At 50.1% G+C, this 70,618-nt stretch overlaps 1 protein-coding gene and 1 long non-coding RNA gene across 2 annotated transcripts; one reads left to right on the top strand and one right to left on the bottom strand.

Moving 5' to 3' along the window:
- Nucleotides 1-11,417: 11,417 nt before the first annotated feature.
- Nucleotides 11,418-19,205, bottom strand: LOC122241168. Its single transcript, XR_006221164.1, has 3 exons — nt 18,869-19,205; nt 18,414-18,509; nt 11,418-11,585 (listed from the first exon to the last, which is right to left on the bottom strand). It is a non-coding gene; the product is annotated as an uncharacterized LOC122241168 (long non-coding RNA).
- A 13,788-nt stretch (nt 19,206-32,993) lies between these two features.
- SLC2A1 (solute carrier family 2 member 1) lies at nt 32,994-61,434 on the top strand. The gene is made up of 10 exons (XM_042996839.1): nt 32,994-33,271; nt 45,311-45,406; nt 56,059-56,219; nt 56,368-56,608; nt 57,218-57,380; nt 57,475-57,662; nt 57,907-58,011; nt 58,469-58,570; nt 59,741-59,944; nt 60,338-61,434. The coding sequence occupies exons 1-10, from the start codon at nt 33,254-33,256 to the stop codon at nt 60,536-60,538; spliced, it is 1,479 nt and encodes a 492-aa protein (XP_042852773.1). The 5' UTR covers nt 32,994-33,253; the 3' UTR covers nt 60,539-61,434.
- Nucleotides 61,435-70,618: the final 9,184 nt, after the last annotated feature.

The raw sequence follows: 70,618 nt of genomic DNA, 5'->3' as shown, positions 1-70,618 counted from the left end.
TTCCTTGACCAAGTGGAGTCGACTGACAATCTCCCTGCCCACACCCCTCCTGTCCCCCCAGCCGCCCCACTGATGTTTGATCACTTACTCCCATGGCCACAACTAGACCTATCATGTCTCAGAACTGCGCCGGCTCAGGGATCTTAAAAGCCAGAGTCCCCAGGGGGGGCCACAGACAAGGCTCTTGCTCTGTTGCTCCAGGGGCTTATGCTGTCTGAGGTCACCAAGACCTCCCATCTCCTCCTCCTTCAGCCCGACTTACTCTCCTAGTCCCAGTCTTTCCCCCAAACTCACCGGCCGCTTGGCGACTTCCAGCCCTGCAATTGCAATACCCAGCCCTGGGCCACTCGGCCCATCGGCCTCCCTCGTGGGATCTCTCTCTACCAGCAGCCTGGGAAGTGCAAAGCAGTTAAAGGCACCCACAGGAGTTACCAGGGCTGGAATCCTGGCTCCACTACATACTCATTGTGTAACCTTGGGCAATTACCTAAGTTTTGGGTCTACAGGCTCCTCACGTATAAAAGAGAAAAATAATGAAACATGCCGCTCAGGTGGACGGTTCAATTTTCAAATGCCAAAGACATGAAAAACCCTCAATAAAAACAAAACAAAACAAAAAAAAAAAAACCCAAACCTGCTTTTGTTGACATTGCTTGTCTATGTCCACTTCATTGGGTTGCTGGTAGGAATTAAGTGAAACAATGCATGTAAACCGTGCATTACATGAAATAATGCATGTAAAACTTAGAACCGTGCCAGGCACAGGGTAGGCACTCCATAAATGTTGGCTGCTGGTATTATTACTGAACTAGTCTCTTGGACAGCAGTAATAAATCACAGCAAACTCGTGGCTTAAATTAATAGAAATGCATCATCTCACAGTTCTAGAGGCCCAGAAGTCTGAAATAAAAACATCAGTGGGTTGGATTCTTCTGGGCCTCTCTCCTTGCTTCAGGGGGATCCTGGAATCCTCAGTGTTTCTTGGCTGTGGCTGCATTACTATGGCCCCTGCCTCTGCATCTCAGAGCCACCATCCTCTCTTTGCGTCAGTCTCAGATCCTCCTGGCTTTCTCTTGTAAACACACCTGCCACCCTCCCTAAATCGAGGCTGATCTCATCTTGAGATTCTTAACTTAATTACATCTGCAAAGACCCTTTCTCCAAATATGTTCACCTTCAAAGGTTCCAGGGGTTAGGATTTGGACATATCCTGTGGGGGCTAGCACTTAACCCAAAAGCGATCATGACAAGAATTTCAGTGGATAGGCGGGAGCAGAGGCCTGACTGCAAAGAATGAAGAGACAAAGAGGGAAAACAAAGAGAGAGAGAGAAAGAAGATTTAAAAAAAAAAAAAAAAAAGGACAAAAGGGAGATGAAAAAAGGTAGATAATTACTGGAGAAGCTTGGTTAGGAAGGAATGCAAAAGGACAGGGAGCTGGAGAAGTAGTAGGTAGAAGAGGAATTTTTGTTCCCCTTTGAAATTATGGTAGAAACTTGGGTCTCTTGGGGGAAAATATGATAGAGAAGAAGACCTTCAAGACGCAGGAGAGTGAAGGGAGGAGCCGTAGGGCAAAGAGCAGGCCCCAGGGCAGAGTCACCCTCAATAAATCAGGGCCGAATGGCTGACAGCAACTCTTGGGATGGGCCAGCTGCCGACTCATGGCAGGCTATGAAGCAAGTCAGAACAGAGATATGGTCGGAGAAGAAAAGGGTGAGCCAAGCAGCCACCAAAGACAAGAGAAAACATTACCAACTAGCCTCGGAATAGCCTGAGACTTAAAAAGCCTGAGTCAGAGATTATACATTGGACAGTTTGTAAAGCACTGTCTCTGGTCTCTCATCTGAAGCTCCAAATACTGCTCGAGGGCAAGCAGAATGACGATGCCCCTCAGGTGGGGGAGGGGAGGCCTTGGGGTTACCAAAGAACACACGGAAGCCCCAGGCAAGGAGGCAGGGAGCCCAGGGAGGTTCTGGGGGATCCTCTACCTGGGTGCAGGCAGAGACACCACAAGGCCCCACGTAGAAGCGTGCACTCTTGTACTATTCCTCACATTCCCTTTTTCACTCTCCTCCCTGGACTTCTTTGAGATGGGTCATCCCGGGTTTCTGCCTCTTGGATCCTCTCCAGACCCTTTCCAGAGCACCTTTTCTTCCTCCGACCCTCACACGAGTCAAAACCAGATTTACCTTATTCTGCAACAGGCTCCGGCCAGGTCTCCCTACCTCTCGGCTTCTCCAGTCCCTCATCCAAACCGCTACACGATGATCTTCCTCAACCACCTAGATGATTTGCTTGTTCACCTGTTGCTCACCTGTTTAAAGTTCTCTGCTGACTTCCCACCTCTGTTGGGTAAAGCACAAACCAGCTTTCCGATCTGGGTTAATTTCCTCGCAGTTTTTTTCCCATGCAGTTAGTAGACTCTCCCTCTGCGAGGTTGCTGGGAAGGTTGAATGGAAGACTGAGTGAAGTCCTTAGCACACGGCAGAGCACCCAGCCCAGCACTACACGTGGCAGCTATTATGCATATTTATATACACATCGTATAAAATTGGAGTCATGCTGTTTTATAACTTCCCCTTTTCACTTACCAGCATATCTTGAGGTTTCCTCATCTCTTTAATATTCTTCAAGAGTGTGATATTTAATTTCCCCACAGCCTTCCTTCTACAAATGCTGCACAGTCTATCTACCCAGGTCCCTGTCATTGAAAATTTAGAAGACTTCCAATTTACCCCAATTACAAATAAGACTGGGATACATCAGCTTTGATTTTAGGGCACATCCTGGAAGCAGAATTGCTAACTCAAAGGATTACTCTTCTAAAAGTTTTCATACGTACTGTCAAATTATCCTGCAGAATACTACGATTTACCTCCTCGGCAGAAAAAAAGGCCCTGGCTTCCCCCACATCGTACCAGCATCTGGTGTTTTCATTATTTTTATCTTGACCAATTCTATAGATAAGAAAAGCCGGAATCTCCTTTTCATTTGTACTTTGGGATTTCTGACATTTTCATAAGGTTTTTGTATTTCCTCGGTGAATTACGTTAATCATCCTTTGCCCCTGGTGTCCACAGGTCAGTTCCTCTCATTGTTACGGGTTTAGCAGGACTTGAAAGGGCCGCTGCGGATGGAAGCCCTTGGGCAGCTTCCTCCCCGCCCTTCTGAGCCTCTTCCTCCCACATTCCCACCCTCCCGAGCCTTCCTCTGCTCCCCAGGGAACCTTTGTCATTCAAAGTAGCCCTTGCTTCCCAGGGCCTTTTCCCAGGAAAGCCCACTCGCACCGCCCTCTCCACCTTTTGCTGGCCTTCCCTCTGGGAGCCCCACATTCTTGCAGCTCCCACCTCACCCCTCTCCACACCCTGCACATTCACCCCTGAAATTCCTCAAGGAGGCCCAAAGCCACAGAGGACCCAGACTGACCTAGCCCTGGAGCAAGAATCCCAGCCCTGCCCTGTTCTGGCCTGAGAGGGGGGAGGATTGAGGGGAGGTGGGGAGCAGTTCAGAGGAACAGTTGTCCCCAGAGGACGGCCTGGGAGAGCAAGGCCACAGTGTGAGGTGGGAGAAAGAGCTTATTTTTGATGTCTTTTTGATGTTCGATGTCTTTCTAGCACAGAGCTCACACCCCAGGTCAGTCACTCCAAGGCTGTCACCTCACTATCTGGCAGGGTCATAAAAAGGGGGAAATGCAACATGATGCGTAAACAGCTGGCACGGAAGTCAGGTGCACAGATCACCACAAGGCCCCGAGGATCAGGCATGGCTTCCCCAGGAGCGATCCCCAGGACCCAGTGTGCACCTGTGGCTGAAGAGAGAGTGTATCAGGCAGAAGGAACAGCTTGAGCAAAGGCTAGGGGGTCCTGGCTGAGGAGTTCACGTAAATGAAGCACCCAAGGCGTCCCTAGGGTCGGTGGTGCCGGGACTGACAGGGAAGCTCCCACATCGGCTCGAGCTGTGGCCCCCGCCCGGCTTTCCTTCAGGCCCCTCTCTGCCTTCGCCCACTCACTCCCGCTCCGAGGACAGACGGCAGTGTGGCGGTGGGGCCGGTGCCGGGCAGTGCGGGCCCGCCCGGCATGTTGAGGGGAAGCAAGCCTCGACCCGAGTGATCAGAGCCGGAGGGCGCCCCGAGGACAGTGACTAAAACCGGGAGTCAGAGGCGGCTTCCCAGAAGCAGCCTTCGAACTGGGCCTTGGGGTGCAAGGTGGTCAGGTGGCGGGGGCGGGGATGGCGGGCCCTGCGCTTGGCGGGGGGAGGGGGGGGGGAGGGGTCGGGGGGAGGGGGAGAGGGGTCGCCCGAACCCCGACCGGGAAGCTCGGCGGCAGCCAGGAGCGGGGCGCGCTCGGCAAGGGGCAGGACTAAGGGGGCGAGGGCCGCCTCCGTCAGCCCCCGACCCGGCAGCTCCCGCGCCCCCCGCCCCCGCCCTGCCCGCGGCCAGTGCACGTAGCGCTCGTCCGCTGGCGCGCCCAGGCAGGTGACCCTGCGCCCTGTCGTCGGGCGGGGCGGCGCCTGCCCGCTACCTGCCCGGCCGCCCGCGCCTCCGGGGCCCCGCGGACCGAAAGGGGGCGGAGCAGTCTCTTGCACCCGAGGCAGGCGGCAGGGTCGGGGTGCTACGGGCCGCCTGTCTGGACCCAGACAAAGAGAGGGGCTGCCCCGGGGCCCGCAGGTACGAGGCCGGCGGCCGGGCGGGGTAGAGCAGGTGGTGAAATGTACAGTCCCGGGATTTGCAGGAGAGGCGCGGGCAGGGCTCCCCTGTACTCACGCATGCCCCGACCACACCCCCACCCCGCGTGTGAGGAAGAGGACTCCGCCTCGGGCCTCTAAGTGGAATTCGATGTACAAGGACATCCGGGTACACAAGTCTGCGCTCCGGAATGTCTTATCTAGGAGCCAACCTGGATGGACCGGTCTCCAAGGGGCCCTTTATGACAGATTGTCCAGTCCTGTCCGCATCAAAGGGAGGGGGAGAGGTGGCGCCGATGGAGGTCAGTGGGGAGACCAACGCCTTCTCAAACCAGCCGCAGCACCACCACTGCGGGCACTCGTGCCTACAGGCTACCCTCGTGCTTGCTCACAATCCCGCAAACACACGGGTACCCACGTATGCGCGTGCACGTGTGTGTAGTCCCACAGACCCTTGTCCACACCTGATCTCACACATGCACGCGTCGGTTCGTGCCCCTCACCAGCCACTCAAGAGATACCCGACTGTCGAGAAGGGTTAGAGAATGAACCCCAGAACGACCTTTGCATTATCTCTCCTTTTCACCCTCCCCGCACTCGCCTCCACTCCTCCACCACTTTGTCCTCGGCGCAGGGCAATCCAGGGACAGATAGGGAGAAAGAATGGGGCCTGGCTCACAGGAGATCAAAAGCACTGAGAGGGAATGTTTTCTGGACCGGGAGCGGCTGCCCTCCCCCACCACACCCACCGGCCAAGCCTTTGCGGAGGGACCTCCCATCCCCCATCTAAACAGCTAAATGCAAAGCCTGGGGACCACCCAGGATAGATTTGTAGGCAGCGGGAGAACTGGGAACTGAAAGGCTGGACCTCTACCGTTTGGGTGGTTGCATAAAGCAGTGGTTGCATAAAGCAGTGGGTGGTTGATAAAGCAGTGGTTGCCTCTGCTTTATCAGTACAGTGGCGAACAGGGCCAAGCTCTGTGATCTCCCCCTCCAGTTCTGCCCTTCTGCTTTGGACCTGATCTGCAGATTTAGGGAGTGGGGCCCTTGTGCTCACAAATACCTCCCCCTTGCAACCTGGCCTAGAGTCCCCATGCCTTGGAGAGGGAGCTCTGGGAGCAGCAGAGAGAAGCTTCAGAGAGGTCAACTGGCCTGGTTCAATCTCCCCTAGGTCAACCAGAGAGGCAGGAGACCAGGCCCGTGCCCTGCCCCCTCCAGGCACTGAGCAACAAGTTACACAAATGCAGACTTGAAACTGTAGCCCAGGGGCACAGGCCTGGGGATTGGTGTCCAAAGAGGGAGGACAGGCTCCCCAAACAGATATATAGGTGGCTCTCAGTACCATGCGGTGGCCAAATGAAAGGAATAATGAGTAGGTGAATAAGTGGATGAATAAATGAATGTCCGAGGCCATAAATTTCTTTGGGTTGAAAACCCTCAGCAGGCCTAGGCTGAGACTTTTTGTGGATTGTCACCGCTCTGACCCTGGAATGTGTCATCGCCCCAGCAGGCTACAGCTCCCCAAGGGCCTGGAAACACTTTGATTCAGTCCCTCTGCTCCTGGGTCCAAGGCCTGACATCCACAAGGTGGCCAAGCTGTGCTTTCTGAAAATCTAGAGCTGCGTGTTGATTGTTCATTTCCCCAGACTGAGAACTTTTCACATGCATCTTCAGTGTCTGGGTCAGATTCCTTTCTGTCCCCGTCCCAGGGTCACCTATAGTGTAGGGCAAACTGTGCCAAAAGACAAGGACCCGAAATGGAGGCAGGCCTGACCACTTTGCAGCTGTGTGGCTTAGCAGCCATTTCTCTCTCGGAGCTTTTAGTTTCCTTAACTGTAAAATGGAGACAACAATGCCTTCATTGCTTTACTGAATGTGGGGTCTCTCGCAGCTCTACTCTGCCCTCTGAGCCCCTCCCCCTCAGCAACCTCCTCAGCACCAGGGCCCTATGCACACTATATACCTTCTTACCCTCCCCTCCCTTTATATCTGCCTTTCTACCTGCACTAATATTCTCCAAGGCCAGGAATTGGGTCTCCCCTCCCTCTGCATGCCCTCTATTGTTCAGCATTGCCCAACACATGGGCAAGCACATGGCAATGAAGTAAATGTTCACTGAATGGTAGTGATGAGCGACAGCATTCTGTTCACCGGACGGCTTTGGTCCTGATGACAGTATTTTAAGTCACAGAGGTTCAGGACTTGAACATATCTTATAAATGAACTGAATCCCCCATTTGGAAGATGAAGAAATCGAGGTCCAGAATGTGAAAGAGACTGCCAGAGATCACCCATGGAGTGGGTGCTTTGTCATGCTTGGACCTCAACTAAAGTCTCTGCACTCCCAGGGGAGGAGGGCTTTCTCCCTGGCCCCTCCCCAGGTTGTTCTCATCTAGACCCCACCCCAACAGGGCTCAAGCAAGCCAAGACACAGGGAAGCCCAGCCCACGGACCCTTGTCTTCCTCCTTCAGTGATCACCTTCCTCAAGACACCTGAGAGCTATGAGCTTATTGGTTTCTTGAAGGCTGAAGATGCTACGCTAAGGAAGCTGTGAACTCTTGAGTTTGTACTTCAGGTAAAAGCAGAGTGTTAGAAATAAGTCGATCGACCCAATCAAAGGAGGGACCCCAATCAAAAGAGGGACGTGGAGACTCGGAGCACAGTAAAGCAAGGCCTTAATCAAACTTCTTGTAAGAGCAGATGTCTGACGAACAGGCACACTTGAGGCAGTTACAGCAGACGATTTATCTCCGAGTATGCAAGTCCCTCCCCTGGTTCCTCATTGGCTAAGTACTACAGAGGTTACAGCCTAGCGCCCCACCCCCAACATCGCCTATGCCCATATAAGGCAAAAAGTAGTCTGATTGGAAGAAATGTATATTCCCTGAGGTGATGCAGAGACTTTCAGTCCCTCCTCCCTTTGTTCTTTGGCACACATTCCTTACAAAGCCCTCGAAAATAAGCCCGGGAAATGGAGAGAGGAAGCAGAACCAGGAAGTGAAGTGTATAAGGGTTTGGGACTCCACTGTGGAGGGGCAGGGGGTGTTATACATATTTCCAGTAGGTTGTAAACCTAGTTTAACTAGACAGCACAGCTTTTATTTGGTGTTTCTGAAAATGAATCATCTCCCTTACTATTCACAAGAGGCAGTGATGCTGTGAGTGCAGGGCAGAGCTGAAGCCTTAACGGTGGAGTTCCAGCAGAGCCCAGGGCAATGGAATCAGCGTGGCTTGGCTTGGAATCTTGGCTCTGACACTCATTAGCTGGGTGAGTGACTCGGACAAGTTACTTCGTCTGTGAGCCTCAGTTTCCTCATCTGTCCAATAGAATACTAATTCCCGGTTAAGATGATTCAATAAAAACATAAACATAAGGGTCTATTCTTGTCTGACTGTTTGTATCCCTTCCTACAAATTCATACGTTGAAGCTTAACCCCCTGTATGGCTCTATTTCGGGATGGGGCCTTGAAGGAATTCATTAAGGTTGAATGAGGTCATGAGGGGTCTATCCTGATCGGACAGAATTAGTGTCCTTATAAGAAAAGACACCAGAGAGATTGAGCTCACTCTCTCTCTCTCCCTCTCCTTCCCTTCCCCCTATGTCCATGTGGAAGAAAGGCTTTGTGGGGACACAGCAAGAAGGCGGCTGTCTACAAGCCAAGAACAGGGCTCTCACCAGAGACCAACTACGCTGGCACCCTAATCTCAGACTCCCAGCCTCCAGGACTGTGAGAAAATAAATGTCTGTTGTTTAAGTTACCCGGTCTGTGGTATTGTATCATGGCAGCCCAAGCTAATGTAGTGTCTAATAAGTAGGAGGGACATAACTATTCTCTCTCTTGGCTACCTCCAGTTTCCCCTCGACTCCCAGGAGGAATAAGGAAGGCTGCCACTCCATCCCTCGGCTCAGAGGCCATTGGAAGGAGGATAATGAGGTCTGTGGTGAGCTGAAAAAGGTGCCCCAAATGATATCCACATCAAATCCTTGGAACTTATGAGTGTTACCTTATTTATATGGCAAAAGACATGATTAAGCTAAGGATTTTGAGAAGAAGAGCTTCTCCTGAATTATCCAGGGGGCCCTAAAAGTCATCACAAGTGTCCTTATAAGAAAGAGTCAGAGGGATACAGAGAGGTGAAGACCTGCATTCACGGAGAGGAGAAGGAGATGTGAAGATAGGGGCAGAGCCTGAAGTGATGTGGCCACAAGCCCAGGAACATCTGCAGCCACCAGAAGCTGGAAGAGGCAAGGAACAGAGTCTCCGGGGGCAGGGGAGCCCTGCTAATGACTTGCTTTCAGATTTCTGGCCTCCGGAGCCATGAACAAATGCGTTTCTACTGTTTCAAGCTCCCCAGTTTGTGGTAATTATAGGACCAGCAGGAAACCAACACAGGTCTATTGGTTCTAGCTCCAACTCAGCCAGCCCCCTGCCTCTGTACTTCTCATCTCCTAGCCAAACCTGGACCTAGACCCCCAGGCACTCACTCACTAAGATCTAGAGTCTGATCCTGGGTAGGGTGGGACACCTAATACCCACAACATAAGCTGAGTCCTAACTGCCACCTGCTCCTTGGCCCTGCCTGCCTCCATTAGACTGTAGTACCAGTTTCTTGCCCCATCAGACCCCAGAGGGAGTGGGAGGAGGTGGGCATGTCTGAAGGAGTCAAGTACTGGTTAGTGAGGGAGAGGGGATCTTGGGAAAATCAGGAGGCCTAGACTCCCATTTTGCCTCTATATAAATTTGGGCAAGTTCGCTTTAGCTCTCCGGGCCGCAGTTCTCTCACCTGTCAGATTCATGGATTGGAGTGCATGCTTTTTCTGGGCCTTTTTAGTTCCGATTGTGAATGAGCAAGGAAAAGGGTGGGAGGGTTTGGGAGAGAGGATGAAGATAATGCATGTTAAGCATAAGAATGTTCAGGGGTGCCTGGGTGGCTCAGTTAGTTGGGCATCTGACTTCAGCTCGGGTCATGACCTCCCGGTTTGTGAGTTCAAGCCCCGCATCAGGTGCTGTGCTGGCAGAGCACAGCCTGCTTCAGATCCTCTGTCCCCCTTTCTCTGCCCCTCCCCACCCCCACACACATACACACTCTTTCTCTCAAAAAGAAATAAACGTTTAAAAAAGCATTTAAAAAAAGAATGTTCAATCCTATAAATGGGATTTGCATTTCTTTCACGGATTGGGTGACAAGCAGTGTTAAGGTCACTCGAGGTTTAGGAGGAGGTAGGGCCTAGGGTTGGAGGTCTGTATGAGAGGTTCAATTGCATCACAGGACCCACCACGTCACACTCCTTTCAAGGGATCACTCTGTTCCCAGTCCTAACGCCCAAATGGATACACTTGCACCATGGAATTTTGACCCCGTGGACAGAAACAACTGGAAGGAAGAAGGGGGACCTGACTAGAGGGCTGCCAGGCAACCAATGACATGGAGGGAAAAGTTGAGACAGGCCAAACCAGATCGTCACACTTGGGAACTTGAAGTGAGGAACACTGGGAAACATGGTAGGAAAATGGAGGCAAAGGAATTATGGTAGGGAGAAGTCCAGAGATCTGAACCTGTTTAAGCCAGTGGCTAAAAAAGGGAAAGGAAAGGAAATGAGTTAATAGCAGGCAGAATGAAGTGAAGCAAAGTTGGATAGTAATTGAGTTGTGGAGTTAGTGTTGAGATGTGAATGTAAAAGTCCATTTCCTACTTTTGCTGCTGGTGGTCCTCAAGGTTCCCAGTGTCAGAGGGTGAGATCAGAGACTCGAAATTAGTAAGAACTTGGTTTATTAAAAGTGTACTGCTGGAAAGAGAGAGCAGCATGCTCACCAACTGGGAATTGAGGATTATCACATCAGTTTATGAACACATCAAAATTATAGACTTCTAAGCTACTAACACTGAGTTTAGCAAGGTCACAGGATATAAAGCCAATGTTCTCAATTCAATCTAATTTCGATATACTAGCAATAAGCCACTGGAAACAAAGTTTTAAAATGTCTTTTATGGGTGCCTGGGTGGCTCAGTCAGTTAAGTGCCCAACTCTTGGTTTCAGCTCAGGTTCTTGAGTTCGAGCCCTGCGTCAGGCACTGTGCTGACAGCATGGATCCTGCTTGGGATTCTCTCTCTCCCTCTCTCTGCTCCTCCCCAACTCACACTGTCTCTATCTCTCTCAAAATAAATAATTAAACTTAAAAAATTAAAATAAAACATCTTTTAAAATTGCATCAAGGGGTGCCTGGGTGGTTCAGTCGGTAGAGTGACTCTTGATCTCGAGGTTGTGAAATCAAGCCCCACACTGGGTATAGAGACACTTAAAAATAAAATCTTAGGGGCTCCTGGGCGGCTCAGTTGATTAAGCACCTAACTTTGGCTCAGGTCATGATCTCACAGTTTGTGAGTTTGAGCCCTGCTGTCAGTGCAGAGCCTGTTTTGTATCCTCTGTCTTTCTCTCTCTGCCCCTCCCCTGCTTGTGCTCTGTCTGTCTGTCTCTCTCTCTGTGTCTCTCAAAAATAAATAAATATTTAAAAAATTAAAATAAAGAAATAAACAAAATCTTAAAAATACATAAAACTAAAAAATAAAATTGCATCAAAAAATCAAATAGTGATACATTTAACAGAATAAATGCAAGATGTATGTATTAGTTATCTACTGCTGTGTAACAAATTATCCCAAACTTAGTAGCTTAAAACAGGAAACATTTGCAGTTTCCATGGATCAGGAATTCAAGAGCAGTTTACCTGCATGGCTCTGGTTCAGTGTCACTCATAGGTTGCAACCCAGATGTTGGCCAGAGCTGTGGTCATCTGAAGGCTTGATGTGGCTGTTAGCAGGAAACCTCTGTTGCTCATCACATGGAACTCTCCATAGGGCTGCTTACAACATACCAGCTGGCTTCTCCCAGTGTGAATGATCTAAGAGAGAAAGGGCAATCCAATTGGAACGCCACAGTGTTTTTTTATGACCTAGTCTCCAGAGCCCCACACTGTCACTTCTGCCTTATTGTATCATTTGAACAAGTCAAGCCATCACATCTAGCCCTTACTCAAGGGGAGAATTAGTCTCCAATTTTGAAACGGAGGTATATCAAATAATTTCTGAACATATTTTCAATTTTAATTTTTAATTTTTTTAAGTTTATTATTTATTTTGAAAGAGAGTGTGCAAGAGTACAGGAGAGGGTCAGAGAGGAAGAGAGAATCCCAAGTAGGCTTCGCACTGTCAATGCAGAGCCCAATGCAAGGCTCAAACCGATGAACCGTGAGATCATGACCTGAGCTGAAGTCAAGAGTCGGACACTTAACTGACTGAGCCCCCCGGGCGCCCCTGAGCCCCCCGGGCGCCCCTGAGGTTTATATTTTTAAAACCACTGCAACCAGTACATTGAAAACAACAAAACGCTGTGAATAAAACTTTGCAAAGATAAAGTATGTTTGTAGATGAGAATACCTGTATTGTATTGTATAGATCTTAGACTGATCTATAGATTCAATACAATCTCAATCAAAACACCAGCAAGATGTTTTTGTAGAAATTAACAAGTTGATTCCAAAGTTACACAAATGTGAAGGTCTTAAGACAACCAAAACAATTTTGTAAAGAACAAAGTTTCAGTATTATACTACCTGATTTCAAGACTTAATATAAAGCTACAGTAATCAAGACAGTGCAGTATTGATGTAAGGATAGACATAAAAATCAGTGGAATAAACAGAGAGTCCAGAAATAGACCTACAGTTAACGTAATCAATCAATTTTTTATAAAGGGGCCAAGATAATTCAATGGGGGAAGGATAGATGGCCTTTTCAACAAATGGGGCTAAAACAATTAAGTATCTGCATGCAACAAAATGAATCTCGACCATCACATCAAATGCAAGAATCAACTCAAAATATGTCATAGAAATTGTAAGAATTTATGCTATACAGCTTCTAGAAGAGAATGTAGAAGAAAATAATTTTTTTGTTGGTTTAGGTCAGTGTTTCTTAACCTGGGAAAGGCTCCCCTCCCCCCACCCCCGAAACATTTGGCAATGTCTGAAGACATTTTTGGTTGTCACAACTGGAGGGATGATGCTACTAAGTTAGTGGGTAAAGGGCAGGAAAGCTACTAAATATTCTGCAATACACAGACAGCCTCCCCCTACAAAGAATTATCTGACCCAGAATAACAATTGTACTGGAATTAAGAAACCCTGAGCTAAGCAAAAGTTTCTTAGATAGGACACAAAAGTCAGAAACCATAAAAGAAAATGAAAAACTTCTGCTCTTTAAAAGACATCATTAAAAAGGCAAAGGCGGGGCGCCTGGGTGGCGCAGTCGGTTGGGCGTCCGACTTCAGCCAGGTCACGATCTCGCACTCCGTGAGTTCGAGCCCCGCGTCAGGCTCTGGGCTGATGGCTCAGAGCCTGGAGCCTGTTTCGATTCTGTGTCTCCCTCTCTCTCTGCCCCTCCCCCGTTCATGCTCTGTCTCTCTCTGTCCCAAAAATAAATAAATGTTGAAAAAAAAAAATTTAAAAAAAAAAAAAAAAAGGCAAAGGCAAGGCACAAATGGGTGAAAGCATTTGCAAAACACGTATCGGATAAGGGACTTTTAGCCAGAATACATAAAGAGTTCTGACAACTCAAAGTAGGAAGGCAACCAACTATTTTAATGGAAAAAAGATTTGATTAGACACTTCACCAAAGAAGATACATAAACAGCCAAAGCACACACAACAAGATACTCGTATCTTAACATCATTAGTCATCAGAGAAACCCAAAGTTAAATCACAATGAAATGCCACTCCACATCCACTAGAATGACTAAAAATAAAAAAATAAAATAGAAAAATTGACCACGCCAATGGTAACGAGGATGTGGACAACTATAACTCCCCTATAATGCTGGTGGGAATGAAAAATGGTCCAACTTTGAAAAACAGTCTGGCAGTTCCTTGTAAAATAAATATGCACTTACATTACACCCATGCCATCCCATTCCTACATGTTTGCCCAAGAGATATTTACCGAGAGATATTTATCGAAGGACATATAAGTGAATGTCCATGGCAACTCTGTTCACCATAGCCAAAAGCTGAAGAGAACCCAAATGCCAATTAGCTGGTAAATGGGTTAACCGTCTGTCGTATATCCACAGAATGGAATTTACTCAGCATACTACTGCTATTGTGATATATACACAATAATATGGATGAATCTCAAAATCATTATGCTGGCTGACGGAAGCCAGACACAAGAGAATGCATATTAGATGATTCCGTTTATAAGAAATCCTGGAAATTCGCAATTATGATGACAGAAAGCAGATCAGTAGTTGCCAGAGGCTGAGAGGAGGGGGAAGGGATTGACTTCAAAGGGTACAGGGAACTTTTAGGGTGATAGAAATGCTTTCTATCTCAATACACATATCGAGGTATAGATACATGTATATCTATATGTATGGGGGCTATGCAACTATACATTTGTCAATCATATTTTACACTAGAAACTGGAGAATTTTATTGCGTGTAATTTGTGTCTAAATAAAACCTACTTTTTAAAAATACAGGCTTCTTTTTAGACACAAAGCCACCTCCAAGATTGGCCTTGTGGTCAGCAGTGTAGGAGGGGCCTCAGAGCACCAAGGTAGGAAAAATGAAATCTTAGGAAGTTTAGCCAAAGGGGAAAGGCACTGAGCACTTTCGTGAGCAAAATTTTTTAATTTGAAAGGAGTTCTAATATTATACATTTGAAAGGATTTACTATTTTTGTCCAGTATTATATATATGAGTTGCAGTATTTGTCCGGTGGAGATTGCTACTAAAGATCTATAAAGGGGGTGACTGGGTGGCTCAGTTGGCTAAGCATCTGACTTCGGCTCAGGTCATGATCTCATGGTTCATGAGTTTGAGTCCCGCTTTGGGTAAGCTTGAGCCCTAGGTGAGCCCCACTTCTCTCCCTCTCTTTCTTTCTGTCCCTTGCTCACTTGCGCCCTCTCTCTTTCAAAAAAAAAAAAATCTATAAAGGGATCACAGTTTGTCCAGAGAACAAATCATTTCAGGATCTCTGTTAGTGGAGATGATTGATATTTAGACCCTGACATGAAGTTCCGCTGATTAGACAGAGGCTGCATCCCTCATCTTTAGGGACCTACCTCCATCTGGACCTCCTGAGGCCCAGCACTGTAGGATCTTTGTAAGAATATTCGTGGGGGGCACCTGAGTGGTTCAGTCGGTTAAGCATCCGACTTCAGCTCAGGTCATGATCTTGCAGTTTGTGGGTCCGATCCCCACATCGGATTCTGCACTGCTGGTGTGGAGCCTGCTTGGGATTCTCTCTCTCTTTCTCCCTTTCTCTCTGCCCATTCCCCACTTGCACGCTCTCTCTCTCTCAAAATAAATAAATTAACTTAAAAAGTAAAAAGAATATTCCTGGGATTTCGCTTAGTGCACCATACATACTCTCATACTAATGCCCCTTCGTCCTTTGTTTCTTGCCATTAAAAGCTCTTCACTAGAAAAGGATCAGAGTTGTAGTTTATGACTAAGGATTGGGTTAAGATTATATTTAGGGTTCTGGTCATGGAAAACCTAACTCCTATTGCTCCTACAAGTGTATCTAACACATAGGGAGAGATTAGTATATGTTGTTCAAATAAATGGATGAATGAAAACTGGTTTAAACAGAAGGAATCTGTTAGTTGGCTTCCGGTGGCTCAAACATCAGCGAGAATGGGGAAGGGGGTGCTCTCTATCTCTCTGCCCTGACCTCTGTCTGCAGTGCCATTCGAAAACTTCCCACCACCCACCACCAGTCTGCCAAGAGCCTCCTTGTGCCTCCCTGCAGTGTTCCATAAAAGGGGGGGTCTCCTGGTAGCACCCATGGAGAAGAGAGGCCGCTTCTCCTTCTCAGGAGTAACAGAAGAAATCTTGCTTTTCACTGGCTCTGATGTGCTTTGGGGCCAACCTGGACAATGGCTGTGGATATATGGACTGGCTAAAACCAATCAGAACCTGTTGTTGGTGTGGGGAGTGAGCAACTTCCTGCAAAGAGGGAGAATGGGTGTTTGAACTGTCACAAGGATGTCTAGATTAGAGCTCCCAAAAGGCTCCAGCTTAGACTGAGCAGGAAAAAGGTTGAGTTGTGTTTTTTTAGACCCAGATAAGGAGGAAAAAGCATAACACTTTGTGTCTTGCATTCCACTTTTCAGGACTTTTCCCTGAGAACCCAAAATCACCTACCTAAAAACTGTTTTTCTTGGTGTTCTTTGCTCAGAGGAGTATAAGACCACATGTAAATATGCAGGGTTGGGGGAGGGGGAACAAATGTTTATGCACATATTGAATTACGGTAGTAAAAACACTGTCTTCATATGGATAAAAATATGGAAAAACTAAATATTATGAGATGTGCTAGGATACTTAATGATATACAAGGGACGGAAAACAATTTAAATGTTTCAACGCTGTTCTCCACAAATATCACAATGTTTGCATAATCATAAGAACAAATCAAACAGAGTTTGGATTAGGTTAGGAGCAAATGCTGGGGCTGGGATTCAGTGAGATGACATTTCCTTGCAGAAGTGATTTAACCTCTCTGAGCTTCAGTTTCCTCAGATGTAAAACAGAGATCATAGTAACAGCGCCACCTCACAAGGCTGTTGTGAGGCTTAACCGAAAACTCCATTCATACATTTTTTAAGTGTTTATTTATTTATTTTGAGAGAGATAGTGTGAGTGGGGGAGGGGTAAAAAGAGAGGGAGACAGAGAATCCCAAGAAGGCTCCGTACCGTTAGTGCAGAGCCTGACATGGGGTTCGATCCCACAAACCATGAAATCATGACCTGAGCTGAAATCAAGAGCCATACGCTTAAACGACTGAGCCACCCAGGCGCCCCAAACTGCATATATTTAGTGGAAGTATTTAGGACACGGAGTTTGGTGCACAGCAACCTTTTGCTGTGCCCTGGTGGTTGGGAGGAAGACACAGTGACGGATGCTGTGTAAGGACCAGCCTGGCTATGACCGTGCATAACTAGCATCAGAGTTTTCAGACAGCTTTATTGAGGTATAACTGACGTACAAGAAACAGCACATGTTTAAATGATACAATCTGACAAGTTTTGACACATGTATACGCACTTGAAACTCTGGCCACCACCAAGATAATGCACATTATCTATCACCTCCGAAAGGTCTTCATCCCCTTGGTCATCCTCCTTGTCATCCCTCCGCCACCCTCCATCCCAGATAACCATGGGTCTGCTTTCTGTCAACGCAGATTAGTTTGCATTTCCGAGAATTTCATAAAAATGGAATCACACGCATTATGTATGCTCTCTCTCTTTTCTGGCTTCTTTCATTCAACTGGCTTTGACATTTGTCCATGTTGCTGCATGCATTACTAGCTCATGCTTTTTCGTTGCTGAGTAGCGCCCCATTGTATGGCTATATCACAATTTGTTTCTTTAGTCACCTGTCAGCGAGCATGTAGATCGTTTCCAGTCTTCGGCTATTACAAATAGAGCTGTTATGGCCTTTTGCCTAGTCTTTGGGTGAACATACTCTGTCCTCCATGTTGGGTAAATACCTACCAGTGGGACTGCTGGATTGTAATGTAAGTGTATATATCTTTACAAGAAACTTCCTGGCGGTAAATGTGGCATTCCAACTGCACGCTTTGCGGGTGGAGCCATGCCCGAGTCCATCCTCACCAGAGCTTGGAGCCAGGGGCAGGTCAGACCCCATGCAGACTTCGGTTCCCCAGGATGGGGGCAGATGGTCATTGGACTCAAGATGAGTCTGAGGGGAGCCTCATCTGAAGACGGACGAAGCATGAGCAAGAAAGTAGCCCCAGGTGCCTCCGCAGCCCATCTTCACAGGTAGCCATAGAAGGGAAGTGGTTCATGACATAAAGGAACTGGAGGCAGGAGTCCTCTGCTCTTTGCCTCGTAGCCTCTTCCTTCAGGACCAGGGCTCTGACACCCTGCCTGGCTCCTGGGAACTCTTTTCCGGGGCTGGACTTTGCCCTGATTCCTGCATGCAGGTTGGAGTCCTGCTGTGGACCTCCCAAGTCTCTAGACCCAGACCCAGCTGCATCTGCTGACCTTGAGCCTACCCCAGCCCAAAGGCCAAGAGTTCCTAGAGCTCCTGCCTGCCTCAGCCTGTCTTTGACCTCAAGCCCTAAAAACGCCCAGTCGCCCTGATGGGGCCAGCTCTGCAGCCTGTCTGCCCCACGCTGACCTCGGTTCTTATGCCCAGAGGTGCTCACACCTGCTGAGCCACCCACCTGTCTTGCCCTAGTTAGGCCTTGGCTTCTCCCACCTGGACTATGTGTCGTCCTCTCCTGGCTGCTCAGCCTGGCCTTTCCTGCTCCAGCCCATTTCCCCAAACCAGCTGCCACACGTTGTCATTCGAAGACACAAATCTGACCGTGTCCCTCCCCAGCTCACAATCCTCCAATGGCTCCCCATTGCCTATGGTGGAAAGTTCTAGTTCCTTAGCCCAGCATTCAAGGCCCTCCATGGACCACCCCTCTGACCTCTCCAGGCTCCACTCCCTCTGTCCCTTGAGCCTTCCTTGTGCTCTAGCCATTGCAAACCATCTTTCACTGCCTTGATGCTTGCTGTTCCCACCGTATGCTACACTCTCTTTAAGTTCCTGTTCCTTCACCAAGAATCAGCCTTCCTTTGGTTCCTCCCTGGGTTTTTGGCACCCTGAGCAAAACTCCATGGTGGCAATAGTCACATTGTATTACCGTTGTCCCATTGTTGTTTGTTTATCCACTCAGCTGGCAATTCCACGAGAGGCTCTCATCTGCCTATGGCTTCATCCTGTGTCTGGCACGTGGCACCTATATGTTGAATGAACGAGGGAAGAAATGAATGAATGGCAGAGTGAGTGGGACAGTGACATCACAGCACCCACACTGGTGACAGCTTGGGTGGGGGTTGGAGCAGGGAAGGGATTGTGATGAACCAGAAGGACTGAATAAAGGCACTGAAGACGCAAGGAGATGGCTCTGGCGGGGGGCAAGGAAGTTGTTGCAACAAGGTTCTCCCCCCATCTCTCTGCGTGGGTCCATCCTGTACCCAGGCTGCGTGCTCTGAAATCCCCAGAATCCCTGTCATTTCCTCGTGTTTGTTATTTCTGCTACCCCTGTGAGGAAATGCTCCTTGACCCTGCCCTTGAGAAGAGTTGCTCAGGACTTACCGAAGGCTGTTGGCTTCTTTGTGGGCTGGGGGGTGAGGTGGAGGCTGCACAGCTCACCCCTCCCCTGGGCACCAGGACCTGCCTGGCAGAGGCACCATGGGGAGAGCCTGAGAGCTGGGCAGGCAAGGCCTGAGCCATCTGGGAGAGGAGGTGGGGCCTGTGGGAGAGAAGAATCAGGAAGCCACGGAGTCTGGAGGCTGGGCCACTGGGCGCTGCTGCTGTCTCTGTCTGAGCCCCCCGGGTGGGTTTCCTGTCCCAGTTCTCTTGTACTTAGCCACATTCCTGATGATGAAGCACACCATGCTCCGCCAGCTAAGGGAGCCAGGGCTGATGGAAAGTTCTGTAGGGGGAACGCAGAGTGTCTGCTTTATTCACCACTGTACCTCCAGGACCCAAAACCTCGCCTGGCACATGTGAGGGAGCTCAAGAACTGTGTCTGGTGATCGGACAGATGGATGGATGGACAGAGGGAAGGAAAGTTGTCCTGCTTGGGGCCAGGGGAGTAGCATCTCCGGGGTCTATCCCTGGTGGCAAATGTGGCCATCAGAATGTGGGACTCTCTTGGAGAGGGGGAGGGGGGTGAGGAGTCTAAGTCAGGGATTGCTTGTATTACCTCCCCACCTTCTCAAGATCTCTGCTCAGATCTTAGAGGTCTGGGATTGGTATTTCAGTGAGGCCTATCCCTGCTTAGAGATAGCCTCCTCCGCAGAGCAGGGGGTTCTCATACCTGGTTGGGCACCAGAATTTCCTAGGGAGCCTAGGTCCTACCTGACACCTACTACTCAGCATATTGCTGGGTGGAACCACAAAAATCTGTGTTTTTCTAAAGTATTCTGGGTGATTCTGCCACATGGACAACAGGCATAGGAACTAATGAAACGGCTCTGTGGTTCCCAGACACGCTCAGGCTCTCTCACCGCTGAGCCCCTCCTCAAATTCATCTCTCTACCTGCCCCCTCCTCTACCTGGGGAACTTCTGTACATCCTTTCACGCCCAGAAAACGCCACTTCCCCAGGAAGCCTTCCACACCCTTCTCCTACCCAGCCAGGCAGAACTTTTATCTCCTTCCTGTGAATTTCACAACACCTGTCACTCTGCTCGGTAATTATCTAATGATGGCTGCACCAGTTTGCACCAGCAGCCTTGGTAAATCCTTCCAAACATCCTTGGAGGTAAATGATGATCATGATGATGATGACAGTGGAAGCAAAGACTGATTAGGGGAAAAGCCTGCTTGAAGCCATTAAATCCTCATAACAGCCAGGTGAGGAGGTACTATTACTAGCAGGCCCATCATACAGATGAGGAAACTGAGACCCAGAGAGGCAAACGCTCTTGCCCTGGGTCACCCTGGAAGTGGCAGAGCCGAGATCTACTCCCGGCACTGCTCCAGATCGCGCCAGATTGCACAGTCTTACCCACCATACTTCAGCCCTCTTACAAATAAGGACTGAGGCTCAGGGAAATATTGCCCCCAAACTCACCACTTTTTTTTTTTATATATATATAATAATTTTTTTCCAAACTCCCCATTTCCATAAGTAGCACACACATTATTTACACCCAGGAGCCCTGATTCCCGAGCTCCACACTCCCACATGGCCCCTTTTTAAACATGTTGGTAAGGAATCCATAGGCCAAGCCCCATTCTAGGCTCCCTTTCTCATCCCATGATCCCCCCAGAGACCAGCCCTCTCCTCTTTCTGGCCTGGCCTGCCCTCTAAGCTCATTCCCATTCATCCTGCCCCACCTTGAGTTCCCTGGAAGGAACACCCAGCCCTGGCTGAGTCCACTTCAGCTGGCAGGCTGAAGTCCGTTCATTGCTGGCAAGTTTTTCTCCATTACTTCCCCATACAGCAATATGGACTGAGTAGGCTGAGTCTGTAGAGGAAACAAGCCTCCTCCTCTCCCTGGGCCTCAGTTTCTCCATCTGTAAGGCAAACAGTGGTTGCCTTCCAGGGCTGAGAAGAGGCTCTGGTGATCAGAAGACAAGATGCTTTGCAAATACTGGTGGTGGTCCAGCCCCGAGTACCTCACTCCAGTGAGCATGCAACTCAGCACTGTTGCCCTGGCAGGTCACCGACCTTCCCTGTGCCCCAGCACCCCATCCAATGAATGGGATCACAAGAAGACCTTTGCACAGAATCACCATGGGAATTGAACGCGGAAAGGCAGTAGGTACATATAAAGGGCGCCTAACACAGGCGTAATACCTCCCTAGGTAAATGGTAGCAGTTACTAAGTGAAGGGCCCTGCCTCCTTCTGAGGGAAGAGTGGAACAAAGTAGAATCATAGCTGTGAAGTCAAGCACCCTTTTGGAGAACTCCAGCAGTAAACTTGGCTCTCCGTGGTGGGTCCCCAGCCCAGTCATCCCACCCACTGAGAATGCTCTACTGGTCCAGCTGGGTGACAGCAGGGTTTTAAAATCACACTCATGTTTTCCAGTTCTGCTATTTATTAGCTGCACGATTGGGGGCAAGTTATTTCCCTTCTCTGGGCCTCATTTTGCCACATCTGTAAAGTGAGCAGGACACTCCCAACCTTTGAGGATCCCGTGAAAGTTACAGGTATCAGGCAAGAGAAAGAACATAATCCTTAAAGCTCTATTACCCCCACATTCTAGATGAAGATTCTAGATGAAGAAACTGAGGCTCAGAAAGGCTCCATTGCTTGCTGGCTCGAGTCCAGGACCCTTGCTACCACACAGGAAGGTGTCCCCCAGTTCATGAGTTTTTGAGGCCATGAGGAATGGCTCTGGCTGTTCAAGGCCAAGGACGCAGGGTCCCGCTTTATATGCCTCTCCTTACAACTCTCATTAGTCATAGCCAGCCAGGTCCAGACCTAACTATCAGGCCCTCCAGAGTGGGTCAGAGGGGAAAGAGCCAGACCCAAGATGGGTGTGGCAGCGTGGCAGGTGAGGCCATGTGCCCTGTGACTACCGGAAGACCCGCAGACACCAGACCGGAAAGCAGAGCACTTGTCCCTATCGACCGCACAGCGGGGACACAGTGACCTCATCTCCACTGTCAGGAGCTCAGCTGTCAGCACTGTGTTCCTTTTTACAGCCTGAGTCAGCGGACAGAAACACATTGCATCGCACTGGCTTTGTGTCCACTGATTTTAGACACAAAAGGGCCTAAAGGGCCACTTCTGAGTAAATGACAAGAACTCTCCTTAAGCCTCTGGGTGAGGCAACTTTTAATTTTCTCTCTTCTGAAGACGATGAGATACTATTTTTCACCGATCCAATGGACAAAGACAAAAAAGACAGACCACACCCAGTATTGGCAGAGGACTGTGAGAAGGGCAGGTCCCTTTACACTGGTAGAAGTGCAATGCATACCATGTTTTTGACGGGTGACTTGGCAACGCTTTAAAAATTCCTGTCCTTTGACCTCATAATCCCTCTCTTGAAAGGATTCATACCTAGTTCTTGGTACAAAGTTGATCTTCATAGAGTTGTTCACAACTGCCCTCAAATGAAAGCCACCTAAATATTTATCAATGGGAGATTGGTTAAACCAATGATAGTCTATCAGTCAACCATTAAAAGTCAAGCTGGGAAGAATATTCACTTACTGAGAAAGTGCTCCTTATAGATTAGACAACAAAGCAAATTATATTCAGAACAATTTGCATTGATACGAGCAGGCTTGATACGTTTCCCCACATTGGGGTTTGCCCACTTGGAATGCTCCCTGTTAGCCCCAGACACAAGGTTGTAAGGAAGCCCAGGCTACTGGAGACAGAGGAGAGTGTGACACCACGTGCAGAGACCGGCCCACACCAAGTATCCCGCTGAATGCACCTGCATGAGGAAATTCAGCTGCACCACAGGGAGCAGAATTGCTGAATCCACAAAATCAGGAGAAATCACATATCATTGCCGTTTAAAGCCACTCAGCTTGGAGTGGCTTAGATAGTGGAAACACCCCAGTGTTTTCATTTCCTAGATTTTTGAAATGTATGTAGACCCGTAGAACAGAGCACCTGTGACTGAACACCCAGCTCCCGTGTGTGCCACCTGACAGAAGAGCCTTGGCTGAGCCCAGTTATTGAGTATCTACCACTGGCCCATCACTGCGTGGCTTTCGCAAACACCATCATGCACGAGATGGTTAGTAAATATTTATGGAATAAGTGAATAAATGTCTTAGCACACACTGCAGCCCTGTGAAGTAAGAGCACCTTCATTATGACTCAACTGATATTCATTCTTTAGGGAAAAAAATCAGAAAAATGCAGATATTACAAAAGAAGAAAATAAAAATTACCCCTAAGTCTACTACTCGTCATTTCAATTAATATTTAGCCTACATTTGTGTATAGAGATTCATTTACATTACATATGATATTTACTTTTAAAAATGGCATAAACATGCTTGTTCTGTAACCTGTTTTGTTCATCCAAAAAAACCCTCTTGACTTTCTTTCCATGTCAATGACGGTATATGTCCATTAAACAACATTTTTTAAAAAATTTTTTTAACGTTTATTTATTTTTTTGAGACAGAGAGAGACAGAGCATGAACAGGGGAGGGGCAGAGAGAGAGGGAGACACAGAATCTGAAACGGGCTCCAGGCTCTGAGCTGTCAGCACAGCGCGGGGCTCGAACCCACGGACCGTGAGATCATGACCTGAGCCGAAGTCGGACGCTTAACCGACTGAGCCACCCAGGCGCCCCTAAACAACATTTTTAATGGGTGCACATATTTGCCTGTGTGCCTCCATCAGGAATCACACATCTTCCTCCGCCCCACCCCCACACAGAGGTGAGCCCTGCCAGCCTGGTATGTGCTCTATGACCCCATCACCTGACTATAGCCAATCGGACCCAAGATAAACATCTCACCCAAACTGGGCTGATATGCTTCTCTTGTCTACAAACTTAGAACCAGGACCAAGAGACAGGCAAATCAGCCTGAGGGTCGTTGAAATGGTCCCACGCATATTCTGGCATAATCTGCCTTGTGGAGACATGCCTGTCTGGGCAGAGAAAGAAGAATAAAGCAGGGATGAGCGACACAGACCATCCCTGTGGCAGCCTCCACGCTGATGGCACAGCTTTGTCAGCATCCAACTGCCTTTCTGCCCCTGGTTTGTGAGGCACCTCTGTATCCTTTAATAAATTCTCCTTTGTTGGCTGAAATTGGCTTAAATATATTGATACTTGCACCCAAAAAATCCTAACAATGATTACTCTAAGGGTATAAGAAAGATGGGACTCTCAGGCACAGAGAACCTCCCAGGCCTCTGGGAACCAGTGAAAAGAAGAACAAGCCAACATAGAAGAATATCGCCCCAGCACCTGCTATAAGCAAGGCTCTACCAGCCACCTTCCAATACCAGGTACACAGGATGGAATGCAAGAAGCTGCCTGAGGGCAGGGCTCCACAGCTGAGCAGTCAAGACCCTCTCTTTATGCCATGGCCTGCACCTTCCAGCCTCAGCAGCAAACATCTATTGGGCACCTGCCATCTGCAGGTCACAGTGTTCAAGGCATAGATGCCCACAGATGCGTGGAGTTCTGTGCACGACTCCGGACAAGTCATTTCTACCTCTCTGGGCCTCAGTCTTCTCATCTGTACATAGGTCGACATGTGCAACCTGAACATCTTTCCAGCTCTCATACCCCTAAATCTAAGCCAGGGTCCCGGTCCCAGTGCTCCAGGAAGAAGGTACATATAACAAGCCCTAGCAGTGGCATCGCACCCTCCGAACACCTTCACTCATGGTCTCCTGGAATCCTGCTAACGGCCCCACAAGTCAGGGCTCATTAGGCCAATTTTAGGGTTGTGGAAACGGGAGACTCAGAGAGAGAGAGATGAAGCAACCTGCCTGAGGGCACACAGCTGCTGAATGGAAGAACTGGAGCCAAGTACTCCCCTGGGAGAAGGAACAAATTACCCGAACTTTTATTATCATAATTTTAAAGATGAGAAAAATTTATATGAGGTACCCAGACCAGTCAGATTCATAGAGACCCAAAGTAATATGGTGGTTGCCAGGGGCTGGGGGTAAGGTGATGGGGGTGACTGTTCAATGGGTAAGGAGTTTCACTTCAGGAGGATGAAAAAGTTCTGGGGATGGATGGTGGTGATGGTTGCACAACAGTGTGAATGCACTTAATGCCACCGGACTGTACCCTTAAAAGCGGCTAAAATGGTAAATTTCATGTTGTGTATATTTTACCACGATTTTTTTTTTTTTTAATGAGAAAAGTGAGGTCTAGCAAAATCAACAGAATGGGTGTAGAGCAGCTTATGAGAGTTCTAGGAACAGACTGGGTTCAGTTCTCAGATCTGCCACTTGTTTACTTGCTTGACCTGGAGCACATTACTCGAGAAATGTGCCTTGGTTAACTTCTTTGTGAAATGGAGTGGGTCTGGGATTGGTTATAAGAACTAAAGAAGATAATTCCACGCTGAGCACTTAGCCATGCGCCTGGCACACAGCAAATTGTCCATACACATGACTTCTTTTTTTTTTAAGTTTATTTATTTTGAGAGAAAGATAGAAAGCAAGTGGGGGGAGGGTCAGAGAGAGAGAGAGAGAGAGAGAGAGAGAGAGAGAGAGAGAGAGAATCCCAAGCAGGCTCCACACTGTCAGCACAGAGCCGGATGCAGGGGTCGAATCCACAAACCGTGAGATCATGACCTGAGCCGAAATCAAGAGTTGGACCCTTAACCGACTGAGCCACCCAGGCGCCCCCCGCATGACTTTTTCTTATGACAAGGCCTCTCAACCCAGAGTCAGGAGGGCCTTGGAGGGTACCTGTTACAAGCTCCTCGTTACAAAATGGAAGAGACTGAGGCTTAGAAAGGGACAGTGACTGGCCTGAAGTCACCCAGCAGACCCGTAACACAGCCCAGCATGGCGGAACCACCAACCCTCTCTGAGTCCTCTGTCTCCAGCCAGCCCACGACACTTTTCCTTTTTTTAGAACTAAACTTCCATGGATTTGGGGCATTCATTTCAAGCCTCATGGAGGAAGGGAGGGTTTCTCTGGGGCGCCCAACTGGTTTTCACTCTCCCCCTTCTAAAGCATGAGTCAGCTCTGGTATAAACGGTGTGAGTCAGCCAGCAACTCCTGATGAATGTGCGTGTGACTGCCAGGTGGCATCCAGGTGGGGGCTGGGGGAGGGGGGTGAGCACAGCGTGACACCTGCTGGGTCGAGGCTGCTTGCTTGGGGAATGAGCTGTCTGGATCCCAATCGCCGCACGGTGGTATTCGGCCGTTAAGAAGCCCAGGTTTCATACCTTCGATTTGCTACCAGATCCCGCCTCTGGTGTGGCGTCTGACTCCTGCGCGTCTCGGTCTCCTCAACCGCACTGTGGAAATCTGAATAAATCTAGTCTTGCCCTCAGCACAAGGTGTGAGGAGGATGCAAGGAATGATGCGTGGGAAGGTATCTTACACACTTAAAAAAAGTTGCATCAGCATAAAGGGCAATGTCATTTTTCAGGAGAAACAAGTCTCTAAGAACAAAAGAGACCCCGGTCAGGCTGTTTGTTTTTCCCATCAGTCCTTGGGCTTCTCAGGGTCGCTGAGACGCTCCAGTCTTCTTGCTGGTCCTACCTTAGGGTGCCAGATTAATTCCTCAGACACAACCTTAACAGAGAGTCTACTGGGCACGAGGCCCAGGGACAAGCTGATGAACCCTCCTCAGTGGCCCCCATAGGGTCAAGACTGTTCTGAGCTCCATTTTACAGAGACAAAACTGAGGCTCACAGAGAGAACACAACGTGTCAAATATGGTACCACTGGCCGGATGGAGCTGAGCCATAAGGCCAACTTCAGGACTGTTCCAGTACTCTCCCTGTCTGTGGGCTTGAGGAGGAAAGCCCTCGTGGCTGCATCAGGTCCCCTCCTTCTAACTCCAGAGGCCCCCAGAAAACAATACGTGGAAATCCAAAGAGGTAGATGCCTGCCACCCTGACGTAAACCCAGCTTTGAGAACGTAAAACACAGTTATCATTTTTCAACTATTTATTATATGCCGGTCACCCGACAATCATTTTCTCACTTCCTATTCTCAATTGGTCTTTGAGGTACGTACTAATATTCCTCTCATTTTACAGTTGGGGAAATCGAGACTCAGAAAGCCTAAGTGATATGCCCAAAGACACACAGCTAGCAGATCTGTCTCCAATACCTGTGCTCTCCATACCACATATCACTGACAGACTCCTCACTCATTCATTCATTCTTTGCTTCATTTATTTATTAAACATTTACAGCCTCTTCCTTGTGCTCAGCAACTAGCTGGACAGAGAGAAGACAGAAGCCTGAGCCCCTGCCCCAAAGAGGTCGTTACCTGGGGAAAGATAAGGCTCAAATCATTGTAATCTAATTGATAAGAGCCAGACCCAGGCACATGCTTGTGCTGGTGTTGGGCCAAGTACCTGAACAAGTGCTGCTTGTCAGAGTTTTTATTTTTTTCATCAAGGTGCTAGAACTCACACTTACTACCTGATCTTGGTCAAATTACTTCACTTCCCTGAATCTCGGTTGTCTCTTTTACAAATGGGAGAGGGGCACCTGGGTGTCTCAGTCGGTTAAGCCTCTGACTTCGGCTCAGGTCATGATCTCCCGGTTCATGAGTTCGAGCCCTGTGTTGGGCTCTGTGCTGACAGCTCAGAGCCTGGAGCCTGCTTTCGATTCTGTGTCTCCCTCTCTCTCTGCCCCTCTCCTGCTCTCTGTCTCAAAAATGAACATGAAAAAAAATCTAAAAAAGAAAATGGGAGAGAAAAATATTTATCTCATCAAGTTCTTGTGGGAATTAAGTTAACTGGAATAATATTGTATTCATTCTTTCAACAACTATGTACTGAGTCCCAGCATGTGCCAGGTACTGTTCTTGGTGCTACAGATGCTAGGGCAAGTGGACTTACTTCGTTAAGTAAAAAAAGGAAAAAAATTAATCGAAGCATGATGTACATATAGAAAAGTGCAAAAATTGAAAGTGTATACAGCTGGGTGAATTTCTACAAACTGAACACACCCTGTAACTAACACCCTGATTACAAAACATTCCCTGCCGGGTCAGGGCTAGGATATAGCAAGTGAGGCTCTCACCTCCACAGTAAAATTTAAGGCGGGGTGGGGGGAGGGGTCAAAAAGTTCCGTCATCAAGATAAACAATGTTTCAATGTGGTATTTTTCAAAAACTCAAAGTTAATGCAAAAAAATCCATGATGACAAAATATCTAAATTTTATATGAAGATGGGATTAGTAATGGTACCGTGTTGAGTCATATGAAAGCTCAGGGTAAAAGGAAAATGTCAGTAATGTTGATCCTGCCTTATACCAGTCCCAGCGCTCATATCAGCTCCCCTGATAGTCACTGCCTTCCCTCCCAGGGTAACTATTATCCAGACTTCTAATCCCTCAGGTAAATTTTGCCTGTTTCTGAATTTTGTATACATGAAATCACACTCTTTTGCATATGGCTTCTTTCACTCCACATTATGTCTGCGAGATGTAGCCATGTGTGGCATGCCTGGGAAAAATGTTTAAACAAGGGAAGGATGCAGTGGCTGGGCGTTTTAGAGAGACCACTCTGGTGGCAAGTGGGAGCATGGATAACGGGGGTTCTAGACTGTGCTGGCTCAGGGCCAGCGGGGATGAAGAGGAGGGGGTGGAGTCCAGTGATATTTTGGAAGGACAGAGTTCTTAGGACAGGATATTAGGAATGAGAGAGAAAGAGGAGTCAAGGAAGATGCTAGGTCTCTGGCTTAGGCAATCTGGTGGATAGAGGAGCCATCTCTGAGGTGGGGACCGTGTGGGGGGGGCGGGGGAGGGGGAAGATGGATTTAGAGTTAAACAAAGTGAGTGCTAGGTAGGTACCTGTAGGACATTTAGAGGGCTCTCATGGAGGCAGCTGTACAGACAAGCCTGGCGCTCTGGAGAGAATGGAGAAGGAATGTATTCCCTCTTTGTCCTCCAGCATTAGCGAGCAGGTGGTTGCCCCGATGAGAACGCTTGCAGAGATCCGGGGAAGGGTGCACGAAAAGATAAAGAAGGCAAACTGAAAAGTTCTCGGAGAGCGGGTGGTTTGAACAGGTGTGCAAATTAGAATGAAAATATTAAACAGAAAACTGTCCTGCTTGGCCCATCAGGCCTTCCCGGAGTCCAACACCGTGTTTACCTGCAGCCTGGGAGGATTTGAGTTGCAAAACATACTAAGGATTAGGGGCGCCCCGGTCCCAGCCAGGGCCAGCCCCCCTTGCATCAGCGGAGGCTTACTCAGCAACGGTTTTTCGCCTTTTCTCCGGGCAGCTTGCCTTTAAAGGCAAAAGGAAAAAAAAAAAAAAGAAAAAAAAAAAAAAAAAGAAAGAAAAAAACCTCTTCCCGGGCCTCCTTACTCACTCGAGGGTAGGGAGCCGCTAGGACCGCCCTGCACAGCTCCGCCCGAGCCCACGTGCGTGCTCTCAGGCACGCACCCAGGCGCCAGCAGCCGCTGGGCCACCTGGCACCGCCCCTTCAGTCCCAGAGAGCCCTTCCTCCGACTGGCTAGGGCTGGAACTGCTTGGAATCAGACCCAGAAAAAGGCGAGTTCCTTCCAGAGCTAAAGGCAGCCTCCAGGGAACAAAGCTGCCAGTGTGAGCACAGCTTGGGGTTGAGGGGGAGTGGAGGGGGCCCTAAGTCCCTCCAAGCTGAGCACCAGGACTCCACAGCCTCCTTTGCAGCCTTCTTTAAAACCTTGGGGTAGGGGAGGCTTGAGGGGAAGCTGAGATTTCCTTCGGTCCTTCCCCTGCTCAAAAACCCTCCATGGCTCCCCAACGCTCACTGAATAAAGTCTTAACTCCTATACCCTGGCATTTGAGGGGCTTTATGACCCCAGCTCTTCCATAGCTCCAGTTCTCCCTAACTTGATCTCCTCTCTCTCCCAAGTCCCTACGTGGCAGCCACAGGGGCTGCCTAGGAGGGGTCTGTGGTTTAGGCTGCACCTTCATGACCCCTTCCGGGCATTTGCTCATGCTCTCTCTTCCCTCACATCCCAAACTTCCAGGCTCAGATGCCATTTAGGCTTTTTCTCTGGTGTTACCTCTCTGGCTGGAGTTAAATCCTGTTTTCCAGGACTCAGCCACCCCCCAAAATAAACTAGCCCACCTGAGAATCGAACCTCTGATCCAGTTAATAGCTTCTCATGAATTTACCTCTAAAAGGCAGCCTCTAGGGGGGGGTCATAAAACTTTTACAGAGAGAGAACACCCAGAAATGGAATTTCAAGCAGATAACGGGGGTCTCTTTGGCCAGGTATGATGAAGTGGGATGAAGGTAAAGCTGTTTTTCTGGCCACTCTGCTTTGTCTTCTAATGCTACCCTGCACACAGGAAGGGGATTTGATTTGACATTATTAATTAGTACTGTTTATTTGGATAAACTTTTACACATATCCATTTTTCCTCAGGCCGATCCAGGAGGAAATTGTTATACCTATTTTACAGATATGAGTCTTGAGGCTCAGAGAGAAGGGATTTGCTCAGTGATGTTTGGCAAATAAATTGCAGAACTGGGACTCAGGAGTCTGAATCCAGGGGTCCACCATCAGTTTCTGAGTATGGTCTAGAGATTCTTTCTTCCTTTTAGCAATTACTCTCTCTCTACCTGCTGTCTTTGCACATGTTCTTCCCTCTTGCAAGAATGGCCTTCCCTATGATCCACCTGGTGAACTCATGTTCAGCCTTCTAAACCCTGCTCAGCATGCCCCCTCCCTTCCCTGAAGCTCTCTACTCCCTCTCCTTCTGGGGTACAAGTTCTGCTCCTATGCACATTCTTATCCCTGTACACTCAACTTGGTATTATTGCTCTCCATTTCTCCTCTTACATCCTTTCCAGTTTAGGGGCTCCATAAAGCTAGCAACAGACACGTATGCGTCTATCCCTGGGGAAGTGACCAACACAGGGCTGGTCTAGAGAAGGAAAGGAAGCCTGATGGTGAGTGTGGCCCATGGGCTGAGTGAGACATACTCACAGCTGGGAAGAGGCATGAACAATAGACTGAATGTGCTTGGAAACAAGGAGCTATGGAGAATTTGAGCAGGGAAGTGGCAAAACCAAAAAGGTACTTAAGGAAATACTGGAAGCGTTGGCAGGAAACAGGCAGACTAGCTACTCATCTGATCGTTCATTATCACCTGCCTTCACTCCTTCACCATGTGTCTCCACCACAGAAGCCGTCCTCAGGGTGCTCCGTCTAGGGGAGGATAGGAAGGACACTAAGAAACACCAAAGGTATGGGGTGCCTGGGTGGCTCAGTCAGTTGAGCGACCTACTCCTGATTTTGGCTCGGGTCATGGTCTCATGATTCATGAGTTTGAGCCCCATGAACTCTCTCCCTCTCTCTCAAAATAAATAAACCTAAAGAAAGAAAGAAGGAAAGAAGGAGGAAGAAAAAGAAAGAAAGAAAGAAAGAAAGAAAGAAAGAAAGAAAGAAAGGAAGAAAGAAAGAAAAAGAAAGACAGGCCCAAGGGTAAAGAAGATAAAGATTCTCTCTTGGGGGACTCTGGGACACTTTCCAGAAGCCCCATTCCAGAGGTACTTTGTGCAGTCTGAAGCATTCTGGCACACTGAGGGGGGAAGTGGAGGGAATTGGGCAGAGGGAAAACCCGAGCAAGAGTAGAGATGTAGAAAATGCCGGTGTGGAGGTGAGGCAGAGCTGGTAAACTAAGCAGGCTGGGCCTTGCTCCCTCTCTGGCAGCATCAGTCACACAGGGCATGACAGTGAAGGTCAGGAATGGAGGTGAGACCAGAGGAGCTGAGGCCCTGCAGACAGCAGGGAGGGAAGGAGGATGGGGTGGTACAGAAATTGAAATCAACAGGACTTGGTGGCCGCTGGTACCTGAAGAAGAGGTACCCCCAAGCTTTCCAGGCTGAGCAGCTGGTTGACCACAGAAATAGAAGCCGCCGGCAGGTGTGTGTCCGGAAGGGGCCTGCTCCCCCTTCCAGAGCTCCGGGCCCAGCCGGGGTGCCCCCTCTGCAGCAGTGGACACACAGCCCAGACAAACGAGTCCAGGAGTCATGTGGTCAGCTCAGCCTGCTCCTTTCCAGCTGAAAGTAACCTCTCTCTGTCCCTCTCCACAGGAAAAGGGACGCTCTGCCTAACCTCGGGACTTTGGACTGGGGGTCTTTGCCTTCACTGTGTCTCAAGTAAGACACAGTTTAGAAGAGGAAAGAAGGTGAAGTAATACCACTACCCCTAAGGAGGACTTGCTGTGTGTCAGCAAGCGCTGAGTACTTCATGGACTTATCTGGAAATTATAACTCTCACGACAGCACATGAGGTTGAAGGTGGTATTAATTCCGTTTTACCCGTAAGAAAACCGAGGCTCAAAGGCCAGCACGTTGCCTGGGATCATGCTAGGGCTGGTATACAATAGAGCTGGCTTAAACCCAAGGCCTCCTGTGCTCTTAGCGTTCGTATTTTTCACACTTACCTGTTGCCATAGACTCACATGTCCTGTCAGGAGTAGAGAAGACTTCGTAAAGGAATGATGCGAAAGCCCAGAGAAGAGGTGGGTATGGATTTTCAGGCAGAGGGCCCAGCCCGTGCTAAAGCAAGGCTTGGCTGGCAAACAGGAATGTTGGGGGTGGACGGGGGTTAGGAGAAAATCTCGGAGCGAGACCTCCTGTAGTTAATCTAACAAATACTTCAATAGCACTTAGCACGAAACAGACACTGTTCTAAACACTTTATAAATATTAACTCACTTAATCTTAACAAACCTATGAGGTGGCACTATTATTGTCCTTAGTTTACGGAAGTTATCTGGCGGCGGAGTAAGGACTCCACAGAGTCCTCGCTCTTAAGCGCTACCCTACGCCGCTCCCAATTTGCCGTACAGCCGGGTACCAGCTCCACCATTTTGCTAGAAGTCCCTGAGGCTCAGAGAGGTGTGCACACTTGTTTAGCGTCACACAGCGAGCGCGCTTCCTGGGACCCAAGGCACGGGCAGCGGGAGAGAACCGCCGCCAGAGCGAAGTGCGGACAGGGCGCCTTCCAGCCCTCATCCCCCGACCCCTCCCCCACCCTTGGCCCCCTCCCCGCGAGCCCCGCCCCGGACGTGCCCCAGGCCCCGCCCCCAGGCTCTGCCCACACACCCCACACACACCGGCAGCGCCAGCCAATGGCTGGGGTCCTATAAACTCTACCGTCCGCGCGCTCGAGGCAAGAAGCTAGAGGTAGCCCCGGCTAGCGCGGAGATCGTGGGCCGAGGGTCTTGGGAACGAGCTCGCCAAGGAGCAGGAGGCCAAACGACCGGAATCAGAGTCGGAGTCTCGGAACCGGAGCAGAAGCCTGAATCGGAGAGCGCCGCCCGTCCGCCCGTCACCGCCCGCGCACCCGGCGCTGCCAGAGCCTCCGGCGCAGCGCGGCCATGGAGCCTAGCAGCAAGGTGAGTCGCGCGCTCGCGGCGCGGGCCCTCCCCGCCCGGAACAAAGGCGCAGACCCCTCCGACCCTCCGCCTGCCCGAACCTCCCCCGCCGCCCCTCCGCGCTGTGCGCCCGAGGCGGGCGGCGCGCCTCTCCGAGCCCTCCTCGGCGCTGGCCTGCAGCGCCGCGCTCTGCCGGGGCAGGGGACGCGGGTGCGGATGGGTTCGGGATGTGGCGGGCGCGAGGGCGCCGCGTGCGTAGTTGGCGCCCGCATTGAGTATCTGGCTTCCTTCCGGGGGCGCCGCGCCGTCCACGCGGCCCGGCGGGGCCAAGGCACCCAGGGCCCTGGCGCGGCACGTCGCTCACGATCTCCCCGGCGGAGGCCCCGCGCCGACTCCTCCCGAGGCGGGGGAGGGGGCTCGAGCGCGGCGCCCATTGGCTGAGCGAGCCGAGCCCCCGGCCCGGCCCCGGCCCCGGCGCGCGGAGGCGGAGGGACCCGCCCCCACTCGGCAAGCTCGGAGCCGGTGCTCCCGTTTCCCGGGGGGCCGCACTCCGCGCGGCCTGCTGCTTGGCGCTAGACACGGCCTCGCGCGGTCCCGGAGCCAGTCCTCCGAGGTTCCGAGGCGGAGGGCACTTTTCTCAGGCCGGGGCTTCAACTCCAGGATGCCCGGCTCCAGGGCGGAGAAGGAAAGCCGGCCTCCGAGGCCCTTCTTTCCGCGTAGTGCAGGCCCCAAAGCTTTGCCAAGTAGCGGGGAAAGGAGCTCCAAGGTGGCACGTTTCCCTGCTCGGGCGGGGCTGGCGAGGGCCAGGTCGAGAGAGCACCCGAGAGAGTGCGAGCCCCTCGGGACCGGCCCGGGAAGGGGTCCCTAGCCGCCACGGAGAGAGGAGCGCACGCCAGGAGCCCGGGGTCCGGCGGGCACTCCGTACTCTGAAGAGATGTGGTCTCTTCCTCGGGGGGAGAACAACTGCCTAGATAAGATCTCTTTTTTCATCTGTAAAGAGGCTTGTCTTGCAGGGGATCTTTGTGACTTTCCCAGAACGGTTCCTTTTCAACAAATATTTGTTGATCTCCTCCTGTGTGCAGGGCATTGTTTCTTCCCTCCCTTCCCCCTTGTATAGAGTATTTTCGAGTGACTTTTTAATTTGAAAAGCTCCCTCTTGAATTTTCCCAGCTTCTTGGCAGGGGGAGGCACGAGGGTGTCTCCCCCCACCCCACACACACACACCCCTTTTTTAAAAAAGTCTGGAAGGCGGGGAGAGGACTGAACTCTACACTGCCCTTCCTATGGGCTGTGGAGGTGTGAGCGGGACCCAGCGGGTCTTGCCTGGGCAGAGTGGCGCCTGACTGACGCTGGGCTGTCCTCTCAAGGGGTACAGAAGATCTCCTTCATACCTGTTGAATCCAGACAGCTTGTTTCACCCCACCCTGGCCCTTGGGCTTGAGTTGAGACCCTGAGTCGGGAACCCCACATTCATGGGTGAGCCATTATGCTCGGATATGAATATAACAAAATAAAAATAAAACAAGAAGTGAGTTTTAGCTGGTGGTGAGGGCTTGAGACCTTCAAGTCCAGATACTTGCTGTTTTATCTCAGGGCCCTGATAGGCCACTTAACCCCTCTGGGCCTCAGTTTGTCTTCTGTAAAAGAGAATGGCTTTTTTTTTTTTTTTTTTTTTACTTCCTCAACAGTAAGAACTGTTCAGCAGGACCTGGGTGTTTATTTGTGGAGTGGATAAATGAACATTCTGAGCAGAAACAGAAAAGTGCAGGAGAAAATCAATAGCCACTTACAGTTTACTAGGCTCTTGGCTAAAATACCATGGTGTCACTGACCCTCCATATAGCCCTGCTGGTTCACAGGTCTGGAGCTCAGAGAAGGGAGGTAATTTTCCTGAAGTCACACAGTTAGTAAATGGCGGGGCTGGATCTAAACCCAGGCTAGTCAGAAAGGGCTTTCAGTCTCCACTGCTCCCTTTCACCACAGCCTTTCTTGAATTTTGGGCTCAAGGGAGTTTGCCTAAACTCTCAAAGGCTGCCTTGTATGAGCTGGTTCTCAATGCTGTAGCTGGTAGGTGTTTTTCATGCAATACGCTCCAAACTTGACTGTCTGCCCATCAGTAAATAATTTTGGAGCACCTCCTTCTCGGTGGTTTATTTAAAAATTCGTGTATATAGCCCTGTTACAATAGTAGACTATATGACTACATAAAATAGAAATTTAAAAAGACACAGGTAACAATTATGGTAAAAAACCACACTTTTTTTCCCCCTCCTAAACCCCGTGTAGGTCATTTGTATACATTCTGGAATAAAACTTTTTTTCTTTGGAGACTGCTGATTTGGTCAGCAAGCACAGCCCTTTTTTGTGCAGGATGTTAAGACTGAGGCCTAGAAGGGTTATGGCCCTTACCCAAGGTCTTTTAAACCAGGCGTGTCTGACTCTGAAGTTTTTAGTGTTTTTTTTGTTTTTTAATTTTTTAATTTTTTTAGATTTTTAAAGTAGCCTCTTCACCCACTGTGGGGCTCAGACTCACAACCCCAAGGTCAGGAGTTCAGGCTCCACCAACTGAGCCAGCCAGGCGCCCCTGAAGTTCTTTCTGCTGTGTTCCCCTTCATCTCCTATCACTGAGAATAGATTCAACTGACTTCCCTGTGTTCTACCGTGTCCTCTGCGCATGGGGCTGAATTTAACTGAATGGGGGGACAGGTTGAATGCCTCCCCTCCCAGCCAAGGGTTCACTCATGCCCCCTCTTGGGCAGCAGGTGAGCCCTCCCCTGGGACATCTCATGCAGCCCTTTGTGAAGAATTCCTGGCTAGTTCCCTGTGGTGCCCTGGGTCTCTGCGGGATCTCTGCTATCTTGCCTTCCAGATGAAGGAGAAATCAGACATCTGCAGGGCTCCTCAGCTCCTCAGTGGTATGAAGAGCTTAGACTTTAGAAGTCCCGTGGATGTGGTTTTGAATTCCAGTTTAGCTCAGTTCCCTCATCTGCAGAGTGATGTAATTTTTTATTAGAGTGTCTGTAAGAATTCAGAAAAAAATGTGTCTGTCCCCATAGATGCTCCATAAATGTTCCTTGCTTCTTTGGACTCCTATGATGCATTAGACTTACCTTGGTCCCAGGTGACCTGTACCTGGGTGGTGGCCTCTGTCTGTCCAGAAGCCTGGCGTTCTGACAATGTGAGCTTTTGGGGAGCCCCAGAATCCCCAGGCCACGAGTGTTGGTTGGTTGGGTAAATCATTAAAGATCCCACTGACCAATTCTTCTGCAGCAGGGTTTGTTGGGAAGCCAGGTTGCAGAGGTAGCACCTGGCTAGGAGTGCTGGGCCCAGAGATGGGTCAGCTAATGTGGCTGTGTTGTTTCGTCTGTCTCATCTGTGAGGGAGATACGAGCCACAATTGACATCACCGTCCAATGAAAAATGACTTTCCCAAGGTCACACACTGAGCCTTCTACTGCAAAACATGCTGCCAGCCTTTCTAGGAAGACATGAGAGGATAAAGGAAAGTTGGAGCAGGAAGGGACTTTCAGGTGCATGACCCAGCCCTCCGTTTGACAGATGGGGAAAATGAGGCCTGAGAAGGAAAGAAACTTGTCCAAGATAAGGGTGTCACAAAAAACTTGTGACGTTCTACAGTATTAAAAAAAAAAAAGGTGCTTTTTCCACACCCTTGTGTTCTGTGCCAACCCTCCATTCACCCCAGATGAACAAGAATTCCCACACTCCAGGACTTGCCAAGCTCCTTCTGGGTGCAGTAGGAGTTTCAAAGGTGGATTACATAGGGGCACCTGGGTGGCTCAGTCAGTTAAGCGTCTGACTCTTGATTTTGGCTCAGGTCATGATCTCATGGTTTGTGAGTTCAAGCCCCTCATCGGGTTCTGTGCTGACAGTGGGGAGCCTGCTTGGGATTCTCTGTCTCCCTCTCTCTGCTCCTCCCCCATGCTCATGCATGCTCTCGCTCTCAAAATAAATTTAGAAACATTAAAAAAAATTTTTTTAAGAACAGTTTTTTGGGTGCCTGGGTGGCTCAGTCATTTAATCATCCAACTTTGACTCAGGTAATGATCTCATGGTTTGCATCGAGCTCTCTGCTGTCAGCAGGGAACTTGCTCTGGATCCTCTGTCCCCTTCTCTCTCTACCCCTCCCCAGCTTGTTCTCTCTAACCATGCGCTAAGTAAATAAACTTAGAAAAAAAAAGTCTTTTTTTTTAATGCTTATTTTTTTACTTATGTAAAACCGACTGAGCCAGCAGGCACTCCCCCCCCCCCAATTTTTTTTAAACAAACAAATAAATAAATAAGAGTTGGATTAGACATAACTTGACAGCTGAAACCCTTCTGTGAATGGAAATAAAACATGTCTTCACAAAAACACGACCTTGGGGAAGTGACTTTCCTCAGAGCCTTGATTTCCTTCCCTGGAGTGGAGCCTGCTACCCCGTGGCAGGTATGGTGAAGCTGGCCAAGTGCCCCAACTCAAGGGGGAGGCTGTTAAGGTGGGAAGACCTTTTGTTGGGTCATTTTGGGTGCACGGACAGTATAAACATATCCACGATGATCCTTGTCCCATGCTGAGCCATTTGGGGACCCAACTCTACTTGCCCCAGAGCTGGGTCAGTCCCAAATCCTCCGTAATCAGCTTGTGACTTCTGGGAGCTCAGCTTTACCCAGTGCCTCCTGGTCACGAGGTATAGGGCCTAGAGCTCTTCTCTGGCTCCAAGGGTACAGGCATTCAGTTCCCCCTCCCCCAGGGCTGGCAGAGCTGGGGAGGCCTGGAACAAAGGGAGAAGTGTGCAGCATTGGCTTGGGATCTGCAGCCTCACCCTTCCCCCGCCTCACTCCTGGGCACGCAGGTGACAAAGCCACTCAGTTGGGTAACTGGCATCCCAGGGATGGTGGAGACTGAGAAGGCTCCTGGTTGGCCTCGTGGTCTCCCAGAGGCTGTGACCAGGCCGGCAGGCCCAAGCCTGGCCACCAAAACAAACCTCTGATTGTTACCTCCCTCCGTGGGAGGGGTGGAGTGGAGCCCAAGGCTCTGCCATCCGGCCACCAAGCCAGGGAGGCAGTAGCTAATGCATAAATGTTGGGGTTTTATAGTAACTGAGCAGGGCTCCCAGGCCTTGAACTCAGGGCAGAATGAGGGCAGAGTTCACCCTCTCTAAGACCTCAGCACCAATACCTTGCTGGTTTTCGCCTCCCTGGGGAGGGCTTCAGCATCCTGAAAGGGGAGAGACCTCTTGCCACACCCAGCTTATGGAACCTTTGCCTACTGAGGCCTCAGCTGGACAGGACATCTGCCCAAATTTCCTAGCCCACGGCTGGCCCACCACTGTCATTTGGGAGTCGGGCCGGGGGCAGAGGAAGGCATCCATCAGAAACAGCTCTACCACTTGACCTCAAGCAAGCTACACACCTCCTGTTGGAGCTTGTTTTCTCAAGTGCAGTGGGGGTCATATCCACCTCTCTGGGTCAGGTTGAGGATTTTAAAAAATTACAGAACTGGTGGAGTCAGTCATACAAAGCAAAAGAGTGAATGTTGTCTCCCAGTTGTAATGGTTTGGTGTCTACCCTCACAGACCTCTTTCTGGGCATGTGTATATATGTGCCTATAAATGTGACTTTTATGTGATTGAATCTCACTCTCTACATAGTTCTGAGCAGCCCATCCTGTTCACCCACCACCCCTCAGAGGTAAATATTTACAGGTGTATTTGCTCTGCCCCTACAAGCCAAGTGCCATTGTACAAGTTCATTTTCTTCTCCTTCCTTACACAAAATGTATATCCTACACATTATTTTTCACCTTGCTTTTTCCCTTAACAGTCTGCCCTGACACTCCCTTCATCAACAGCTGCATAATATTCCATTACAGGCATATCCCACTGTGATTAAGCCATAGCACTCCCATCACTTTCTTCATACCACTCACCGCCTGATGTATTTTAGGTATTTATTTTCTGCCCGCCCGCCCCCAACTAAAATACCAAGTTCCGTGCAGGCAGGGGTTTGCTGTAGTTTATTGCCGAATCCCCATCAACTAGAGTAGTGTTGGGAACGTGCATACAGGTATGATCTTCCCTTAGTAATGTGTTATTAGGAAACCTTTCTTGTGGAGAAAAAGAGGTCTGAAGGGAAGGGGCTTTTTCAAGGTCATGCGAGTGCGGGGGCGGGGGGGGGGGGGCTGGGACTTGAACTTGTCTGCTGCCAGGGACCTCTGCATATTCCCTTGGTTTTACCAAATTAATTTCATCAAGGTCGAATTGGTGCCCGTCTCACTACTGAATGGGTACCTGTCAGGGGTGTCGGTTTCTGCAGATGTCCAGGGCCTGACCAAGGCCCATGCATACAACCCTGCTTGTTTGCTTTTAACATCCCATTTTAGGACAAACACCTTTTTGGTTTTTTAGAGAGAATGATTCGGTTTTACGTGGAAGCCTTTGAAAATCCTGTGCAGTTCATGTGTTAGGTTTGCACATAGCCGTTCAGAGGACATAGGGCTTTAGGCAGAGATTGATGAACTTTTTCTGCTCTGTGGGCCATATGGTCCCTGTGTGCCATTGTAGTGCAAAAGCAGCTATAAACAACATATAAATCAATGAGTGTGACTGTGTTCCAATAATATGTTCTTAGTGGTCACTGAAATTTGAATTTGGTATCATTTTCATGTACCACAAAATATTAGTCTTTTTTTTCCCAGCCACTTAAAAATGTAAACTTCGTTCTTAGCTGGCAAGCTAGATTTAGCCAACAGACCATAGTTTGCCAACCTTGGCTTAGGGCAAAATCTACCCAAGTGGCCAAAGGTTTCTGAGCTCTGGCCTGGGCTGTCCTGGCTCAGACTGGCCAAGGCCCAAAAGTTTCTAGAATAGAATTTGACCTACATAGGAAGCACCAGGTAGAAACCTTGTTTCCTTCAGGGAGAGTACCCGGAAGCAAGGTGTGGGGGAGGACATGAGCAGGAAGGGCATAGGATTTGACATCAGAGACCTCCTGCTGGAAGCTTCACAGAAGCCGAGGACCTTCTGATTATCTACTTTTTCCTCTCAGAGCCTCCCGTTTTCTCATCTGTGAAGTCAGAGTAATCTCTCCCCCAGCGTGTGTTCACGGTGATTTAAATCAGTACCCGTGAGCCCCTGGCATGGCGCCTAGGGCCTCCCTCACTGGTGCTGCTGGTACTGATAAATGCAGCAGCTCCCTCCTTTCCCCTCTGCTTTAAAGATTGATGAGTACCTTCTGTCCCCAGGGCCACCGTGGGGTGCATTGAAGGAAACGGCAAGAGGAGTAAATGCCTGAGGTCACCTGAAGGTTAGGCTTTGGAGGGGGTAACCCATCACTCTTCTTTGTGAAAAGACTTGGCAGGATGGAAGAGGTCAGAGAGTAAACTGCCAGTCAAGGAATCCAAAGAACTCAAGTCCCAGCCCTGGCTTTTGTTTTCTGACTATCCTGGGCCTCTGCCCTCTGACCTTAGGCTCCCCATCTGTCGCATAAGAGTGCTACAGGAATTCTGCAATTTCTTGGGCTTCTTTTTTAATGCCCAGAATTAAAAACAAACAGAACCATACACAAAATAAATAAAAAAGGAGCTGTTACGGATTCCATAATCCCCTCCCTCACCAACCCCTCCCGCCCTCCTTAGAACTGGGGACCAAGCCATTAAAAGCTCCCCATGTCCTAGGCTTCAGTGCACCTCCCAAAACCATGGGGAAGCTGTGGGAGGAGGCCAGGATGAGAGCAACGTCTGGATCGTGCCAGCACCGTGACCCTCCTGCAGAGAAGGCCCTGCCTCTGAATGGCAGTAGCCATATGCCCTCCCTCTGCCAATATTGACCAAGGGCCAAACCCAAGGCTGGAGCACTGTGCTGAGGAAGGGCACACAGGCATGGGTCAAAAGGCCACAATGCTTAGCAAGTGATGCGACACGGCCGGTGCCATTTGGCATCCCGGCATGTAGGAGGAGAGGTCCTGAGGCTGACACCCTGGGAGGGGGAGAACCCTCAGTGGGCCCTGGGACCCTCACACTGGCATAAGGCTGGTCGGGGTGAGGGGGTGAGGACCTCCTCTGTGCTAGACTCTGAGCCTGGGCATTTGCTGAACTGAGAGGTCTATGGCGCTCCTAGGAGAGTCAGGGTTTGTACTCTGCCTAATTTCAGAGATCTTTTCTCTCTGGTCCCGGGAGTTGTGAGTTACTGTTAGCCTGTTTCTCTGCCTCTCAGAGCTGATGTTCCAGTACTCATCAGAGGTTAGATAATGGCCGGGTTAAAATCTGTTAGGATGAGTACTGTTCTGGCAAAGTGGATACACGTAGAGCCTGTTTTGCCTGAGAGCTAAATTCCAAAGTGGTCTGTTTTACAAATGTTCTGTGCCATGCCCGACCCTGGGCACTCTGGCTGCAGAGCTGGGTAAGACCCAGGTCCCATTTTTAGGGAGTTCCCAGACTGGTAGGTGAACAGCAAATGGGTATTCCCAACTGCTAGAAGCCACAGCTAGAGACTGCAGAGGACATAAGGGCAAAAACCCTGGAAGAGTGTGGGATGTTCTAGAAGGTAGCCTCAGCCCCAGGGCGGTGATGGGCTGCTGGGGGTCACAGATCCCAAATATGTTGCTCCTCCACTCCTAAAGAAGGCCTCACAAGAAAGCCACAGCTGTGGGCTTTGTTCCCCTTCTCTTAAGTTTTCACCAAGCAGTTCATCAGCTTGGTACATAAATAAATATCTGTGGAATCACATGGAATGAATGATTCCATCACGGCATTTCAGTTGCAGCCACAGAGCTGGTGGGGACAGATGGTGCCCTGGTGGCCCAATTGAGGGTGGCTTCCCATTCTTCCCTGATTCAGCAAGCAAATGCTTGTCAGGTGAACCCTGCCAGGCTCCATGATGGCCACTGATACAGAACTTGACAGCAACTCTTGAGGGAAAGAACTCCGATCCCCATTTCCTATGTGAGGAAACCGAGGCCCAGAGGCCTCCACATATCCCAACTCCCAAGTGAAGGGAAGCAGTTCTTGGCCTTTCAGCCCAGGTCTCCTGATTCTCAGTACAGCCATGATCAAGCTGGATGTGGTGGGGGCAGCCTACCCAGGAGCGGGTGATGCTCCTCCCCCTGTATCTCGCACCCAGCTGCACCCAGCTGCACGGAGCGCTCCCTGTTTAATCTGGTGGAATCAGGCCCCTCTTCTTTCCCCTGCACACACTGTTCTGTCTACCTGGAATGCAGTCTTGCCGCTGCTTCCCCACTTGGCAGACTGTCTGCATGTCCTTCACGGCCCAACTCCAATGTCACCTCCTGGGAACCTATCTTTCGATTGTCCCCAGGCGAAATTAGAAGTCTCTCCCTCCAGGGCTCCCACAATGCCTTCCCCCACCCCCCTGTTGAAACTCAGACCACTCTGGCCTCTGCACTTGCTGGGGTACCTCTTCCTTGATGTCAGGACAGGGGCCTCTTTCATCCAGGGCCTGGAGCATGGGCCACTGAGCATTAGTCCTAGTGCAGCAGCCTGCCTGGGTGGCTGTGGATATAACCCAGGGCGTGGGTAGGCAGGTTTTCTAAAGTAGAGTTTGACCTTGACCTGCCCATGCAATTCCAGCCCAGGGGTTTGTCTTTGGCTCCCAGTAGCCCCTACTGCCAGAGGCCACAGCTGCCCAACAGGGCCCTAAGAGCAACAACTTCAGAGGCCCAGACACCCCTGGAACATCAGAGCCAGACTGAAAACAGGGTCTGTAATACGAGGACTTAGCTCTCATGGAGCCCCTGCTGCAGCGTCATTCATTCCTGTGCTACCAGCATGGCTCTTACCAGATCCACGTTATCATCTATATTATTTTTCACTTATATTTTTATCTAAATGCTTTGTTCTAAGTAATATGAAACCACGGGGCTTATACAAAAAAATTCTTCTGAGTAGGTGACACATTCACATGGTTCAAAATTCAAAACCACACAAAAGGGGGTAAAATGAAAAGTCTCTCTTCCACCCAGCCTCTGCCATGAGGAAAGCTCCAGCATAGGAGGGATGTCCAGAGTTGGGCCAGAAAGGGGCCAGGTGGGCCAGTGGGAAGGTGGTCTCAGCACTCATCTGATGAAGAATGGACCAGCCTGTGCACTCGTACTAGCCAAAGCCTCTTTCTCTTTCTCCGCATCTGATGTGAGAACCTTGGCTTTTGCGATCGTTGGCCTGAAAGCTTCTAGGGAATGAAAAGACCATACTAGAAACCTGTCTGATTAACCATAAGCCCAGTGCTCTCTGTGAGGGTCTTGAAGTCAGGGCTGCTTCGGGATTCTGTGGGGAAACTGAGGCCGAAGGCCATGGCCAAGCAGCTCTCCCCTCCACATGTGTGGCTCAGTGCTTCCCAACCTTCCCCCCTAGCGCCCAGCCCCCAGCCCAGGGTGTGTGTGGTGCCCACAGTGAATGCCAATTGCTTTGGTGCCCCTCCCCCAGTTCCATTCTTTCACAACCAATTAAGGGCCTGCCTCACGTCACATTTTGGCTTTTTTATTTTATTATATTTTATTTATCTTATTTTATTTTATCTTATTTTATTTTTATTTTTTGATAGAGAGCACACATGTGCACAGGGAAGGGGCAGAGAGAGGGGGAGAGAATGAATCTCAGGCAGGCTCCGTGCTCAGCACGGAGCCTGACATGGGGCTCAATCCCACACGACCCTGAGATCGTGACCTAAGCCAAAGTCAACAGTCACATGCTCAACCAGCTGAGCCACCCAGGTGTGGCTCACCCCTTGGCTTTTTCATTTTATAAGCCAGAAAAGAAGAGTCCTCTCCCTTTCTCCAGCAAGGTCATCTTGCTCACCTAGGGCTGTCCTGCCTGCCAGCCTCTTCCCTGCCTGTGGCCTTCATGCCCCAGGCTGCCATGGGACAAAAACCCACCACCCTTTTTCTCTCCCAGACCTTTGCCCGTTGAAACACCTTGGCCACGGGCGCCTGGGTGGTTCAGTCAGTTAAATGTTTGACTCTTGATTTGGGCTCAGGTCATGACCTCAGGGTCATGGGATCAAGCCCAGTGTCTGGCTCCATCCACACTGAGTGTGAAGGCTGCTTGGGATTCTCTCTCTCTCTCTCTCTCTCTCTCTCTCTCTCTCTCTCCCTCCCTCCCTCCCTCCCTCCCTCCCCCCCCCCCCGCTCCTCTCTCACACACTGTCTCTGTCTCTAAATAAATAAATAAATATGAAAGAAAGAAAGAAAGAAAGAAAGAAAGAAAGAAAGAAAGAGGAAGAAAGACCTTGGTCCAATACTCTTACTTGCCTGGTGTCCTGTACTTTTCCAAAGCACATTCCTTGCTGTTGTCATCTATGTCCAAATAACCCTGGGAAGCTCATGGTCTGCAGATGGTTGCCATGAAAGGCACGAGATAGGGAGTCAGGAGCCCTGAGCTCCAGTCTGGCTCTTTGCAGTCTCCTGAGTAATTTGGGACTTACTCTGCCTCTCAGGATTCAGTTTCCTGCCCCGTCAATGGAGGGAGGAGAAGAGAGGAAAGGGCAAGACCCCACCTCCAATGCTGACTGGCATGACTGTTCCCGTCTTGCACAGAAACAAACGAGGGTCCAGGGAGGAGTGAGGATGGGCGACAGCCTGCTGGAATTCACAGAACAAGTAGCAGAGGGGCTAGAATCAGAAGGCAGCATTCTCTGGTCCAAATCTAGGGTGCTTCCCCCTACCTATGCAGCTCCTCCCACATAATTTGGCCCCCATTGTTTAGGAGAGTTGATTCTTGGGCTTCCCAAACAGTCTAGAGCCACCTGGACCCAGGGCATGGCTCCACCAGAGGAATGAGACTCCGGAGTGCCAAGACCTGGCTGCAAAGAAAGAAGACCCTAATTCCCCTCTCTCCCCAGGAACGAGTCTGGCCGGCCCAGTGTCTAGAAGTCCCCGGAGCTGGTTCAGGCATCTGAGATCAGGAAGTGGCCGAGTTTCCTGGGAGAAGGGCTGGTGTGGTGCCAGGAGTCAGGCCAGATATCTGAACGAGGGAACCAGCCCATGTCCTGCCCTGTTGTAACCTGGGCCCAGACATGCCTGTCACAGTATGGTTTTTTTTCTCTGCAGAAGCTGACCGGCCGCCTCATGCTGGCCGTGGGAGGGGCAGTGCTCGGCTCCCTGCAGTTCGGCTACAACACTGGAGTCATCAATGCCCCCCAGAAGGTGAGTGCCGTGCCTTCCTTGGATTATCAACACCAGCTTGCTGTGCTGCACACTGCACACCCCACATCCCACATGCTCACCCTGCCTGTTGGGTGTCAGTCGTTCACATCAATTCACCATCTGCTCCCACCGGCCAATTATTCTGGCCCCGAAAAGGTCAAAAACCCTTGGCTTTGGCCTTGGAATCTCAGGGCTGCAGAATCATGGGGTCTTTATAAGTCATTTTGACCAACCTCGCACCCACACGGACATTTCTAATAATCAGAACGATGCTTGGTGTGATGATGCTCCATTTACATAACACTCTGGGATTACATAGGGCTTTGTGGTGCTTACCTCACTTGCTGCTCACAGTGCTCTATAAGGCAGGCAGGCAACAATCAGCCAGCACTCCCCTCCTGCAGGTGGGAAGAGGGGCCAGAGAAAGGAAACCTGCCCAGTATCCCCCCAGCTAGGCAGGGATGGAGCTGGTATCCAACCCTAGTCTGCCATGGAGCCCTCCAGACCAGGTGCTCCTACCACCCTCCCTCGTAAAGCATCCTGTTCCACGTGGAAACAGCCTCCTTCCCCTGGAGGCCCAGCGCCAGTCACATCAAAAATGGTGTCTTATCCTAGGGAACCAGAGGGATTAGGGGTCTGCTGGAAGGAAGGCTTGCTTCCTTCTTCTCGCAGCACATCCCAGATCCGTCCTCACTTGTTCCTTGAATGTCAGGACTGCGAGGGTCCCCCGTGATCACCCCCAGCTCAGCCCACCTGCTTCAGGAAGGAGAGAAGATGAAAGGGGTCAAGGGGCAGGACAGGATACTGTAAGGAGTCCCTTCTCTATACCAGCCCTTTTGCATATGTTTATGAGGTTGGGTGGTGAGTCCCCATTTCATAGACCCAAAGACTGAGGCCCTGGACAGATGAAATGACCAACAGGCTCAAGGTCGCATAGCTAGTGAATGGTGGCTCCGGAAGCCAGACTCTGTTTCCACAACCACAGGCTATCTCCTTGATCAGTTGCCATGTCAGTTGGAAAATCTGTACCTTCCTGGGGAGGACGAAATGAGAGTGGACAGTCCTGTCGGGACCACATTCATTGTGCAGAAGGGGAGGCTAGAAAGTGAGTGTGGCTGGCTCCCGAGGCCCAGTGGCCTGTCTGGGGGAACTGGGAGTGTTGGGAGTCAGAGCTGTCCTCCTCCAAACAGGCAGAGGGTGGCTGTGAGGGGCCATGCCTGATGCCCGGGAGCAGGTCACCAGGAAGGCCCGGCCTGCTGAGTCATGCTCAGCTGCAGCGGAGGTGACGGGACTTTTCCAAACTCGTCTGAAATGGCTCCCATGCTTGGAACAGCACCAAGCCCTGCTTTAGCTAAGTGCTCTGAGCAACTCTTGCCAAGGTGCGTGCCTCGACACTGACTCCCTTTGGGAATCTACAGATGGAAATCCTGCAGTCTTAGAGGGAGGTTGAGTTCTGCACTTGTGGTGTCCTGGATGCTCCTGACACTCCCAATTCTGATGTAATTGATCTGGGATGCTGTTTGGGCATGGAATGTTTAATGCTCCCCTGCTGATCCTAATGTGTGTCCAAAGTCCAGAGCTCCTGGATTAAGTGATGTCTCGACCTATCACCTAGTGAATTAATGAGAGAACGGGGACTCTAAGATCAGGATAGAAGAAGTGTTTTCCAGAAACAGAACAGGGATTGGTACGCAGAGGAGAGAGGCTCGTGTGTCTGTAGGGTGAGTGGGAAGAGAAAAAAGGCTGGGGAGGCCAACAGGTAAGCCCAGGCCTGACTACAAAGGGCGTCGTGGGTAGATTTCATCTAGAAAATCTCAGCCGCTGGCATGGCAGGGCACCATCAGGACGGGCACGTAGGCACCGAAGAGTCGGCCAAGCTAGGAGTAGGGACTTCAGAGTGAGGACAATAGGGACTCATTGAAGAGGACAGATATGATCAGATTTGCATTTTAGGGAAAGGATTCGGGCATCTGGGCGGTGGGAGGGATCTAAGAATGGGAAATGAGAGACCAGGAAATAGCAAGAAAGCCGCTTTGGAATAGGGATAGGAAAAACAAACACCACGCAGGAAGAATGGGCAGGGTTTGGTCATCAGTTCAGTGTGAGGATAAGAGTGGGGTTTAAAAAGGGATTCTAGGGGCACCTGGGTGACTCTCAGTTAAGTATCTGACTCTTGATTGCAGCTCAGGTCATGATCTCACAGTTCGTGAGATCAAGCCCCGCATCAGGCTCCACACTGATGGTGCGAAGCCTGCTTGGGATTCTCTCCGTCTCTGCCCCTCTCCCACTTCCATGCTCTCTCAATAAAAAAACATTTAAAAAAAAATGGCTTCTAGGTTTCTGGCTTGGGCAATATGGGATCTGGAGGAGCAGGTATGGGAGGAATAATTGATAGGTGCCAGAACTGAGGTGACATATTTGGAGATGTACAGGAAGCACTTGGACATGGGGGTCTGTTTCTCGGGCGTGTGGTCAGCTGGAGAAAACCTGAGCGCTGGTCACTGGTATCCAAATAGCAGGAGATGTCCTGGAGAGACTGGAATGAAAAGAGAAGGAAGAGTCAAGTAGGAGGTGATGGATGAGGTGAAGAAGGAGTGCTATCAGGTGCCCCAGAGGTTAACCTGGACAAGTCAGCCCCATATTGCTGAATGCCAAAGACTGGATGGTGACCCTGTGGTGACCAAAGTTTGGGTGAAGCCATGTGGGTAGAAACCTCCCTCCAGCAGGTTGAGGAGGGCGGAGGGCATGGGAGAGATTAGAGATGGCTCTTCCAAGAGACTTAGTGGAGAAAGAAGAAAAGAGGGTGGTGGTTGCAGGGGTCATCTGGCTGGGATGCTTTTTCCCATGCGAAGACTTCATTTTTAAATGTGCTGTAAGGAATCACCAGAGAGGGTGAGGGTGAGGGTGAGCTGGGGAGAGGTCTCAGGACTCAGGGGCTGCTGGAGCAGAGGCATCAGGGTGGCACTGGGCGGGGAGGGCCCGAGATTCTTCTGAGGCTGTAGATGCGGACAAACCCACAGTGAAGTTCTCGGGTTCTCGGTGCCTCCCGCCTAATCAGAGACAGACGGAAGGGGAGAACAGCTGAGAAGGATGGGAGGGGCAACTGGCCGGGGCGTCTAGCAGGCCTGGTGGGCGGCACAGAGGGCATTTCTGGGAGCATTTGTGAACACCTGTCCAGAGATCACTTCAGGAGCCAGGCAGCGAGGCCCGGAGTGGCCACAGTTGATTGTGCACACACTGAAATGGAGTGGTGTTTCCAGGGTGTGCGCTCGGACTCCCCGTGTTGCAGACACTTCTCGAAAGCCTGGTCATAGTCCTTCCAGGCAGGGGCGGGTTCAATGTGATAAACTTAAGCTGCGAAGAGGGGATAGGATGACACAAGGGTAAGGGTGACGAGCACAGTGACTCAGCCCTGCCTCAGCCCTGCGGACACTTTCGCTCCACAAGGTCTACAGGCTCTATCCCAGACAGTGGGAGGTGGGGCAGGGGTGGAGCTGTGCCAAGGTCTGCGCACTCGGGGAGACCCCTGGGAAGATCCAGAACATAGCACTGGAGAAAGAGGAAGGCAGGCTTATGCAGAGGGGGAGGGGGCAGCCTTTCAAGGGGCAGGTGGCCCAGGCACTGGGGTCATGTGGTGGCAGAAGTGTTGCGCCCACACACCGACGTCCCCTGTCTGTTTAGGACTGTTAGGAAGCTGCCCTGGGCTGGCCGGGTCGGCCTGCTTTCCTGAGGAGCCTGCACCTCACTAATGGTGAGGATGCCAGAAGCTGGGGCTCCTCCATAAAAAAGGCCCCAAAGGGCTTCCTCCTGGAAGTGGTTAATTAATCATAACATTATCTTAAATGTTTACAGAGCACCTCCCCATAAATCATCTCCTCATGGCCACCCCACAAGGTGGGTGGGGCTGGGTTATCTTGCCTTCTTATAAAGGAGGAAACTAGGCTGATGAGGTCACCTGGAAAGTGAGAGGCTGAGCTACGGCTGGCCTCCAGGCTTCACCAGGGAGTGATGACCACATCCCTGTGACGCCCCTGCCAGGCCTCCTGCCTTCTGGGGAGGAAGGAGGAGGGAAGCCCAGCCACACAGAGAGCAAATAAATGAACAAGGCATCCTGACCACCATACTGGGTGGAGAGAACGGCCTCTCCCTTCCCCAAATGGCCGAGTTGCCAATAGAGATGACTAAAGGCCATTTAGAAACCATGCGTTCCTGGCCAAGGGACAGTGTCGGGCATGTCTCAGAATGAAGCATCCTCAGAAGCCAGAGTTAGGGCTGGAAGGGGCCTGATGGTCCACTGGTTTAGCATTCCTTATTTGACAAAGGAGGAACTTGGCCTGGAAAGCAGGCGAAGTCTGCCTGAGATGACCCGGCTTATGAGCGGAAGTACTAGAGGCCCACTTCTCAGCCCAGACTTCTGCCCACTGGGGCTGCACTGGGCTCCAGGCTCCAGGTAGCCTCCCCTTATCTCTGTCAAGATCCGGAGAGTTCTGTGTTCCCTCTGGCCTTCACCCATCTCCACTAATACAGACCCTTACAGCTTACTGTGTAAGTGCACAGAAATCAGAATTCGATTGTTTCTTATAATCACCTCGTTAGGTACGCACTATAATCCCTGTTTTATAAGAAACTGGGACACAAAGATGTTAAGTGACTAAACCAAGGACACACAGCCAGGACGTGGCAGAGCTGGGATTGGAATCCAGGGAGTCTGGCTCCAGTCTGCATCCTTGACCACCGTAGAAGGAATGGCAATTATACTACAGTCAGATGGGCACTGAAACACCCTTTCACACACCTATAACTGCTACCCAGCTGCCCCCTCTTACTCTGACTTCCAGGCCGAGTCAAGCTCAGTCACGTACAGACATCTCAACGGTTTCCCACACATGGTTGCATAATTTTCTTACACCATTATAGCCCTGTCATAGCTACATCATCGCTTAAGCCCCTCGAATTCATGGCGTGTTTATCAATTAATGACAACTCTTTCTACCCCTAGCCCTGTGCTGGGACCTAGTGACACAGATGAATCGGACGTCTCCCGTGTTGAAATGTAGTCTAGAGGGAGCACATGTTTCCTTGTAGTTAGCTCTTGGGGCAACAACGGACAGAAGCGTGGATGGAAGCGTGGGCAGGCTCTGTGGGAGTGGAGAAGGGAGAGGGAGAAGGTACCTGGCCCACAGAGCAGGGTTTTTCTCAACATTCACCTTTGGGGCCAGATAGTTCTTTGGTGCTGTGGGAGGCTGTCCCATGCATTGTAGGATGTTTAGCAGCATCCTTGCCAGCGCGACAACCAAAAATGTCCCGACGTAGCCAGATGTCCTCTGCAAAGCCACACCGCCCATGTTTGAGAGCCACTGCAGTGAGGAGGAGGGGTACTTTCAGGAAGGCTCTCCAGAGGAGTGTTTGTGTATTCTCTGAAACTCGCCAGGGAGAAGGCAGAGGAGCAGCACAAGCGAAATTGCAGCAATGTGGGGTGCCTGGGTGGTATGGGGGAGTCACTGTGTGGGGGTGGGAGGGGGCAATGGGGAGCCAAGAAGGGCTGGGAGCAGGGCTCCTGCAGGGACATGAAGATCTCTCTGCCGGCAGGGGAGACTCTGGAGATCAGGGACCAGTGAGGAGGCCAGGGTGAAGGCCTGGCCTGGGTTTAGAGAGAAACCATGCCAGGGCTGTTCTGGAGAAGCAGCATGGGTGATGGGAACCTCTCCTGTGGGCTTGGGGCCCAGCTTCCAGTTCCATCTGGCTGCCTGGGCCTCTTCCCCAGGCTCCAAGGAGGGGCCCCAGGGGACCCAGCAGGTGGGGCTATCTGTCCAACACCACCTGTGGCATCTGCTCTGAACTCTCAGCTGACCCTGGGGTGTGGCTGAAAGTTGCTATGGAGACATAAACTCTGGGCTGAGGGAGGGTAGCTGTGGGGGAAGGGATAGCAGGGAATAGGAAATCGTGGTCAAGGCCGGGCTGAGGGACTGAACTGGACAAGCTGGCCCTTTCCTCTTTCTAACTGGAGCTCAGAGCTTAGGTGGCTCTTTAACCCTTTCGCCCCCCAGTAACATCTGGGAGAGAGAAGAGAAGCTGAGGTGGGAGCTCTAACTCTCCCTCACAGGATGATCTAGAAGACCCTGGGTTGGAGGAGTCTACACGGAAGGATGTTGAGACCGGCCGGGGGTTCTGAAGCATACCCCTTCTCTTGGCAGTAATCTAGAACTCTAGATCAAGGGTTGGCAGGGAGGCCAGGTCCAGCTAGCAGCTGATTTTGTATGGCTCATGTGCTAAGAATGGTTTTTACATTTTTAAAGGGGGGAGAAAATTACGTTACATTGAGACGGGGGAAGAAAAATAAGCAACTGTGGCCATATGTGGTCAGCAGACCCTAATATTTTCTGTCAAGCCTTTTACATAAAATGTTTAGCAATCTTTGCCCTAAACTTTGACTTGTATGCTCCCTGCTGACAGGGAGCTCACTACCTGTAAGGTAGACAATCTCCTCCTCTGAAGCCTAGAAAGCTTTTCTTCCCCGAGGTGAAGCCTGTGCCCTGGGGCTCTGCAGACCTGCTGGGTTTCTCTATGAGTGGGGCAGCCAGGCAGGGTCTGAAGAAAGACTCCTTGAGGCAGGGCCCTAGTTCCTTCAGGTCTTTCTTGCACTATAAATTCCTTAGGATAATGCTATATCTTCAGGCACTTTAAAAATGGAAAACCCTGTCTGTCCTTAATGCTCCTCTGAAGATGGCAGCTTCTCTCCTTGAAAGAACAACAGTGACTTAAGTAACCGCTTATTCTGTATGCTGGGCAGCAGACTGTGCCTCATGCCCAGGCCCTCACTACAGACACTGCCCAGACACAGAGGAAGTCAGAACTTCCTCTGCAGACAGGCAGACGTGTGGTCCTTCTCCCACAGTTGCCCGGGTGGGGAGAGGGAGGAGGGGGGATTCCCAAGGAGTCAGATGTGATGCAAGCCTCCCACCACTGCCACCCTCTTGAGAACTGCTGGGATGAGGAATAGGTTTTACTGGGAACCATCCAGTCTAAGGGATCTCAGCAGCCCAGAGGAGGTCTGCTTCACCACGCTGGCTCCTACAGTGTCACTAAGCAGGCATCTGCCCTCTAGGGTCAATGTGGGGTGATTGGACAGAGATCCTTCATAGCCCTCAACTCCTGAGAGTCTGATGCCATGGCGGTCCCCCCTCAAGCTGACTAGGAGCACCCCCCACTTCTGCCCAGCATGCATGCATTCACACAGACCCTCGGTGGGTAGAGAGGTTGGGAATAGGTTGGGAAGGGAGCAGAGATACAGACAGATCTGGCTAAACCTGATGCATTTGATGCGCAGGGCTCCATGGAGAGTAATTAATCACGGGAGGCAGAATCAGTTGGGTGGATGGGAGGAGTCAGGAGGAGAATCCGGGTGAGACCTAGGGCAGGTGCTGTACAGGCAGAGAATAGGATAGATGAAGAGGGCGAACTGACCGGGACCTAGTGACTGATTGGATGTGGGCGGTGGCAGGATCAAGGGTCTTCCAGCCTCGTGAAAAGCATGTGAGGTGGGAGGGAGCACGGGAGTGGGAGCTTTCAGAAGCACCAGCCAGGCCTCAAACATGAGCCAGGGTTGCAGAGGCTGCCAGTGACTGTGTAGTGGAGACTGGGTCTGTGGGATCCTTCTGAGGAAGAAGGCCCTTCTTTGCTTAGGGGCACTCAGCCAGTGCTAGGGTGGATGCTGAGGGCAGGGACTGGGTGGATGGTGACCCCAGAACTTGTCCCCACGTAGGGTTCTTCCCATTCTCCAGGGACTCCCTGCCTTTCCTGGGCCAAGGGCCAGTTCAGCCCCACGTGGGGCATAGACCCCCAGATCAGAAGGCAGGAACTCACTGCGCAGCCTCAGCTTGGCCAGGAAGTGCTGCTGGGGGTGGAAAGGATGAGCCTGAGGCCAAGGTGAAGGTGAAGGGGGCTGGGTATTCCCCGTTATGCATGCCCATAAAGAGGTCTGATCTGAGTAGCAGGGGAGCTCATGAGCCATTGAGGAGCTACCTCTTGACAAGGTTTGGTCCCTCTCACTTGTTACCACAAGGAGCACACTTCACTGGGGGAAGGGAGCCTCTGGGATTGTGGTCCTCTTACTGGCTGCCTCAACATCTCCAGCCAGCCCCAAGAAGAGGGTTAAAGACCCGAGCAGCCAGAACAGAAACCTCAGCCTCACATCTTTAAGCTCCTTTAGGTAGAAAGCCCTTACTCAGCCCTTGTTGACTCTGCACACAATTCAGGCAATTCCATTAACTGACTTCTTGGCAAAATTTAAATTGGATGTGGAGAGTTCTCTTGAGACAGCATCTGAACCACGGGGGTGTGGAGGAACACCCTGAGAACTACAGAATGCATCAATTAAAGGCCATCTGGGGCAAACACCTCTTCCTGCCCCCGTGGAGAGCCCCAAGGGCAGCAGAGTGAGAGTGACAAAGGGAGAAAGATTTCCACCCTGATGATGGGTCCTTAGTGGGGCAAGCGTCATTTATCTGGACAGTCCCCTTATCCAGGACAGCTTGTTCTCTGCAGGGCCTGATAAATGGACCATTACTGCTCCCAACCAGTCCTCCTCTGGGGTTGGTTTTATCCCTTGAAGAACACAGCACTTTGTTTTGTTTTGTTAAAATCTGCCTTCTTTCTGCCCCCAGCAGAAGCAGGGGCTCCCAGGAGGAGAGCCTAAGGCCTTCTCTTCATTCACTCACCAGGCATCCCTGGCACCAGCTCTGGGACAGGTCCCAGTGTGAATCCACTAGGGTCCCTGCGCTCAGGGAGGACACACTCCTGGGAGCCTTTGAGCTGGATCTCAAAAGGTTTCAGCATGGTAAGGCAGGATGGGCCTTCAAGGCAGAGTAACCATGAAGAGCATGAAAATGAGGCCGAGAGCAAAGGTAGAGATGGTGTTAGGTGGGGAGGTCAGACTGATACCTGGCAGGAGCCTTGATTTTGAATGATGGGATGCAGGGTTGGTTGTACTTTGTCAGTGGTCTGACTGCCCTTGGGTCAGTACCAGAACATGGTGGGGTCCCTTGGCTCAGTGAACGTGCCAGGAACCATGTAAGCACTCTACGTTTCATTACTCCCCTGCAGCATGATGAAATAGATATTGCTGATGTCGCCATTTGAGATGAAATAATTTGCCCTCGGTCCCAGTTGAGATAAATGGTGGAGCTGGGATCTGAACTCAATTGTTGTCCAGGTTCCTAACCCCTACACTCTGTCTGGCTTCCTTGGGACATAAGATCTTTAGGTCTGCCTTCCTCCTCTCCCCATTCCTGTGTCAATCTGTCCTCACCCCCTAGAGCCCGGCCTCTGTCAGGTGTCTCCAGACTTGGGACAGATCATGGCAGCAGGACAGGAAGAAGGTAGAGGCCAAGGACCCGTTGCAACTGTGCAGCCAGGCCCAGCATACTCGATGAGCATTCCTGGGACCAAGAGCCTCGTTCTCCCCTTGGCAATTATGGCTTACCCACCTCATCCTTTCTGCTAGACCCCTGGGGCTTGGGGGAGGATTAGAGAGGTTCAAGGGCAGTGGCATGCAGGTTGTGTTAAGAGGCTGCATACTGCTGCGTGCACATGAACTTGCAGCATGCATGTGCAGAGGGGTGCCAGGATGGGCTAGCTACGCAAGTTTTAGCTGCAGGTGGTTGAAGGGAAAGAGGGACATCCAGGTTTGTGACTGGCTGAAGCCGGGAATATTCAGATCGTGTGAGCACTAGTATGTGTGTGTGATGGTGCATGTACACAGGAAGCTGTTTCTGGGTATGTTGGGCCTGTGCCCAGCTACGCATGTGGCTGGGTGGGTCTGGCCAGTCCTGTGGCACTGGGTGTATATCTGTGTTGCCTTAGAGTAGGGTGAACGTGCTCAGGCAGAACCGGTGGATCAGGTAAGGCCCTCCATTGGGCGGGGGCGGGGGTAGTGGGCAGGCCTCTAGGACAGGTGTTTCCAGTTCCTGGAACTGCTTCCTTGTCCTTAGCTTTCCCCATGCCTCCCAGCTCGGCACCCTGGAGAGGGGAGGAGGCCATGGGTCCTTCAGGGTGTAACTCCCACAAATAGCTGGGCCTGGGGGTCAGAAAACAATTTGCACAAGTCTCTGGAGCATGTCTTATGTGCAGGTTGGTCACAACAGGCCCTGAGCGTGAAGTCCATGAGCCTTCCCTTCATCCCAGAGCGTCTGGAATGTGGAACCATCTGTCCAGCTGTATTTCCTTCCCAGCAGGGGTTTGGGGACAGGGCCCAGGTGGCCAGGGCCTAGCACCTTAGGCACTTTGAAGAGAAAAGGGGCAAGTGGGAAGAAGCACTTTCTCCCTGAACCTCTCTCTGCTCTGTGCCTGAAGTTCCACCATTGGTCATTTGCTGTCCACTCCAGCAAGTTCTGTGGAACAGATGAAACCATAGAGCACTGGAAATCACACCTGGGGGAAGCAGGAGAGCTGGTGCCACTCTGGAGATGGAGCCCATCCCCTTGTTTCTCACCTGGGGAAACTAAGGCCCACAAAAGGGAGGGACTTGGCTCAATGACATGCAGTGAGTTTGGGGTCTGGCCGGGTGCTGGGCCCTCTTTGAGGGGGCAGTGCAGTGCAAGGGGAAAAGGAGGCTGGGTCCCGGCCGACTCAACAGGCTGCTTCCCCCACTGCAGGTGATTGAAGAGTTCTACAACCAGACTTGGATCCACCGCTATGGGGAGAGCATCTTGCCTACCACGCTCACCACGCTGTGGTCCCTCTCCGTGGCCATCTTCTCTGTAGGAGGCATGATTGGCTCCTTCTCTGTGGGCCTTTTTGTTAACCGCTTTGGCCGGTGAGCAGAAGGGGTCCTGGCCCTGGCCAGGGCATCCCAGATGGGAGTGGGGGAGACTTCCCTGCCTGTTCAGGGTGTTGCCTATGACCTAGCCCCTGGGAATCTGGGGAGATCCAGGCACCCACCTGACCTGTGACCCCACCCCCAGACGGAACTCAATGCTGATAATAAACCTGCTGGCCGTCCTGTCCTCTATGCTCATGGGCTTCTCGAAACTGGCCAAGTCCTTTGAGATGCTGATCCTGGGCCGCTTCATCATCGGTGTGTACTGTGGCCTGACCACAGGCTTCGTCCCCATGTATGTGGGGGAGGTGTCCCCTACGGCCCTCCGTGGGGCCCTGGGCACCCTGCACCAGCTGGGCATCGTTGTTGGCATCCTCATCGCCCAGGTAAGCTGGGGCTGGGTCTCCTTGCCCAGCACTGCCCTCACCCCACAGCTTTGGTGGCTCTCCTGTGTTCAGATGACACCCTGATCAGAGTTGTCACCCAGCCTTCCACAGCCCTGCAGCAAGGGATAGCCTCGTGCACACACCCTAGTAGGCACAGGCCCCAGAGAGCACTCTGTCACTCACAGTTCCGCCAAGGCCTCCCTGGTGTGAGCGCAAGTCCCAGATGATTTGACCCTTCTGGTCCCAGCCTCGTGACCTGTCCTTCCCCTGGGGAGCCAGCCACAGGGAAGCCCCCTGGGACCTCCACATGCCAGGTTCTCTGCTGCCTGCAGGCCTTGAGGCCTTCCTTGTATACATTACCCTCTCTCTAGAAGGCTTTCCCTTTCCCCTCCCCAAAGTTGTCCCGCTGCAGAGTGACAGCCCCTATGCCGTGTGCCATTTGTCCTCCCACTTATGCTGTGAGGTCGGTCCTCCTTTCTTCATGTGACAAATGAGGACACTGGGGTAAAGCGGCCGCTGACACCACGGAGGCCACTGGGGGGGGCGGGGCCCGTGTGGGGGCGGGGCTAGGGCGCTCAGGGCGGTTTTCCCCACCCCTGCTGCCCGCAGGTGTTTGGCTTGGACTCCATCATGGGCAGCGAGGAGCTGTGGCCCCTGCTGTTGAGCGTCATCTTCGTCCCGGCGCTGCTGCAGTGCGTCCTGCTGCCCTTCTGCCCCGAGAGCCCCCGCTTCCTGCTCATCAACCGCAACGAGGAGAACCGGGCCAAGAGCGGTACGGGCGGGGCCCTGCCTTCCCCCCAGCCCCCCTCCCGCCCCGGCCTCCTTCCTGCTCTGAGCCACCCCCACCTTCCCTCCGGTCCCCCCAGTGCTGAAGAAGCTGCGCGGGACGGCTGACGTGACCCGCGACCTGCAGGAGATGAAGGAGGAGAGTCGGCAGATGATGCGGGAGAAGAAGGTCACCATCCTGGAGCTGTTCCGCTCGCCCGCCTACCGCCAGCCCATCCTCATCGCCGTGGTCCTGCAGCTGTCCCAGCAGCTGTCGGGCATCAACGCTGTGAGTGCCCCTCACCCACCCTTTCCTTTGGGCCCAGCCAAATCCCGTGGTCAAGTGTGTGCTGTGAACAGATCCCAAACTTAAAACGGACAAGCCCCTTCCAATGGAGCAGCTTTCCTTCAGAACCAAAACCCAGACATGTCCCCTTCATTCTACACTCACCCGTGTCCCACACCCACAGCGACGGAGGTGGGGAAAGAGCCACGGCACCTGGCCAAGTCCCAACAAACTCTCTGTCCCTTAGGTTTTCTATTACTCCACAAGTATCTTCGAGAAGGCGGGGGTGCAGCAGCCTGTGTATGCCACCATTGGCTCCGGCATCGTCAACACAGCCTTCACTGTCGTGTCGGTGAGTCTGCGTCATTGCCCACCACCGGTCAGCTGCCAGGGTCCAGCTCAGGGTGGCCTCAGGGCCTTGTGACCGAACGGCAGCATTTACTGCAAGCCAAGCAGTGTGTCAGGTTCTTCCTGAGTGCTGTGTCGTCTCATCCTCACAAACCTGTCAAGTTCATTACTCATATCAAACAGCCCATGGCACTGATGCTCAGAGAAGGGCAGCGGCTTGCCCAAAGTCACAGCCAGGATGCTCCGCTGTCTGGCTCTCTGGGGCTGGCTCTCACCCCCTGTCCTGCTGCCTGGAGTCAGCTCTCTGCCCCTCAGATCCTATGTGGTCCTTAAGCTGAGCCCCACGGAGGAGGCAGTGCTGTTTGGCTTTCTCAACACTTGGGACGAGCCTCTAGATGGGGGGCGGGCGTGGTCAGAGAGGCACTAGGAGGGGGTGGCACTGACTCTGTCTCTGCCCACAGCTGTTTGTGGTGGAACGAGCTGGCCGGCGGACCCTGCACCTCATAGGCCTGGCTGGCATGGCAGGCTGTGCTGTGCTCATGACCATCGCGCTGGCACTGCTGGTGAGTTGCTCCGCTCTGGGAGACAGCAGGGGTTGGGGGGAAAGCTCACGACAGCTTCTGATCCGAGTGACTGTGTCAGCCCCAGTCTGGCCAGAAGCATCCAGAGACCAGGTAGGGGCTGCCTTCTCCCTAGTTCTGGCTCCCTAGATTGTCTCCTACCCACTCACATCCTGTCTTGAACTGGCTCCTCCCTGTTCCGTGCTTTCTCACCACAGCACCTCTGGCCCCAGGACCTAAGGCCCCTTTCCCCAGGAATTGTTCTGCCCAGTACTAAGTCTTCCAAAGTCTTCAACTGTGACCTTAGTTCATCTTCAGAACAGCCCTAGAAAGTACTCCCCTCCTTACCACCAAGACATGGAAACATGCCTTTTCTCAGTTCTCACCCCTGCCAGGTGTAGTTAGTATTCCCATTTCACAAGTGAGAAATTCTAGTCCTGCTGAGGTTCGTAACTCAGCAGATAAAGGACAAAGCCAGGAATCGACCCCAGGTCTACTGGCCCTGAGCCTGTGACTGTAACCACTGTTACAGTGCCTGTGCCAGGCACTTCACATGCACGAACCCTCCTTTGTCTACCCTCTGGGCAAGGAAGCAACAGTATGCTCATTTTACAACTTAACCAGAGCATAGAAAGTCTGGTGATAGCTGAGAGGTCCAGCACGCAGCAGGTGATGTGTGGCAGATCTGGGATCAGACCCAAAGCCTATACCTTTTCTACTGTGGCCTCCTCGAAGAGAATGAGGATATAGGACCACATGCTTTGGGCCTACTCTGCTGGCCCTGAGCTGGGCACCTTACAAACTGTTTAACACTTAGTCCTAGGAATGCTCTTCCACAGCATTCTGCTTCAGGCGGACTGCTCTGCATCTAGAGCCAGGGGACCACAGGGACCTCTTCTTAGCACCTTCCGTGTGCACACCGCATTACCATTCCCAGAGGGTAGGCTTGAGCTCACAGCCATCCTGCAGGACTTAGATCATTTTGTTCAGATGAGGAAGCGGAGACCCAGTGGAGGGAACCTAAGCTATGTGGCAAATCCAGGATCAGCCCCCAGGACTGCCTCCCAGCCTAGGACTCTTAGCCCTGCCCTGGGCTACCTCTGCAGTTTTGGTTTCCTCTGAGGATCCATAACAACCTAATCTAACTTTCCACCCTTCTGTTGTCCTCAACAGGAACAGCTGCCCTGGATGTCCTATCTCAGCATCGTGGCCATCTTTGGCTTCGTGGCCTTCTTTGAAGTGGGCCCTGGCCCTATCCCATGGTTCATTGTGGCTGAACTCTTCAGCCAGGGTCCTCGCCCAGCTGCGATTGCTGTTGCTGGCTTCTCCAACTGGACCTCCAATTTCATTGTGGGCATGTGCTTCCAGTATGTAGAGGTAAGAACCCTGCACTGTCCCTGCTCACCATTGCTCTCCTGCATGCAGGACCCTATGCTGCTCTGCAAAATGCTCTCCCAGCTGTTCTCATTGGAATCCTGCTGAGGAGGAAATTGAGGCTCAGAAGCCCAGGTCACACAGCTAAAAACACCTCAATTCCAGGGTTCTTTCCTTAGCTTTGAATTGTCTCTATTCTGCTCTGCGGTGGGACCCTGCTCCCTGGAGCCCATCACATGCCAGATGCAGGCAGTCTCATTTAATCATCCCAGCATGCCTGGGCCTTGAGTAGCTGTTCCCTTTTTCAGATCAAAGATCAAGTCCTATAAGCCAAGGTCCTACAGTCAGGATGTAGGATCAGTACTCCAACCAAGTGTGTGTGTGTGTGTCTTTCAGCAACTGTGTGGTCCATATGTCTTCATCATCTTCACCGTACTCCTGGTTCTGTTCTTCATCTTCACCTACTTCAAAGTTCCCGAGACGAAAGGCCGGACCTTCGATGAGATTGCTTCCGGCTTCCGGCAGGGAGGAGCCGGTCAAAGTGACAAGACACCCGAGGAGCTGTTTCACCCCCTGGGGGCCGATTCCCAAGTGTGAGGTGCCCCACACCACCAGCCCGGCCTGCTCCCAGCAGCCCCAAGGATCTCTCGGAGCACAGGCAGCTGGATGAGACTTTCAAACTGATGGATTTCAGCAGAGCCGGGCCTGGGGCTCCTTTCTTCAGCCAACAGTGATGTCCAGAAGAATATTAGGACTTTAATGGCTCCAGGATTTTAACAAAAACAAGACTGTTGCTCAGATCTATTCAGACAAGCAACAGGTTTTATAATTTTTTTTATTACTGATTTTGTTATTATTTTTTTATCAGCCAGAGTCTCCTGTACCTACACCCAGACTTCACTCTGAATGGCTCAGTACCTGAAGGTGGGGACCAAGTCCTGCCTAGACACTTGCCTTCTTCGCCACGCTAATCTGTAGGGCTGGACCTATGACCAAGGACATACTAATCAAACAACGAACTATGAGGCTTCTACCCCAAGAGGTAGCTGTGGCCGCTCTCTTCTGAGGCCTGGATCTCCCTACCCTAATGGTTAGGCTCCACTAGGGTTCGCCCATACCCATCCCTTCCTGCCCAACCACTCAAAGTAATCTTGCCTTGCCTGAGACCAGTTGGGAGCACTGGAGTGCAGGGAGGAGAGGGGAAGGGCCAGACTGGGCTGCCAGCTTCTAGTCTCCTTTGCACTGAGGGCCAGACGATCACCATGAGAGGAGGGCCGTAGGAGACTGAGAACTCACTGCTCAAGAAGACATGGACACTCCTGCCCTGCTGTGTATAGATGGAAGATATTTATATATATTTTTTGGTTGTCAATATTAAATACAGACACTAAGTTATAGTCTATCTGGACAAACCAACTTGTAAATACACCACCTTACTTCCTCTGTAACTTACCTAAACAGATATAAATGGCTGGTTTTTAGAAACATGGTTTTGAAATGCTTGTGCGTTAAGGGTAGGGAGAATGAGATGGAATGGGAGCGAAATAATGGCTATAGTGACTTTGAACTTTGTGACTTGAAACCCAGTCCCTTCCAAGGACTGAACACCCACTATTGCTTAGTCTAGGGTCATACTACCTTGAAGGCATCTGAGCTCCTCTGATCTCCAGAAGCTAAGCAGGGTCGTACCTGGTTAGTACTTGGATGGGAGAGCCTCCATTGCTTAAAAATCTGTCTAATCCCTATTCCCCAGAGAAAATCTAAATATCTTGGCATCCAAGACATTCCTATTTTCCTTCACATGATAGTTGGTATTCAAAAAATGACAGCTATGTGCTAACCTTGATGCTCAGGCCTTGATACACATTATCTTGAATGTGAGATAGGTACCATATCTGCCTTTGAAAGGCTCAGAGGTTATGTGCCTGAAACCTCCAAGTAAATCATGCTAGAACCCCTACTTTTAACAGTTACACTACACAACCCCTACCCCATAGCTGATTTCCTCCAACCTTTAAACTAGGAAATGACCCCTCTGATCCAGCTTACATGCTACTGGGGCCTCTCAAAAGACTTCTCACCCCCTTTCCCACCCAGGAATTTCAAGGGCCTCCTCTGTTCCTTTCCTATGGCACTGTACTCTTGCACCCTTTATCTACAACTCCTAATTTTCCCCTTGTATCAATGTCATAGAAAGTCAAATTTGGTTCATCTGTGTCTTAAGCACTAAAGGCAGGCTTGGCACACAGCAGGCGCTTGGAAAATAGTTGATGAAATAAAGCACTAAGGGTATTTGTCCCTAGAGACTCAGAGGAGAAAATCAGGGGAATCTGCCGGTAGAAGCCTTTATAACTGCAGTCAGGCAAAACTATAAAATTTCCTTGGCACCAAGAGGAGGGAGTGAGAAGGGAAATGGAACTTAGTAAATGGAAGTGTCTATGTATGTTATTAGTTACAAAGAATCTGAGGCGTTATCTATCCATCCCCATCTCACAAATGAGGGGTGCGATTCAGAGTAATGCCCTGCCTGAGCCTGAAGGCTTAAAGCGCGAAGGGTTGAGGCCACGTGAGAGGTTGCGTGGGATGGAGAAAGCCTTGTGTCTCTCCAAAAATCTAACGCTGAAAGCAAGATATCTTTGTAAACTTCGAGGAGGCACCCGAAGGGGCAGTGTAAAGAGAAGAGTTAGGGGCCCAGAATGCCAGGAGTGAGTTTCATCCAGGCTCTTAAAAGCTCATGGCGGCACTCGGCGGCTGCTGCGCTGGATGCAAGTTAACAGACCAGGGCTGGGTTGGGGCGGAAGGGGCGTACCCAGGGCCGAAGCTCGAGGATGCAAAGACCATGGCGTGCAGAGACCGCGCCGCTCCTTGGCGCCCACGATCCCCGGGCTCCGAAGCGGGGCACAGCCCACAGCACCCCAGCCCCGCCCCGGCTCAGGGCTCCAGACCCGGGTGTGAAAAGGCCCGAGAACCCCCTCCCTGGTTCCCTGCCCGCACTAGGTTGCCCCTATGTGCCTGGTGCCGGCCATTTCCCAAAGTGCGCAGTGCGCGCAGGCGCCCGGAGCCCAGTCCCGCCCCAGCCGTGGCCCACAATGCTGTGGGAGGCACAGCTTCCGTTCCCTCGACGCCTTTTCTCCTGGCGTCCACCACGGCCGGGGCGACAGGCTGTCCTCCCCAGACCCCACCAGCGGTGCTCCAGGACCTGCTCTGGCGGTCGCTCCCTTGGTCGCCTCGCGGGAGGGGTGGGGCTACGCGGTACCTCCGCCAATCAGGCCGCACTGTTGGCTGGCGGGGAGGCGGGCCCCAGGCCACCACCAATCACAGCCTGGCTTCTCCGGCGGCGATCCTGTAGCGTCTTGTAAGTCTGCCTTCTGGGAGGTGCCTTTGCGCTGAACCTTAGCGCCGGCACCTGGAGAACCTAGGCCACCTGGGATTCCTATCGCCCATAAGGGGACGGCTACACATTCTGACGAAAAGGAGTAAATAGGTAACGAGAGTGCTCCCGGCCACCTTCTTTTCCAGGGCTTAGCTAAGTTCGCTGACAGTTTGTGAGCTCCTTCGTCGGATATCCTCTGCTCAAAAGCCTCCTCTCCCTGGACACCTGGATCAGGTTACCCGCTGGACCCCGCAGCATCGTGTATTTCCTCCATCAACTACATGGGAGTTGGCTGTCCCAACACCAGACTGGGGAGGCAACTGCTGAGCCATTCCTTTGGCCTCAGATCTCACCACACAATTTGGTCAGGCGACCAAATGAACTAGAATTTAGATTCAGTGATGTTCCACAATCTGATTTTTTTCCAGGGCAGTTTTAGGCAGAAAATCCAACAATTCACCGTATGTATAAGGGGGAAAGAATGTTCAGTATGTTTAGTGCCCCCTTTCTCATCCTATGATTTTGATTTCCTAAATCACCCTACAGATCTGACCCATTCTGTTTATTGCAGGCTGCGGGCCACTCATCTCTCTCCAGGGATCACTGAAGCACTTCCTCACTGTTCTCTCTGCTTTCTGCCTTCCCTTATTCTCAAATCTATCTATCATCTATCTATCTATCTATCTATCTATCTATCTATCTATCTATATCTTTCTTTCTTTCTCTTTTCTGATTTTATTTTTAAGTAATCTCTACACCCAATGTGGGGCGTGAACTCACAACCCCAAGATCAAGAGTTTCACGCTCTACTGACTGAGCCAGCCAGGCACCCTTGCAAATCTTTATACAATGCACATCTGGTCATGTCTCTCTCCTACTTAAAACCTTCCCTGGGTCCTCAATTCCCTTTGGATAATGCCCAGCTTCCTTAGTCCAGAAATTCAAGACCATTCAGGATCAGTTTCTAGCACTCACACGCAGCCTCATCTTTCACCACTGCCCCCTCCCCACCACCTCACCTGAACCATCCTCTAGGCATTGATTACTCTGTCCTTTGACCTTTACATACTCCTTGCCTTAGGGGCTTTGGGTTCCCTCCACGCAGATGGCCTTCCCACCTACTCCTGTTGTCCACCAGGTGGTTTATCCCATCACAGCCCCGGGAGAAGCTGCTCCTTGGGACACTGCTGCCAACTAGTGGCTGTTGTGTGAACACTTGGGGCAGGTTTTAACCTCAACCTCTCAGGGGTTCAGAGAGAATAGATTGCTTTGGAGATAATCCTTCACTGGGACTATTACAACAAATCTGTTTGGTTACCCTGTCATTGGCATCCCAGAATGACCTTCCTAAAGCAGTGTCTGACTACATTATCCTAGGGTTTAATGCTCCCCACTATCTCATGATAAAGCCCAAATTCCTTAACTTAGTAGTGAAGATCTTTCACATTCTGGTCTTTGGAGCCCTTATCTCCCACCACACTCCTTCAGCACTCTAGGATCCAGCCACAATGATGTGCTCAGTGTTCCCTGGACAGCTCCTCACCTAACCCAAACTTTTTGTTCATTCTCCTTCTTTCTCCTGGTCTGCCTTTGCTCTCTCTATAAGGCCGTTTAACTGTCACTTTCTCTACAAAGCATCCATTCATTCCTTCAACTGTTACTTAACTGAGCATACACTCTTTGCCAAGCTTTTTCTTAAGCTGTGTGGTGTCTTGGAAAGAACATGTTACTTGGTGGAATAACCCTGGAGAAATCAGTTCCCTTTTCTGATCTTCAGTTTCCTCGCCTGTAGTGATATTAACATGAAATAAGATATGTATAAAGCTGGCATCAGTTAGAATTAGTCCATATTCTCCCTTCCACTCTATTCAGAAAGTCTGGTACTTACCCCTGAGATTTCTGTGATTTCCCAGGGGTCTCTTCCATTCTCAAGGTCATCTCTGGCTCTGACGGTCAGCATCTCGTAAACCACGTGGTGATGGATTCCCAGTGCAAGCTGTTTCCTGTCTTGGGACTCAGATTTTTTCTTTCATTTTGCTTCATTCATTTACTGGCCAACTACTGGGTGTCCGGCATTATTCCAGTGCTGGGGATAAGAAAGATAGTCTTTCAAGGAGCTTACATTCTGGGGCTGGAATGGGGGGCGGGGGGCAGGAGTGTGAGCAATCAATAAAAATGTATCAGATGGTGATTTGTGTTGTGGGGTAAAAGGCAATCTAGGAGAGAGGCTGATGGATTGTGAGGGCATGTGCAGATAGGTCAGTTTTAGACGAGATAACCTGAAGTCTTCCCTGAGGGAGCAATATTTCAGTACAGGCTGGAGTGAAGCGAGGAAGCAAATCATACACATGTCTGAGGGGAAAAAACCTTGTCAGTCAAGGGTACAGTAAGCTCTAAGGTGCAAAGGTGAGACCATGCTCATGTGTTGGAGGACTAGCAAGGAGGCTGGGGCAACTGGGACCAGGGTAACAAGGAGATGAGGTCAGAAATGTGAAAGGGTGTTTATATCACACAGGGCCTTTAGACCATATGAAAACTTTTTTGTTTTGTTTTTAAATGTAAGAAGAGACTTCACAATTTTCATATTTTCTGTTATTTATGATCAGTGGTTATGGTCAGCATGTTAGTTATCACAGGGTTGGTGAGCAAATCCAAACTCCTGTGGCATATTTTACAACTCTGAGGGGACCAATACAATTAATTCTCCACATTTCTACATATGTAGTTTTCTATAATAAAAATAGAGTTGTAGGGTTACAACAACCCATGAAAGATAATTATGAAAACAAACCTCTGACCGTTACAAGAATTTCATTGCCTTTCCTAGTAAGGAGGCTTCAGAATTCAATTGCTGTCTCTGGTAGAAATAAGTATAAAGAATAAGGATAGATTTAATTAAACTTTATAAAAACTTATAGGTAAATATTCTCTTACCTCTCCTCTTCCTTCCTTCCTTCCTCCCTCCCTCCCTTCCTCTTTCTTCCTTCCTTCCTTTCTTTCTTAAGCTTTATTTATTTATTTTGAGAGACAGAGCGTGCGCATGTGCACAAGTTGGGGAGGAGAAGAGAAAGGATCCCAAGCAGACTTATAGAGCCTGACATGGGGCTAGAACTCACAAATCACAAGATCATGATCTAAGCCAAAATCAAGAGTCAGATGCTTAACCAACTGAGCCACCCAGGCGCCGCCCCCCCCTTTCTTTCTAAGCAGAGGATAGAAGGTCTTTTAGTGTTTTGTATTTCAAAAGCGCTTGTGCCAATAGGCTGCCCTCAAAGTTTCTCAGGAAGTATCATTGATACTTGTAGCCTAGTGTTTAAACTCTAATTTTAAACAAGGCATATCAAAGTATTTGGAGCTTATCATTTATTTCCACATGCTTTAGTGCAGATTGTGATGTAATCTACAGTGTGTCCCAGTCCCCCCACACCATAGCTTTGTTGACACCTGGCCTTGACATCTGGTTCTTAGTGGCAGATCCTCAAGAAGCATGAAGATAGGGGCCAGGAGTACAGGCTCATGGGGCATATTGCCCAGACACAACTCCTCATCACTTTTTATTGTCTTTTTACAGAGGTGGGAGTTGGAAGCTAAGACAAAGGACACAGGTAAGAATACTGACTTTGGAGATCTGTGAGGATTAGACAAGACCCAGTGGTATGTTCCTCATGTAGTGCTTGACCAGAGAAATGATAAAAAATAGGAACTAGGTTTTCAACACTTTCTGTCTCCATCCATGTCATGTCTTTGTGTTCCTCTTTCTATTAGCCAAGATTATAGCTAGCTAATCCTCCAAGCTAAATGCCAACTGAGAGGCAGCCAAAGTGAGTGTGGGCTTCTCTGTCTGCTTGGAGGTTACATATATTTACAGCCACAAGGATCCCTGGTGGCCTAGTTTCTATCTTTAATACCAATAGCAGCTGGCGTCTAGATAATGAGTACTATTTCTCAAGCACTGTTCTAAATCTATGACCTCTATTAATACATTGGATCTTTATAACCCCCTAGGGGGTAGATATTACTATTATTATGCCCATTGTCTAGATGAGGTGACTGCAGTTGGGTGCCAGTGTAACTACACCCTCTTAACTGGCCTCCTATTTCCATCTGCTTCCTCTAAAATCCAATCAAGAGGAAAAACTGGTCTTATCTTCCATCACCCTGCTCAATAAAGAAGCATTTTTTATTTCCATTTATTGCTGAACAAATTGAGGCCTAAAGAAGTCAAGCAGTTCTTGGGTCTCTTGGGTGGCTCAGTCAGTTGAGCATCCAACTTTGGCTCAGGTCATGATCTCTCCGTTCATGAGTTCAAGCCCCACATGGGCTCACCGTTTCAGATCTTTTGTCCCCTTCTCTCTCTACCCCTCCCCCCCCTCAAAAATAAATAAAACATTAAAAAAGAAAAGTCAAGCAGTTCTTTTGTGAGCCCATAATCCCGGGGGCAGTGCCATATGCTGTTCGCCAAGTGCAACTGCTTATGTATGTGAAGTGTGGTGGCTGAGAACATGATTTTGAAATAGGAAGCACAGAACTTTAAGTAATGCTGCATATTGATTCTGTGGCTGCTCTTAGACTCAGTTTTTTCAAGTATGAAAAGAGAATAACTGAACGTATATCATCACAGGGTCATTGTGAGTATTGGATGAGAAGAGACTTACAGTACCTTGTCACAGCAAGTGTTCATTAAATGGTTACTATAATAACTATTATTATATAGCCAACTTATGCTGGATTTGTTAAAAACCACATAGATCCAAAGCAACTGGGCCAAAAATCTATAAAATTGTTCTTTTATTCTTTGGGTGATAGGTGCTGGAGCTCAGGCAGGCTTTAGTCTTTCATTTTATACTTTCAAAAATCACATCTGACTCTTTAGGATGTATCTTCAGAGGCTAGCTCAATAAGGGATATTTCAAGCCAAGTCATTTATGGGAAAACATTTATTGTTCTCTGAGTAAACTGAAATACCTCCTCAACCAAGTTCACTTCCTCCATACTCTTCACTGTTTCAGTTCTTCTCACTCAGATCTGGGATTATCAGTCCTTACTCCTGGATAGCCTTGTTGACTGCACATTGCAGAAAGAATACCCAACCTGTCATTTAAGGCTCTGTACTCTATGGCCTGCTTTTTCTAACATGCTTACCTCCTGCTCATGCCCCTAGTAATCTGTAAACTTTTTTGTTTTAAAGTCTATTTTGCTGATATTAGGAGAGCTATCTTTACTCCCCTTTGGTTACTATTTGTATGGACTACATACTTGTATCTTTTCACTTTCAATCTGTCTTTGGATCTAAAGTGAGTCTTTGGGGGCACCTGGGTGGCTCAGTCAGCTAAGCATCCAGCTCTTGATTTCGGATCAGGTCATGATCTCATATGTTGTGAGATTGAGCCCTGCACCGGACTCTGTGCTGACAGTGTAGAGCCTGCTTAGGATTTTCTCTCTCTCTTTCTCTATCTCTCTCTGTCCCTTCCCCTACTCATGCATGTATGTGCATGCTCTCTGTCTCTCTCTCAAAATAAATAAACTTAATAAAATGTTTATTTATTTATTTTGAGAGAGAGACAGAGAGAAAGAGCTCCTGGAAGTGAGTGGGGGTGGGGCGGAGAGAGAGAGAGAGAGAGAGAGAGAGAGAGAGAGAGAGAGAGAGAGAGAGAGAGAGAAAGGGAGAATCCCAAACAGGCTTTGTGCTGTCAGCACAGACCCTGCCCCGGGGCTCAATCTCACAAACTGTGAGATCATGACCTGAACCGAAATCAAGACCCCGTTGCTTAACCAACTGAGCCACCCAGGTGCCCCAATAAATAACCCCCCCCCAAAAAAATAAATAAATAAAGTGAGTCTTTGGTAGACAGCATCTAGTTGGATCCATCCTGCCAGTCTGTCTTTTGATTGGAGAATTTAACCCATTTACATGTAATTACTAATAAAGACGGATTTACTTGTGTCATTTTGCTATTTATTTTCTATATACCCCATAGCTTTTTTTGTCTCATGTTTTCTGCATTACTATCTTCTTTTGTGTTTAGTTTTTTGTTTTGTTTTTGTTTTTGTTTTGTAGTAAAATGTTTAAATTCCTTTCTCTTTTCCTTTTGTTTGTGATTTTTCTGTGGCTGTTTTCTTTGTGATTACATGGGGATTGCACTTAACATCCTAAAGTTATACCACTCTAATTTGAATTTATAAGAGTTTAACCTCAATAAGATACAAAAAATCTGTTCCTTGGGGAGCCGGGGTGGCTCAGTTGGGTAAGTGTCCAACTCTTGATTTTGGCTCAGGTCATAACCTCATGCTTTGTGAGTTTGAGCCCTGTATCAGGCTCTGTGCTGACAGTGCAGAGCCTGCTTGGGATTCTCTCTCTCCCTCCCTCTCTGCCCCTCCCCTGCTCAAGCTCTCTGTCTCTCAAAGTAAATAAATACACATTCTTAAAAAACAAAACAAAACAAAACCTATTCCTTTTCAGTTCTGTCCCCACCCTTTTGGTTGTTGATGCTGCAAAACTACATCTTTATACATCGTGTGCCTCAAAACATAAACTAATAATTCATTTAAATTCATTAGTTTCCTGGGGCACCTGGGTAGCTCAGTTGGTTAAGCGTCTGACTTCAGCTCAGGTCATGATCTCGCAGTTGGTGAGTTCAAGCCCCGCATCAGGCTCTGTGCTGACAGCTCAGAGCCTGGAGCCTCTTCACATTCTGTGTCTCCCTCTCCCTCTCTCTGCCCCTCCCCCACTCACACTCTGTCTCTCTCTCTCTCTCTCTCAGAAACAAACATTAAAAAAAATTAAATTAATTAGTCTCTTAAATTATGTCAAAAACCAAATTTGGAGTTATAAACCAAAGTTATGATAACACATAACACGTTTTAAACCAATAATGAGGGTTTTTTTTTCCTTTAAAATATTATTCCCTTTACTCAAGTAGAAAACACCAAGTGCAGAAAAGTTACAAACCACTGTTACAATAATACTAGCTTTTGTAGTTACCATGTATTTACTTCTATTGAGATTTCTATTTCTGTATATAGCTTCAAGTCACTGTCTAGTGTCCTTTAATTTCACCTCTCCAGACTCCCTTGAGCATTTCTTGCAGATCAGATCGAGTGGCCACAAATTCCTTCAGCTTTTGTTTATCAGAAAATGCCTTAATTTCTCCTTCCCTTTTGAAGACATTTTTGTCACATATAGATTCTAGCTGGCAGTTTTTGTTCTTTGAACACTGAATACGTTGGTTCGCTGCCTTCCGGCCTCCAAAGTTTCTGATAAGAAATTTGCTTATGATCTTATTGAGGATCCCTTGTGTTTGATG

Source organism: Panthera tigris, chromosome C1 (genome assembly GCF_018350195.1).
Source record: "Panthera tigris isolate Pti1 chromosome C1, P.tigris_Pti1_mat1.1, whole genome shotgun sequence".
Taxonomy (NCBI): domain Eukaryota; kingdom Metazoa; phylum Chordata; class Mammalia; order Carnivora; family Felidae; genus Panthera; species Panthera tigris.
Note: the sequence above shows the minus strand (reverse complement) of the source record. Positions and strands in the feature narration are given on the sequence as shown.

What these genes read in the sequence shown, in the direction of transcription:
- SLC2A1 (XM_042996839.1), top strand. An exon ending in TCATCAATGCCCCCCAGAAG is followed by an intron (nt 45,407 to 56,058) that starts GTGAGTGCCGTG and finishes CCCCCACTGCAG; the next exon opens with GTGATTGAAGAGTTCTACAA. An exon ending in GGAGAACCGGGCCAAGAGCG is followed by an intron (nt 57,381 to 57,474) that starts GTACGGGCGGGG and finishes CGGTCCCCCCAG; the next exon opens with TGCTGAAGAAGCTGCGCGGG.